This window comes from Biomphalaria glabrata, chromosome 11 (assembly GCF_947242115.1).
Source record: "Biomphalaria glabrata chromosome 11, xgBioGlab47.1, whole genome shotgun sequence".
In the NCBI taxonomy this organism is placed as follows: Eukaryota; Metazoa; Mollusca; class Gastropoda; family Planorbidae; genus Biomphalaria; species Biomphalaria glabrata.
Window position 1 is genome coordinate 17915630 of NC_074721.1, and position 70847 is coordinate 17986476.

The window sequence follows — 70847 nt, forward strand, 5'->3', positions numbered from 1 at the left end:
TGTTTTGTACCAAGGGATGTGATCTAGACATATATGTTTTGTACCAAGGGATTTGATCTAGACATATATGTTTTGAAGCAAGGGATGTGATCTAGACATATATGTTTTTAAGCAAGGGATTTGATCTAGACATATATGTTTTGAAGCAAGGGATTTGATCTAGACATATATGTTTTGAAGCAAGGGATTTGATCTAGACATATATGTTTTGTACCAAGGGATTTGATCTAGACATATATGTTTTGTACCAAGGGATTTGATCTAGACATATATGTTTTGAAGCAAGGGATGTGATCTAGACATATATGTTTTGAAGCAAGGGATTTGATCTAGACATATATGTTTTGAAGCAAGGGATGTGATCTAGACATATATGTTTTGAAGCAAGGGATTTGATCTAGACATATATGTTTTGTACCAAGGGATTTGATCTAGACATATATGTTTTGTACCAAGGGATTTGATCTAGACATATATGTTTTGTACCAAGGGATTTGATCTAGACATATATGTTTTGTACCAAGGGATGTGATCTAGACATATATGTTTTGAAGCAAGGGATTTGATCTAGACATATATGTTTTGTACCAAGGGATTTGATCTAGACATATATGTTTTGTACCAAGGGATTTGATCTAGACATATATGTTTTGTACCAAGGGATGTGATCTAGACATATATGTTTTGAAGCAAAGGATGTGATCTAGACATATATGTTTTGTACCAAGGGATGTGATTTGGGCTTTTATGCTTTATAGCAAGGGATATGAGCAAGCAATTAACGTTTTGTACTAAAGGATGTGATAAATAAGCAATGAATTTGACTAAAAGGAATATAGTATTTGTCTCATTTAAACTGTTTGTAAAGTCTAGCACAGAGAATTATTTAATATTAATATTACAACTGTAATAAAAGTTTCTTTTGACCTTTTCCTAAACACAAAAACTGCTATTGTAATATAATTTCCCCTTACGGTGTATCGTTATTACACAATCAGGTCCTGAATCCTGAATCTCTTTCTCTAATAAATAACGGAAGCACACGAACAAAGCAACAGGTTTAATGTCTTGTTTATGAGTCACATGGTTTATTTACATTGTCTCTTTGTAAAGCCCTGCTAAAGAGAGACCTGGGACTCTGAGATCCTTAATGTAAATATCGTTCGAGGTCGAGGCACCCTAAGAGGAGTGTAAATGTCACTCAAAACGCAAAGCTTAAAGTGCCAGCCTTTCTTTCTTTTTTTAAAGACGGTTCTGTTGTCTATTGTTTTTTTCTACATTTTATGGAGACAACGTGACGCAATAAATAAACAACTGTCTCATTGCTTTTCTATATCGAAGTAAGGACGTTCTAATAGATCCTTCTATGCTAATCAGCTTTTCACTTATTTGACCTTTGCCTCGTTTTGAAAATATTCTCAATTTAAAAAAAAATTAAACCAAGTTACATAAATAAGAAAGGAAGTATTAAACAATGCAGATCAATGTCACTAAATAACTAATGAAATAACATAGAAAGTAAAAGTAATTTGGTAACTATATGAAAAAAAAACCACAAAATAAATTGAGGCGCGGTGGCTGAGTGGTAAAGCGTCTGGCTTCCGAACTGGAAGTCCCGGTTTCGTATCCGGTGAAGACTGGTATTCTTAATTTCTGGAACTTTGAGCACCTCTGAGTCCACCTGGCATTAATTGGGGAAAGTGACACCCCTGTTCATCGTGGGATGACCAGAAGGTCTCAAAGGGGAACTTTATTTTTTTTATTTGGTCAAAAAACAAAATTAATTATAAATAAAAAAATAAAGTAAATTATTTTATTAATGAATATTATAGAAACTTATTTCCTGAGTGTAAAGACAAGAACCTAAGAATTGTATGTTATATTTAACTTAACTATAGCTTTTGAAGGTTTCTCCTATTTTCTTTATCTTTTTTTTTTCTAGCTTGCTCTCTTTACATTAAAAAGATTGACATAAAAAAAAAACTTAACCAAACCAACTTTTCTATTAATTTGAATACACTTTAAATTCAAATTGAAAACGCCACAAGGCAGAGCATCAATCTGTCCAGCTGAGTTGCTTCTGATCTGTACCCGCCCACAATGTGTACCACTTGACCCCTTTTCAATTCTAACTTTTCTAAAGATTCGGTTTCGAGTAAAATAAAGATGTTTGTAGATTCTCATGCTGGTTTAAAATGTTGTATCGAAAATTAGAACTAAATCTATAGTTTCAATTATCAACAAAAGAAACAAAAATTATAAGCCTCCACAATACAAAAGTACAATCTTTTTTTAATTTGTAAAGGATTTTTTTTTAATTTACTTTTAAATGATACAATTTGTTTAAGTTACAGTGCAGTATTTTATGTGGCTACGCAGTCCTAACTGTTATCTACACATTTGTTTACAACCAACGCATGTTAAATCATTCTTTGCTTTTGATCGAATTTACATTTTCGTTCCACAGTCTACACCTGTCCACAACTGCATTATTCCTTTGGTCTAAATGTGTTTATTTCACAACTTAAAGTAAAGCAAAGTTCCACTTTCAGACCTTGTGGTCTATAGGGAAGATGATGTAAAGTTCACCTGATTCTGTGGCCTACGGTTAACTAGGATATCATGTGGCCAGCACAATAACCAACCACCTTTACTTTTCCCCAACTAACGTCAGGTAGCCATTAGAGCTAGGTGGACCCAGAGGCTCCCGAAGATCCTGAATTTCAAAATCCTAGTCTTCACCAGGATTCGAACCCCTGACCCCGGTTCGGTAGCCAAGCGCTTTACCACTCAGCCACTACGCCTCCATTTCACAACTTACTTACGTATATTAAAGTGTAAGCACGGAAAAATCACTAACTTGAAAGCATTTCTGAAGATTAGAAAATACTCTCCTCGTACCATGGTACCATCAATTTAGTAATATTTATTTGGATAATTATTACAAGACATCCCTCTGCAATCATCTCAAGAAAACCATCACCACAATAGCCATGGCCCTGTTTATATTCTTTGTTATCCACACATATATTCAAAGTGTCATATCTCTTTTTATTTCTATTCATTAATTCGTGAAGTTAAATGTTGATGCCATGGGTGTATGGGGGTTCAACTAAAGGGGGGCCCCCCAACCCCAAAAAGAAATCATCTTCTATAAAAGAAAACAAAAAAAAAATAATGCAAAAAACAATCCGCAAATTTTAAGAGGATAGATATGTGGGATTTTGATTTTAAAACCCCCTCCGAAATTTTTTTCCGATAAAACCCACTCTTCAATATAAGACTAAAACATACATCAGTCAAATGATTTATGAGCGTAGCCAAGATGGGTTTTGTGTTTAAAACCCCCCTTCCAGGGAGTTATGAAGCTTAAACCTACATCTTTAATATAAAAAAAGCAAATTACACTCTCAAAATTTTATGAGCGTAACCAAGGGGGAGGGTTTGAGTTTAAAACCCCTCTAGATGATATTGAGTTTAAAATCCCCTTACAGATAGTTTTAAGGTTGAAAACCCTATGTTTATTATTATTCTAGCGCATACTACAGTCACCAAATTCTATAAGCGTAGCTAAAGGGGTTTTGAATTAAAAAAAAACAACTCCGGAGATTTTTTTTAGTTTAACCACACAATCCCCACAGTTGGTTATAAAATCTGAAGAAAACTACAGTCACTAAATTCCAAGAGCGTAGTCAAGAGAGGTTACAAATTTCTATCAGTCGCTGGGCTTTCTTAATAAAGAGCAGTGAATAGCATAAAAGTAATCTGCCGAAAGTTACAAAATACAAAATGTAGCTCAACAAAGATGGCAAGGACGGATTTTAGGAGTCAGTTATAAAGATCAGTTCTAGAGATCAGGTATCAATCAAAGAAACACCACGCCGAACTATGAGTCGACGACTTAGTGACAGAGCGTCGCAAGACAAAATGAATGATGCATACCAAGAGTTTCGATGAACTAGAGATCATTATGAGAAAAGCGCAAACAGGGAAATCCTTGTATAACTTGGTGCTACACTTTCATGGACACCTGGTGGAAAGAAGCTTCAAAGATTGCCAGTGACAGATCTTTGTGGAGACAGCTTTCCTCTTAATGCACCGAACGGCGTAGGAGTATCCAAGACTTAGTCATAAGTAAGTAAGAATAGCGGATTAGGTTTTTGAACTAATTTTTTTAATAGCATCATAAAGCACTGTAGATACCTCAGAATACGTATTCTTTTTTTGTGTTTTAAATTCCGGAAATAGTGCCATGTGGAGGGGCTCCGCCCCAAACTCCGGTCCATAATGCAATAAAGATTAAAAATGTACACACACACACACACACATACACCACAAACATATATATGTATATATATATATGCCTTGGGGAAAAATCCCCCCCCCCCGAAAAAAATCCTGGCTACGCCCATGGTTGATGCCGATTCGGGTACAACAATATTAAATAACATAATGCTTTAAGACAATACTGTTTCGTGATCACAGTAACAGGCAATTACTTTTTTTATAGACATCAAAAGTTGAAGGCACACATCTTTGTGGACGGTACGTGACGTTTTGGCCCCAGCGTTTTGGCGACGGGACGTTTTGGCGCGAGTGGTTTTGGCGACGGGACGTTTTAGCGCGAGTGGTTTTGGCGACGGGACGTTTTGGCGCGAATGGTTTTGGCGACGGGACGTTTTGGCGCGAGATATCATTTGGGGATAATTTCATAAGCAAGTAGATTTTATAACAATGTTTATTTCACTCTACCATAATATTGTATGTATAGTATGAATTCTAACAGCGAATTTGTTTTTTTTAATTATAAAGGTTTTGCTTATTTCATGATAATAAGGCAGATTCCTGAATGGTAATGACATGCTATATGTGAGTTCTGCTAATCGCACTGGATGACATTTTTGGATTTCTTTCCAAAAGATTTTTTTTTATTTGACATTAGTGTAATATAGGAACTAGCTAAGTGTCACACTTTAATATAACAAAAACCATGTTAACATCTCAAGCTCAACTACGCTGAATGACGACAATAACTCCACACATAGTAAAGATCAAGACACGGAATGTGGTCATTACAAACTCTAACGTGAAAAGATATATTTTGAGAAATTGGGTAGGGCTGATTTGGGTGACACATCTCGCATTGGCGCAGGTAGAGTTAAACAAATGAAGACAAGACCAGCACCGAGCACTGGTCGTTGGCGTCATGTGTCTGGCGATCATCTCCTTACATGTGACACCTATTCCGCCCCCGCTCTTCTGCTCACATTTCACTCCTTGTATATACTCTTTCCTCCACCCCTTCCCTCTCTCACGCGATTTTTGTTTGTTTTTAATTTTAAAGAAGTTTCTGAAAAAACGTTTTTGAAAATAAAAGTGTGCCTCTTAATAAACACACATACACAAGCCAAAATGTTTATTAAAGAAAATGATGTGAAAAACAAACACACATTTACATTTAGTACATTTAGAAAAATATGTGTTAACACAAACACTCATGCAAAACATAGATATGAATAATTCTTTTAAAAGAAATAATACAATAAACGTACATAATGTATTTCGCGCCAAAACGTCCCGTCGCCAAAACAGCTCGCGCCAAAACGACCTTCGCGCCAAATCGTGGGGGCCAAAACGGCGGCGCCAAAACGGCGGCGCCAAAACGTCCTGCTTCGTTTGTGGATATGAATGTTGCTACGTTATCTAACGCTGCTTGAGCTACATAAATAAATGGAGTTGTAAATGACATTCGCAAAAGTTATCATAAGATTCAACTAGATTCTTGAATTGTTTTGTGCCAATCTGACGAGGAAAATATTAATATTACTGCACTTTTTGGCAGAGGTGTAGTGGAATATATTCGTGGATCGGTTAGTTTGCACTTTCCGACGGGGAAGAATGGCCTGCGACTTCTAGGGGGAAACTCTTAACATCACAACGCGATAAAATATTGTAATAACTTAAGTGAGGCAACTCAACGAGGACATAGACGTTTATTTACAAGAGGACATGACAAACACAAACGGCATCTGCCTTGAGTACAGCATCTCCATATTGGTTCTCCAGACTTGGGCGGAAATCGTTTGTCTACTAATGTCAACATCCGACTTGTTTGGTTACAGATAGTGCGCACCTTCTTTCTGCACTATCTTGGATGGCGGTGCGCATGGCAAAGTCATAACATTGCCCCCGTCTTAGCACTTTTCGTCCCGAAAAGAAACACTGCAGCTGAGGTTTGACAGTTCAGGTGGAGGTCGATCAGTGGGAGCCACAGGCGGCATGGAGCCTGTTGTCCACGAAGCCATCTGCACAGTTTTCCGAGGCCGTCGCTTCCTCTTGTTCCAGTTGGCCAGTCTACGCTTTGACCTCATGACAATAGTCTCTGATGCCAGCCACTTAACACAAATGGAGGTTGTGGCGATCACTGTAGTTTCTAGGGCCGTTGTTTTAAGACGCCAAGTCAGCTGACCTTTTCCATGGACGTCTCGTGACACAGTTGTAGGCCCACAGGTAGCCATGTTTTCAAACACATAGTCTTTCTCAGCTTCATCTGTAATGTATGTCCATGGAGCACTCTTGTAATGTTCGAAAAGCGAATGTTCATCCACCACTGCATCAGGTTCTGCTGGAATTGATTCACCATCATTCAAGTCACTCTCACTGATGTAGGCAGAAGTACAAATGTCTGTTAAATTCAGATCTTGTTGCTGGTTTTCTTGGCATGGGCACTGTCCCCGCAGGACGCCGCATTCACAGTTCATGTCAATCGCCTAAATGCAGTTGCCAAGCATCGAGTTCTCTCTTATGCTGCTGCCAAAGTCAAATTCGTTGTTTCTGTCTCGGCCATGGTTGGGGCCCGTATTCGCAATTTCCCTCGACGACATCAAAGGCAAGGAATCAGAAACGGTCTTGAGGCTTTCATGGCTTGAGTTCTTATGAAAGGTACTGACAGATAAACAGAGGTCTTTAAGGTCCACAGCAGCCAGCTTGGACGCAGACCTAACGTTGTCTTGATCTGTCCGGCTCGTTGCAGGTGTACCAGTAACAACAGTTTCAGGCACATAACAGACTTATCTAGTTTCATCATTTGTTTCTTTTCTTTCAATTCTGTATATCCCATTGCTATCGCCGCAGCAATCGTTGTCACGTTTCTCGCCATGAAAGTCATCCCCGACAGACTTGCCCACAACACAGTCACAGACAGCGCTCCAATCCCCAGCGCCTCCATCACCACTGTTTGTGCAGCCACAGTCCTGACCAGGCAACTGCTCCTTCCCTAACGAGTTTATTCCTCCTTTTGCTTGCGACACAATGTTATCACTTTGGTCTATTTGGCCTTCTACTGGCAACACACTTTCATCTACTTTGTTCCACATCATGCTCCTCATCTTATTCCTAATCATGTTCAATTGTTCCTTTAATGCATCCCCACAGTCTTGGATCTTGCCCATTACATCAACAATCCCAGGCTCAATTTCAAATTGATAGGTCTCCGGATCTTCCTCTTCATCGACCAGAGCTTGCCGCAGACGAGCCGTGAGCGTTTCCCTGCTACCGACAGGTTTTAAACCTCGGTCTCGAAGCTCTTGTCTTAGCTCTTTAATTAAGAGCTGATGTAATAGCTTCAACGATGTCATAGAGATCTAATCCTACCTCCTCTCGTTGAGTTGCCTATAAATCCCACTTCTGAGACCAATTGTAATTACTTAAGTGAGGCAACTCAACGAGGACATAGACGTTTATTTACAAGAGGACATGACAAACACAAAGGGCATCTGCCTTGAGTACAGAATCTCCATATTGGCTCTCTACTTGGGCGGAAATCGTTTGTCTCTAATGTCAACATCCGACTTGTTTGGTTACAGATAGTGCGCACCTTCTTTCTGCAAAATCTTGGATGGCGGTGCGCATGGCAAAGTCATAACAATATTATATTATTTATTGTATAGACACGTTGACAGGTAAAAGCAATAACAGAAGGTTAGTGTTTTAGTAAAGAAAAAAAGTATTTAATTGAAGGTAAACAAAAGATACATGATCAATAAGTGAGTGGAGATATACATGTAGACCTAGGACAAATGACGTTGATAATTTCATTATTGGGATATTGCTCAAATGCTCATGCATGGTTCATTTATCTCAGCTGTCTCCCAATCTATCTTGCTCATAAGCTCTACCTCAGGGGTAAACAGTGTTCTATGGTGGTCAGCGACTCAATGTTCTGCAGGCAAGTAGGTAGTAGTGTGGTGAGGATGCCACGCTGTGGGTTCACTTCTTGTGTTGGTACAGACTGGTCCTGGAACTCTAGTCTAGAATTCAGAATGATCGAAGGTAATATATGATTCACCTTAGACGGGAATGTTTGGAGAACTATAGAAGTCTCCATTTAAGGCAACAAACACGCCAACCCTGATAAGTCCGGTTTGCCTAACACAAGTTCCCAACAAGGTTGTTGATGAGAGAGTCTTTCGACTTCTCAGTGAGACTGGTAGAGTGAGGCATTAACCTATGACTATTTGCCTCCAGCCTTTATAAGTACCCAAGTCCGACTCTGTGGACTAAAATAGTGCCGGGTCCAATAATTATTAAGTTTTTCGAATTAGGATGGTTAACTTGGACCGATGGCTTTCTCTAACACTCACCCACTTGATCTTCTTTAATCAGATGGTCAGATCTAAAATCAGGGTAATTCGATACTTGTGGAATGTTAAGCTTGTGGTCAGATCAGTATTAAAAAGGAGGGGGGCGTGTTTCGTCAATTTATTTTCGGTTACATGTTAAACCTGACTTTCTTTACTTACATGTTTAACGTTACTTTCTTTACTTACATGTTGAACTTTACTTTCTTTAGTTACATGTTGAACTGCTTGAATAATAATTGTGATTTTTAAATGACTTCGTAGCAGTGGAATCCTGGGTTCTTGCAACGAAACCAATCATAGAGTAAACATTGGACAGCACAATTCATCTATGAGTCAAGTTTGGTAACTGTGGTTCTACAGACTGATGATAACAAAAGTACATCATATTAAGAAATAGTTATTAATTTTTACTGTCCGGGTCCCGTTTTAGATTCACACGAGTATGTTCAGACTAACTCAAATTTTATACAAAATGTAGATCTTTTTTTTTTTTTTGTGAGTCTCAGTGTAAAGAGAATCGAAACTTACTAACCTTAAAGTGGCTTATTTGACTACAGACCCCTACCAAATATGACATTGCCCGTATAGCCAGTCCACCACTGATTTTATTTTCGAAATCAATTATTTATTTAAAAAAAAATGACAAAACTATTAATTTTCTAAACAATTTGTTATAACCTTGCCATGCACACAACCATCCAAGATAGTGCAGAAGGTGCTCACTATTAGAGACTTGTCTAAGAAGGATATTGACAAGAGAAGAAAGAGAACGATTTCCGCCCAAGTCTAGAGCCGAGATGAAGCTGCTGTGTTCAAGGCAGATGTCTTATGTGTTTGTCATGTCTCCATGTAAATAAACAACTATATCTCCCTTCAGGTATTACAACATATAATGTACCACAACTGAAACGATTTTTAAAATGCAAGTGTAGAAGAGAGGAATGAACCGCTTGGCTAATTACAGGTAGTAGATTGATGCTTACAGTAAACTAAGCACCTACTGGCAGCATTGAAACCTGCTCTATACTAACCCGCTTCCACCCACATTTCCAGAAGAAAGAGTGAGATTGAGGACATTAAGCTTAACAAAAATAGAAGCACACTAAACAAAAGTGAAAACAAAAGTCAGCTGGGTCATCGTGTACCTTCATTTGACATACACGTGATATTCTCCATACCAGGAGAGTAATAGTAACTGCCAGTGGTGTTTCAACTTATAATTCAGATGACTGACAAGAATTCTGGCAGTTCAAAACCGAATCCTATTGTTGTTTTTTTTCAATTTGAATACTTTAAATACTTGAAAACAAACGAAAAATTGAAGTTTTTTTTTATCTCTAGAGAGTTTCTCTCTTTATCTCTCAGCGTTTCTTTCTCTCTCTATTTCTTATTGTTTCTTTCTTTTGTGCGTTTCTTTCTCTTTTTATTTATCAATCTCTTTTTTTTATTTTTTTTTGACTTATTTCCTCTAAATTTGTCTTTTCTTACTTTTATCTTTTATTTCAGTCTCTTTCTCTCTCTCTCTCTCTCATTCCCTCTCATCCTCTTTCTCTTTCTCAGTCTTTCTCTTTATTTCTCTCTTACTCTCTTTCTCTCTCTCTCTCTTTCTCTCAATATTTCTCTTTCTCTCATTCTCTCTCTCACTCTTCATCTTTCTCTATTTTTCTGGCAATCTTTCTCTTTCCTTCTCTCTTTCTTTCTCTCTTTCTTTCTCTCTTTCTATTTCTTATTCTTTCTCTCTCTTTCTCTTTCTCTCTTTTGGTGTATTGCTTTCTCTTTCTTTTTTCTGTCTTTGAAAATAATTCTTTGAATTCCAGCTTATTTTATGGTTCATGCTCTCTTATTTATTTTGTCTATTTAACTTTAAAAAAAAATTTCACTTCTCTTTTTGAGGCGATCAATGACGTTTTTTTTTTCTCTTTTGTTTCTCTTAATATTATCATGTTATCTACTATTCTTTTCTTCTGTCTATTTGCTTAAAAGCTATAATTCTTTTTTGAGGAAATCATCAACACAGAATCCTAAACATTAACGCAAGTGGTGAGAGAAGCTTTCTCTAAGAGATAAGTTTGTTGTGCTATCGTTGTGTGTAGAGAAAGTTAATTTTGTCACAAAACAAAGAGAGATATACAACTAATAACTGCTCCAAGAACATTTAACTACGTCGTGATTCTTTTTTTTTTTTTTTTTTTTACAATGCTAGTGTTTTCTTGTTAGGATTTAGGTCTTTTATTCAAAGCAAGTCTTGGTTTTTTTTTTTAGGTCTATTTTTAAACAGCCATACAAATCACCCCATGTAAGGCACAGTCTATGCATTGTCTTTGTCATACCTGGCAGTCAGGAGTCGTTTGGCGCTATCGAGTAGATTAACTAAGTTTAGTAACAGTTCTCCAGAAAAGAGTGGAAGTGGAAAACAAAATGAGTCCGTTACTCTGTTTGTCATTTTTCTGTGAGTAGCATTTGTCAATAAAAGTAAAAATTTAGACTTATGTAACATTTAGGTTTTAATGTTAATACATTTTAAAATATAACTTTAAATGTGTTTGTAATATGTTTTAGGTCTACATTTATTAGGATTGCATGATATGATTTTTCTACTAATAGGCCTAACCTTACTCTTCTTTATCGCTTGTACATAATGTAAATTTACATCAGCCCAACTTGCAGAACCAGAAGACGATATGAGTTTATATTCAAACAAAATATGTTTTATCGTACAAATGTCGGGAAACCTTCTCCTAGGTACCACCTCCCCCCCCCCCCCCACTAGTTTCACAAGTGAGAATAGACCACAGCGTTCTGAGTATGTTTTATGAATAAGAATGATAGTAGCGCTATTTAAAAGCTATTTTACACAAATGCTTTAGTTTGTTAATTTAATAGCTCGTTGGATGGCGGCGGGCAGGAATTGAACCCATGTCATCGAGACGAAATACCAGGACGCATAACATCCTTGTCTCAACCCAGTACATGTAGGCCTACAAGCATTTATTTTCTTTATTTTTGCGCCATTTATTCCAAAAATACATTCCGATGTAAAATATTATTTTCATTGTGAAATTGGAAATCCCCATGTTTTCTTTTATTTTTCACTAGTCGACCGCCGGCGTAACATACGCCGCTATTTTGCATGGCCGGTCTTATGCTACTGCAACCTATGCGACCGCAGTGGGCTCCACTTTCTAAGGATCCGCACTTTCATAAGACTCGCGCTAATTCAAGGTGTATAAATTATTAAATTAAACCATTTTATAACTTAAAACATATTGCCCTCTCCCTCCTGTCGATTTACCAGGAGCTGCTGGAAATCTCACGAAATTGCAAATATACGAAAAATTCCTTAAAATATACGGAAATACACAAAAAGTGTCATTTTGGGGTGTCTTTCAATATGGAAAACGCCCATCCTACGCGCGATAAATAAAAACGGCATTATGCATTAGCCGTAATTGTGTAATCAGGTGAAAGAAGCTTCTCGCGCATCAAACTAATGAAGAATTACTAGAGGTTAACAATTTTCAAAGATAGATTGAAACATTTGGTAATTCTTGCTATTGAGCGGGATCTATGTAGGAAACAGAATTATTATGATATACTGTGACTCGTAGAGTAATTCTGTACAGTAAAGAATGAATAAATGCATAGACGAATTTATTTTCTTATAAAAACTCTTAAATTTCAGTTATTGTCCGCTTCCCTACCCCAACTTGGCCCCACGAAATCCGTTCCTCTTAGGGCCCCACAATGCTTAAGTCCGGCGCTGCTATTTAGTGTTTCTAAATTTTTTGTTTGTAAAATGTTTTACTTCTTTCGGATGTTCCTTCAGAGTTGAAGATAGTTTAATTCTTAGTCCAAACCTCCTGCAGGACGTAGGGGGATAGGAGCGGGCAGGGTTTGAATGTCCAGTAAGAAAACGCACGACAAGGCAGCGATTCGTAGCGACGTGTGAATACCACTTGTTCTCCCCCCCCCCCCTTTTGTTTTTTCGTGTGGTGACTATCCGCAGAAATAAGAGAGTGATCTTTCCTTTCCTTCTTCTTACTTCTTTCAGTCCAAACTCTAGAGCCATGAAGAGGTTTATATATTCTTCATATGTAATTATTTTAACGACTAAAAACTCAAAATATCTAGTTGTAATAATCAAGGAAAAGGTATCAATTATGAAATCCCCATGTTGATGAAATTATTACAAAATTAATCATGCAAAACATTATAGCCTTTATTTTATAAATCAAACAAGAAGGTAACACTAAACAGCTACCTTAATTAGGACAACATTGTTATATGCATCATATGTTTGGGACCCTTCAACTCAAGAAAACATTAAGAAACTAGAACAATTACAAAATACTAGTCGACCGTAGCATACGCCGCTTTTTTGCAGGGCCTGGTCTTAGGCCACTGCAACCTATGCGACCGCAGTGGGCCCCCACTTTCAAAGAATCCGCACTTTCAAAAGAAAGCGCGCTAATTCAAGGTACATAAATTATTAAATTAAACCATTTTATAACTTAAAACAGATTTCCCGCGCCCTCCGGTTGATTTACCAAGAGCTCCTGGAAATCTCCAGAAATCGCAAAATATATGAAAAAGTCCTTAAAATATACAGAAACATGTACACAAAGAGGCTTCTCGCACCACAAAACGAATGAAGAATTCTCAAAGATAGATTGAAACATTTGGTAATTCTCGCTATTGAGCGTGATCTATGTAGGAAAAAAAATTATTATGATATACTGTATGACTTCGCTACACGCAAGGCTCGTAAAGTAATTCTGTACGTAGTAAAGAATGAATAAAATGTACAGACGAATTTATTTTCTAATACAAACTCTTAAATTTCACTTATCCGCTTTCCTACCCAAACTGGGCCCCGCGAAATCCGTTTTGCATAGGGCCCCACAATAGTTAAGTCCGGGCCTGCTATTTACATATATATACATAGTAGATTACTTAGATTAGTTCCTAGTCCAAACCTCACGCAGGGCAAAGGGAGCGGGCAGGGTTTGATAAATTTAAACGACAGTCAAGCGAGCAGCCAGTCATCCGAAATGTGAATACTACTCATGTGTTTTCTCGTGGACTATCCGCAGAAATAAGAGAGTGATTTTTCCTTTACTTCTTGTTTAAATTGATGAGGGAAGAAGAGAATTATATAGATAGCAATGAGATTTATAACAAACCAATATTCAATTTGATCAAAGTAACACCATTAATAAAATCGCTAAATTTAACACTTGGAACAGAAGAAGAATAAGTAAAGTATCTATAATACGTCAAACACTAAACAATAATTTACAAATAGAAAATCAAATCCTCATGAAATAAAAAAGTCACAAGGATAGAGGTAGATTTATTATTCTATACACGAGAACTAATTCGTACTAGTGCTCCTCCTCCCTAGTGCCATTAGAGAGTGACATGTGTTGCCTGAATCAGCCAAGAAAACTTACGACTTAGCCAAGTTTAAGTCATTGGTTAACATGCATGCCATTTACAATATAAAATTATTGGTCCTGACCACTCATTCATTCATTAACTCATAATCTCTCATTTTCTCACATGCCATGGACGATGAAATACAAACATTTAACTTATTCGTTCTTTACTTATGCCTAGGTCTTCTAGGACAACAAAGCCATGTTCAAAAGCAGCTATTAAATTCATCAAAAAATGACATTTTGTTCGCAACATCCCCCAACTGTATATTTGAAAGCCGACATTTTAAGGTCTAAAGTACAACACAATAATTCCTTCCACTTAAGTACTTACTAAAACTTTTGTTGCGTAACTTTCTTCGTTCCATTTTTAGCGGCCCCCGAAAGGGGAAAAGATGTTGTTAGTTTTGTGCGAAATGTCTGTCCGTCTGTCTGTCCGTCCCGTTTAGATCTCGTAAAATAGAAAAGATATTGAAAATCCGACATCACAATATTTTAGACCATTCAAAGTTCTGATGCAACGGCTACTTTTTTTTTAAATCTAATTTTTAAAATCAGTTATGCAAGCAGTTTTTTAAAAGAGAAAAAAGCTAATTAGTATGCATTATAAGTTAGACCTAATTTAAAACAAATGATAATCTTGTGAATTTAAATTTTCCTGAAAATTTTTTATTATGTGGAACATATTTGAATAAGAGATTGAGCCTTTTCAAAATAATTAGATCAATTATAAGACATCAGTTAGGCCAGGGGAGGCGCGGTGGCTGAGCGATAAAGCGCTTGGCTTCCGAACCGGGGGTCCCGGGTTCAAATCCTGGTGAAGACTGGGATTCTCAACTTTGGAATCTTTGGCCGCCTCTGAGTCTACTCAGCTCTAATGAGTACCTGACATTAGTTCTGGAATATTAAAGGCGGTTGGTCATTGTGCTGGCTACATGACACCCTCGTTAACCGTAGGCCACAAAAACAGATGAACTTTACATCATCTGCCCTATAGACCACAAATTCTGAAAGGGGAACTAGTTAGGCCAGGTTTACATCTAACTTTACATTCACTTTCACTTATTCTTTGATCTGCGAGACCGTTGGGGCACTACACAAGATCTGTTAAAATTCTTTCTCCATTCTTATCTCTCATTTGTCTTTGATATAATTTCATTTGGATGTTCTTTCTGAAAATATTGAAGCCTGCCTGGGTGGACCACTTCGGGGGCCGATTTTGAGTTTGTGTTTCCACACAAACTGTCTTTTGTAACCTTGTATTTTTTTTATGTATATTTCTTCTCAGATCTAGATCATTAAGTTAATTCTCATCTAAGTGTAGAATACTGTCCGAGTGAATGTGAGGGATCAACCTGTTACATCGTAGTGATTGTCAACTGTGTTTTTACATCTATATGAAAGCGTGTGTGTGAGTGTGGAGAAAATTAATACAATTTGAAATTTAAAAAAACTTTAATTAGTTAATGATAATGTTTTCAAAGCTTTAAAACGGCTTAGTAGGCGCAGTCCCTTATTTTCGTCGCATTTAATTCATTACTTTCTCTCATTTAAAAACTTGGTCCCTGGTGCTGCTGTTTATTTATGTTTAATATGTATGTATCATCATTTGTTTCAGCACCTAGCTTCCCTTCTATATTTATGTTTAAATGTCAGTGTGTTAATTTCGACAAATATTTCTTATAACTAGATCGACATTATTATTATTTTTATATTACTATTATTATATTTAATATTTAATCATCGTTTCAAGTTAAGTCTTCGAAAATTGGAATACCAACGTCTACTAACAGTGACGTAGCTAGGGTGGGGGGAAGTGGGGGAGGATTTGAAAATTCCACAGGGCCCCCACTTGCGGGGGGGCCCCCGAATAAGTGTTTTTTACATTAAAATTAAATATTACGCAAAATGCAGAGGCCCCCAAAGAGGTCAAGCCCCCGGGACACCAAACGATGAAAAATTCCTAGTTACGCCCCTGTCTACTGATAAGTGTATCATTTAAGAAGATAGTTCCAAATTGAAGCTTAGCTTTAAATAGTTCTATCTTCCGCTGACTTATACGTGTATATGTTAACCTTCAATGCACAAGAAATGATTATAACCAAATAGTGTTTGGAAATTTATAACACTCGAATTTTAGGCAACAGGAAATGTAGGCTTTCGGAACATGAGGTAGCCGGTAATTCAGGTACACCAAATTTAGGCACCAGGAAATTTATGCACTAGTAAATTGGACACTTTTCGACAAGGCGGAAATTTAGGCACCTGAAAACTAGGCACTCTTAAACTGCGACCACAATTTTAAAGGTATTTTACATTTTTAATGTATATTTTTCCCTTTAGCTATAGGCTATTTGTAATGTTATTAAAAATATCAAAAAAACTATAACGATTTTTAATGCAGTTTCCTATACAAAAGAAAAGCTGTCAAAACGAACAAGAAAAAAAAAAGATACATTTAAAAATCCAAGCTTATTTTACGTTAACGGAGATCACTGCTAAAGGCCGCCTCAGTATAGGGATTGCCTAGTGTGGTATTGTCAATCGACGGCGAGCTACTACAAGCCAAAGTTTAGCCTCTGCCAACAGGACGCCTGGTAGCGCTCTCTCTGCACAGTGCACACGTACTCTCTGTCTCTCTCTCTCTCTCAAAGAAATGACTTAACTCGTATTATAAAGTAAACGTTGCGTTACTTAAATACTCAAACGTATATGCATAGGAAACAATTCCAAAACAAAGTTACATACAACAAACTACTACCTCCAAACTCCGCACTTAAAAGTGTCTAATAGTTAGGAACTCAATCAAAATTACACACTTGATATACACCCTTCTACCATTCACGTGTACTTGTTGACCAGAATCATATACCCCTCGTAATTGCCATGGTCAAGCTCTCAATAACTGGAGTATAATGAGCTCAACAAAATAATAGGCATTATTAAAACAACAACATAAACCACATAATTGTTTGTGATTATATATCTCCACTCAAAAAGTCCAAATTTACAAAGATCATAATGAATACACTGCGGAGGACAGACGTAGAGAGCGAGAAGAGAAACTAAATCGACCACCGACAAACTATGTTTATGTCTTTGTTGCATGTGGCAAAATATGTAGATCGCAGCTGGGGCTGCGTATCAACGTGAAATAATGCACTCATCATTTATCTTCTGACTGAATACAGCATTTATTATTAATAATATTACTTTCTACAACTCATTTCAAACAGCATACTACTTAAAACTAATAAAGCAACAAATAAACAAATATGATTACAAATATTAAACACAAATACACAAAGTGTAGGATGGTATCATTTGTACATTCTTCAGCCCTAATACAAATTTAACAACAAGAAATAATAGTCGTTCCAACAAGTATTTTCGCTCAGTAAATACACATCTATATATATAATTATCTTCTTCGCTCAAGATTTTGGACGAGAAGAAGAAGTAAAGGAAATATCACTCTTTTATTTCTGCGGATAGAGTTATCCCACGAATTTTACGAGCCTTGCGTGTAGCGAAGTCATACAGTATATCATAAAAATTCTATTTCCTACATAGATCACGCTCAATAGTAAGAATTAACAAATGTTTGAATCTATCTACGAGAATTGTTAAACTAAAGTAATTCTTCATTAGTTTGAGGCGCGAGAAGCTTCTTTCACCAGATTCCAAAAATATGGGATAATGGCATTTTTTATCGGCGTAGGATTGGCATTTTCCTCATTGAATGACTCCCCCAATTGACAATTTTGTCTATATATTTCAGGAGATTCGTATGAGTTTTCTAAAGATTTTAATAATTTCCGGATATTTCCAGGACTTTTCGTATATTTTACAATTTCAGGAGATTCCCAGGAGCTCCCGGTAAATTGACAGAAGGCGTCGGGAAATCTGTTATAAGATATACAATGGTTTAATTTAATAATTTATACACCTAGAATTAGCGCGGGTCCTATGAAAATGCGGGGCCCACTGCGGTCGCTTAAGTGAGGAGCCCACTGCATTTACCTAAGGCCGGCCCTGCAAATTAGCGGCGTATGCTACGCCGCCGGTCGACTAGTAAGATAAATAACATTATGGCTTTAAAATTGGGGATGAAAATTGCACATTATAGTATACATATACATTATAGCATGGGCGTAGCCAGAATTATTATTCGGGGGTTTGGAGTTTGATGGGGATTTTTCTCTCCTCCTCCAGCCCCCCCCCAATCGAAAAACAAAATATGTATATATATAAATGACCCTTCATTCTTTCGGAAGACGTTTATTGTGCCCAAGAATATGTTTTTCCTGGAGTTAATGGAAAAAATGTAGACTTCCCGTCCTTGCCAGCAAAAGGGTCTGGGGGAGCGCTATTTCCTGTATTAAAAGCAAAACAAAAAAAAAGCATATTCCAAGGTATCTACAGTGCATTATCCTGCTATTAAAAAGTGTTATTTCAAAAACCTAATGTGCTGTTCTTACAGACCTAGACCCTCCTGCGCCCATCGGTGCATATGGTGGCAAGCTGTTTCCACAAAAATCTGTCACTGGTAATGTCTGAAGCCTCTTCCCACCTGCTCTGAGGACCTCCATGAAAGTGTGGCGCCAAGTTGTACTAGGATGTCATCGCAACTCTTATTATGCGTAATTCATTTTGTCGGAGAACTTGGACTGTGTGTGTTGTCTGTTTACTAATATTTCACTAACACAAGTTGTACACACCCAAGAACATAACAATTAAATATACTTAATAAAACTTGTGAAAACTTCAAATGATGTTTATTTACAGATGGGAATGTTTGTCTTGTCTCTCTATCCATCGTTTCAAATAACAGTCTATTCAATATCCATCTTTCTACAACCACTAGCCATATTTTTCTCATATTATGTATCCGTATTTTGCAACGTCATTCGTCTGTCTGACTACGTCATTACTAAATAATGCGCAATATACTTATTGACAAAACTAACATAATTTCGCAGACAGACACACAGTCAGACAGACAGAGTGAGTTTATTAGTTTTGTAAAAAAAAGTACACTCATGGGAATGCAGAGAAAAAATGGCTTGTGGAATGTTGACGATAAATATAATCACCGTCTCCCCATTTATTTTGACCCCGAAAATTCGCTTGTGGATTGAGGGGTTCGCACTTTTGAAAGGGAGAGGTGAGGCGATAAAAAATATTGATTTGATCATCGACAATAGACCCTATTTTGTATTGGCGAAAAAGTATTTATAAGAGATACATTTTGAAAAAAATATTATGTAGAAATGTATAACATATACTTACACTCACACAATAGATCTTACAAAAATATTTCCCTTTTTATTAATATAAAGACAAAGAATTAATAATATTTGAGTATAATTACTACTATATAAATAATAAATAAATATTATTATTACACCATTAACATATATAAACCGAGACCAGTCGTTATAGCGATAACAACTATTGTTTTCCTTTAAAACCCTAAGTAAAGAGGATTTTCTGGCAAGTAGATTTGAACATGGTCGTATTACTACTTAATGAGTCCTAAGGCTACACACTTGGGCAAAGGGTATGACAATTAGATCAGCATAGCACAAAAGGTGCTCAAAGGTGCTAAAATGGAAGTCTGGGGCTCGAAATAATGTAGGCCTTGCAACGCCTTAGAAAAAATGTGGTAGACACACTTCAGTTAAAACCACCATCATAATAACAGTAATATAGGAGAAATGCAGATCGACATTGGACAGTGTGGAAAGTTAGGAAATCGAGTGTTTTTAGCGATAGCCCATATTAGTTTTGTGTGGTGTGTGGGTCCGTCTATCCAATGTTCCGTCCGTACGTCAGTCCTTTCGACCGTCCGTCTGTCCGTCCCGTTAATTTCTCGAAAACGAGAAAAGAAAATGGAAATCGGACATCATGATATTTAAATCATTCAAACTTCTAAAGCAACGGCTATTTATTTATTTTTTTCTGAAAGTGAAACATTTAATTTGTAAAATTATCTATTCAGGCAGAGTTTTCATAAAATAACCACTTTAAAAAATAAAAAAAATAAATAAAAAAATCAGGGAGGTAAGTTTTCTGAAAAGGTAACAGACTTCTTTATTAATAACTCAGGCTTCATTCATGGATTCGTGCACTGATACAAAAAATCTGCATCTTAGGTCAGAATGGGATAGGTATCAATGGTTCATTATAAAATATAGTTTCTATTTACTAACTTACTCATTGAATGAAATTATTTTTTATAATTTGGTTTATAAAAAAAGAATTTTTATATGAATCAGCCATTGATCAAAAGATTTTAGCCGGAAAAGTTAAATTTTTAACATGACTTTCCTGGGATGGTTTATAACTCTGATGCCGCTGTAGGTTTGACAGAGTTTTAAATTGCCTTTCTTTGGAAGAGTGATTGGATCCAGGGCTTGGGCCATTCTCCTGACTGCCAGATCTTTTTTGCAAATCTTAAATCTAAACATAAATGTTAAAATGCTGAAACAAATGAATAATACATACATATTAAACATAAACGAAAAGCAGCTCCGTTATTAAATGAGATAAAATGGTGAATTAAATGCGACGAAAAATGGGGCTGTTTACTAGGGCAGATTTTCATTTTAATGCTTTTTCCTAACGCTTTGTTACCCAAACCATAGTATATCTCCACCCTCCCTCCCAAATAAAAAAAAAAAATAAATTATTCGTCTTCTTAGATCTTTATCTAGATAAATAATTATCATTTATTGGCTTGTTTTTTGACACCTCACTAGTTTTGTTTTTAACCAATTATAGTTGTTAATTATATTAAAAATAATTTCAACAAACACAAATACATTTTAAAATATGATATAAATATATATATACTTTTGTTATTTTTACAGCTTGGGCCCTAATAGTTTATACATGTGGCCTGTTGATCAACACTTCTGTGATCGAAGAACATTATTTAACATATACTTGCAGTTGGAAAACAAAAGGCAATGAGAGTGTCTTATTTATTGTACTTGAAAAGGACAGAAAATTTCTAGTTAGTTGCATAAAGTCTCCTGCTGTAGAAATTAGCACAAACTGCTTTCCAAGTTCCTCAAAATTCGTCCGATCATATCTGAGTCAGGACAGTCTTACAGTGATGTTGAAACCAGAACTTATTACTAAAGACAACCAAATTGTATGTGTAATTGGAACAGAAGACAATGGAACGTTTACAAAATATTTTCAATTACCTCACATAGAAGGTAAATATTAAATGCATGAAATAGTTTTTTCTTCTTCTTCTTTGTTCTCATTTTTTATGTTGGAGCGTTGAGATGACTCGACCAATATATGAGATAAACTGCGCAGTTTTTTTTTCCAAAGCAGGGAGCTCTCCATAGAGTTTTCTTTCTATTGGGGTGTTTTGGGGCCAGTGTCTTGTACGGGCCTCTTGGTAAAGAGAGCAGTTTTGGAGGACATCGTTAGCATTCTCTAGTGACACCCACATGAACAGATTTCACTAGTGTCTTTTAATTAAGCATTAATATTTGTAAATAATAATAAGCTGGCAAGCCAATTGCAAAGGATTCCACAAATAAACATGGTAAAAAAATATATAAAACTATTTCATCTTCCGAAAATATTTTTAAGTTTTCATTTTCTTCACAATCTCATTGTCTTAATCTGCAGCACTAATTTCCATGTTGTATTTTAAATAACCAAGATTATATATATTCGTATGCTTTTCATCCTCAATGTGTTTATTTCGTTTTCTCATCATCGGCCCATCAACGTTATGTTTTTCTCATAGTTTCCATGCCAAGGTGGGTTATTAAGAGTTTAGCTAGGCGATTATATAATAAACCAAGTTACCTACCTCGTCAGCCTCATGTATCTATTACTTTAATAACAACAGCAAACCATGTTGTATAACAAACGAACTGTTAATAAGTGATCAACGATCACTGAACAATAACAATTTTAAAAGGAAATACAAAGTTAATATCCAGAGTATTTACAAATCATTTGAATAATAAGTTAATCCATTGGTAAGACATGAAGTAAAGGAAAAATCACTCTCTTATTTCTGCGGATAGTCCACGAGAAAACAAGAGTAGTATTCACATTACGGATGACTGGCTGCGCGCTTGACTGTCGTTTAAATGTATCAAACCATGCCTGATCCCATCTCACTTTGTCCAGCGGGTGGTTTGGACTAGGAACTAATCTAAGTAATCTACTAAATAGCAGGGCCGGAGTTAACCATTGTGGGGCCCTATGCGAAACGGATTTTGCGGGGCCAAGTTTGGGTAGGAAAGCGGATAATAAGTGAAATTTAAGAGTTTGTATTAGAAAATAAATTAGTCTATGCATTTTATTCATTCTTTACTACGTAAAGAATTACTTTACGAGCCTTGCGTGTAGCAAAGTCATACAGCATATCATAATAATTCTGTTTCCTACATAGATCACGTTCAATAGCAAGAATTACCAAATGTTTCAATCTATCTTTGAGAATTGTTTACCTCAAGTAATTCTTCATTAGTTTGAGGCGTGAGAAGGTTCTTTCACCAGATTACACAATTACGGCTGAGGCATAATGCCACGCGTAAGATTGGCGTTTTCCATATTGAATGACACCCAAAAACGACAATTTTTGTCTATATATTTCCGTATATTTTAAGGACTTTTTCGTATATTTTGCGATTTCGGGAGATTTCCAGGAGCTCCTGGTAAATCGACAGGAGGGCGCGGGAAATCTGTTTTAAGTTATAAAATGGTTTAATTTAATGATTTATACACCTTGAATTAGAGCGGGTCCTATGAAACTGCGGTTCCTATGAAAGTGCGGGCCCACTGCGGTCGCATAGGTTTGCAGTGGCCTAAGGCCGGCCCTGCAAAATAGCGGCGTATGCTAACTATCTATATCTATTCTATATATATATATATATAATTCTCTTCTTCCCTCAACAGTTTAAACAAGTAGTAAGGAGTAAAAGAAAGATCACTCTCTTATTTCTGCGTATAGTCCACGAGAAAACAAGAGTAGTGTTCACAATACGGATGACAGACTGCGCGATGGACTGTCGTTTAAATGTATCAAACTCTGCCCGCTCCCATCCCCTTTGTCCAGCGGGAGGTTTGGACTAGGAACTAATCTAAGTAATCTACTATGTATATATATATATATATATATATATATATATATATATATATATGTAAATAGCAGGGTCAGACATACCCATTGTGGGTCCTATGCGAAACGGATTTCGCGGGTCCAAGTTTGAGTAGGGAAGCGGATAATAAGTAAAATGTAAGAGATTGTATTAGAAAATAAATTCGTCTATGCATTTTATTCATTCTTTACTACGTACAAAAATACTTTAGGAGCCTTGAGTGTAGCGGAGTCATACGGTATGTCATAATAATTCTGTTTGCTATATAGATCACGCTCCATAGCAATAATTACCAAATGTTTCAATCTATCTACGAGAATTGTTGACCTTAAGTAATTCTTCATTCTTTCACCAAATTACACAATTACGGCTGATACATAATGTCGCGCGTAAGATTGGCGTTTTCCATATTGAATGACACCCAAAATGACAATTTTCGTTTATATATTTCCGTATATTTTAAGAATTTTTTTTATATTTTGCGATTTCGGGAGATTTCGATTTCCAGGAGGGCGCGGGAAATCTGTTTTAAGTTATAAAATGGTTTAATTAATTAATTTATGCACCTTGATTTAGCGCGGGTCCTATGAAAGTGCGGGTCTTATGAAAGCGCGTGTCCTATGAAAGTGCGGGTCTTATCAAAGTGCTCCTGTTAAATCGACAGGAGGGCGCGGGAAATCTCTTTTAAGTTTTAAAATGGTTTAATTTATTAATTTCTACACCTTGAAATAGAGCGGGCCTTATGAAAATGCGGGGCCCACTGCGGTCGCATAGGTTGCAGGCGCCTAAGGCCGGCCCTGCAAAATAGCGGCGTATGCTACGCCGCCGGTCGACTAATTGTTTATATTTCATGTGTTCACTAAGCCACAGACAACGACATATAAAGGAAACTAATTTAGCTTATAGCACTGTTTCAATCGACACTCATGGAATGACTGTAGTTTGGTTTAGATTTTTTTTATCGAAAAAGCAAATTTTATCGTCAAAGCCATTTGTTTTGACGTTTTAAACTCAGAACCCCATTTGGCTACACTCTTAGAAATTGGTAACTTCTTTTCGCTTTAGTTTAATATGGAAGAGAGATGTTTAATATCGAAAGTCCTTGTTGGGGATTTTAAACTTGAAAACCCTTTGGAGGGAGGTTTAAACTCAAAACCCCCGTTGGATATGTTCATAGAGTTTTCTTTACTTTTTGTTTTATTGAAGAGGGAATTTTAACCTCAAAACCCATTGAGGGGGATTTTAAACTCAACCTAGCGCAATAGAAAAAATAGCTACAAAATTCCACCCCCACTCCCCTGCGGGGGATTTTCCTTTTCTGGGGGGGGGGTGAGCTCCTAAACCCTCTGGCTACGCACATCTTTATAAATACACAGGGCCCATGATATTGTCTAAAATAACAGGTGATCAATGAATATTAATGAAAGGTTTGGAAAACTCATTTTAGATGAACAAATGAAATATTAATTACAATGGGTATTTACAGTTTATGTAGAGGAAAATAATATAATATAATTCAACTTTATGAATGAATAATTTAAAAAAAAATACGGGTGATATCATCAAATCTTGATAAACAAACAAAGATTGTAACCACCAATTCAAACAATCCAAACATGCTACAACGGTAAGACTATTCAGTATCCACCGTCATTCACAACTTTGGCTAAGTGTAACACAACACAAACACTTGCAACCTATACGAAATAAACACAAAACTCACCGTCTACTATAAGACTAGAAATAGTAACAACAACTTCAAAGAAAATATACTAAGAGATCATGGGCATTGCCAGGGCAGTGGGGAGCGTTTCGTGGTTCAAACCTCTTCGAAATGAAATCTCACCCCCAGCAGGGGTAGTGAAATTTTGTGACTGTTTTTCTTTCATTTTGTTTATAGTAGGGGAAATTTTTATGTTAAACTATCACTTGCGCCAAGAGAATATAGAGTTTCAAAGTATTTAAGGGGATGCATCAATAGTCAAGGACTTGAATGACTTTAAATTTGTTTAACTCAACTGTATTGTACATTTAAAAAGTTTGTATTACTAAAAAGAATTCTAGTTCGAGAATGAATGCTTTTTATTTATAGTTGAATGATGTCAGTTTTTAATTGATAGTTTACATTTGTATCTCCTGAATTACACTGTTTTTTGAAGTTTTAGTAATTGTTTCAAATGAGAATTCTATACAAAATACAACACCGGAACGCATTGTCTAATCAACACAGTCTCATCGTAATTTCAATGAGCACATCGTGACAATCAGTCTCAAAAGCATTGTAGTCATCTGGCACTCTAATCGTGGTAATTAATTAGGGTGATTGAAATTATGAACAATGTTTCAGAAATTAAAATATCTAATACATGATACATTTTAAGGTTTCGTCTTGTATTATGGGCCTTTGAATGTGTATAACGCTTTCGTGAGAGTCGTCCGCAACAAAGCGTAACTTCTCGTGATAGAATGACTTCACGTCACTTAATTAGAAAATTGCAATCTTTATGCCCCTTTGAAGTAAGCGTAAAATCGGTCAACCTTTGATTTTAATGTAAATGAGTTTAGGTTTATTTATTCATGAAGCCTATAATACAAGATTTGGATTAGTCAAAGTCAAAGAAGATTATTTAGGACAATTCTATCTTGACAATATGTGACATTTTTTTAACAATGATATTTTTGTACCCCTCTCCTTCCCAAAAGAAAAAAAAAAGAACTCTTACTTTAATGTTTCAACCATAGACATAAATAAATATAGACTGGAAGTAGGAAGTTATTTTTATTTGGGGGAAGTCAAATAGGTTTTATGTACTATAGCTATGTGAAAAAGAAATGGCGGCAATGGAGCTATAAATTCTAGGACTAACATTTCAGCCAATATATAATTATGATCTTTAGTTTTGAAAAGTACAAAACTGCCATATTCCCAATATTTTGCCTTTGTTTCATAATCATAGACATAGGCAAATATATATAGGTTTGTGATGTGGATCTATGTTTGTTGACATTGGCTTCTTTATTAATGTATGGCGGTCGTCTTATCGATTCAAATTGTTAGAATTAGTTTTTAGTAAAAAAAAAAGTCAAAGAAAATGAGCAGAACATGCTCTAATGTTCGTAGTACGATAGGCCAAGGGATAAATTCTAAAGGTTGAAAAAAAAATGAATATTATACACAGTAACTTTCAGTTTCAGTAAGTCAGAATAATTCAGTATCACTGTGACTGTCACTAATTTAATATTGATAGATCTAAATCTAATAAATATGACTAATATTTGTAATAACTACGTCTAATACTTTTCATACTTTTTACTACTAACTATTAAACTAGTTAGTCTAACATCTATGCATGCAGGCTTTAGACTAGATCTAGTATAAGTATAGATTATAGATCTAGTGACAATCTAGTCCTAGACTATTTATATACTAACTATAGACTAGACTATACAGATTACAATTATAGTTTATAGTATAGTATAGTAGTATAGTACTAGTAGTAAGTAGTATTTTTTTTACAATAGTATTTATATAGACTAGATCCAAATCTAGTATTTAAAACTATTTATAATTATTTTATTTTTGTAAATTTAATAGTAAAAAAACATGGCATAGATAAAATCTAGTATTCTAGGGGTATATAGGTTATGGCTGAAAAAAACAAACTATAAATACTTTTAATTTTACACTGCTCATAACTGCTGTATAACTCATACAAACTTATCTTTCCCCAAATGTTTCCCATAATAATTTTTACTTTATCGTCCAGTCTATATATATATGTCTATGTGTTTCTCTTATAACTTTAATCTCTTTTTTTTTCTTTTTTATTTCTTTGAATTATCTCTCTTTAATCAGACTTTTTAAATGTATTTAGCCAATGTACGTAAATCAGCAAATATTTTTCCACAATCTACTAATGATAACATTGAGCTTTAGTAGTAAATTTACGTAAGTAGTATTATATTTTGTTCGCTTCGATGTCCTCGTATGGTTCGAGATGACCGCATCCCTTTTATGAACCATGTGACCCGGGAAAGGATTTTATCCCGTGGCCAGGTTGAGGAATAGTCTATTCACCAGCCCCACTGTCTGGAGTCCCCCTGCGACTAGATGATCATTTAATCACATCCACTGGTCGTAGGACACGGTCCCTTGAGCCAACGTCATGAGTTCCCCCTCTCATGCAAGTCGGAGGCCGAGCCCACGGGTGAGGCTTCCATATGCCTATAATGTGCCACTGCCCCCGTGGGGGGACCATCACTTCCCCCGTTGGGAAACGAAGCAATGGGTTTCGGACTGGTTTGTAAACCTTTCTCACATCCCCACCACGTGCAGATACACTCGCTAGAGCATACAGTGGTAGATCACTGGCAGCCATGTTTGCTCACGTACTTAGCGTTTCCGCTTCCCCGTGCAAACGTTTCCAAGGAGGTGCCACGCTGAGGCGACGAGAGCATTTCTTAATTTCTTGTAAATTTATACCCTCAACCTCTTTGTTCTGTATTAGTGTTGTGTCTTTAGTGCTTCTGATAGTGTTGTTGAAAAAGAAATCCTACTGATTGTTTATATGTTTCATGTAAAGGTTGGTGTGATATTGGCTAATTAGACTATTATCGCTATGATCAGGTTGTTAAGTAATATTGCTCTACCAAATAGTGGCTGCGTAATGAAAACTTGAGAGTGTTTTTAGTTTTCTTCAAAATATTCTCCCACTGCTATGTTGGGTTGCTGGTCCACGTGATGCTGCATATTTTAATTTCTTTATCTATTTTAAGATTAAGGGGGATGTTTGAGGGGATTTCTCACCTGCCCAATACCATAAAACAAGACTCACTTATGTTAATTTTTTGTCCACTTGCCCTACCAAATTGAATAAACTTGTAAATAATTGAGGCTATGCCTTTTTCTGAGAAGGGAAAAAAGAGGCGTCATCGGCGTATGCTTTAACCTTAACTACGGGTGTGGGGCCTGGGATTCTAATTCCTTTAATTTTGCTTTCTAGCACAAAGGTTTCTAACGGCCCCCTGGTCTGCCCAATTAAGAAGCAAGGTACCTGGCGGATGGACAAGTCCACCATTCATGTCATTTTTTTCAATGAAAAATGTCTTAATTGACATCTTAAGTAACATATTACAAAGTAAAGAATGGAAAAGAAAAAAACGATAACTACACTACGAGAGAGAAACAAACTACACAGTACTTTAAACTACACAACACTCGCACCGTCCACTCTAAACAGTAACCCAAGAATCCACGGAATCACAAGTAATACACAGAATGAACACACTTAACACAAGAAAAAAATAAAGATCGTTAAAAAAAAACTATGGTTAATGATTTCCAATTAATATTGGGAAGGTTGTACTTACACATGATTCAGAAAACTAATTTTCTAATTTTTATGTTTTTCTTTAAGTAATGAAAGTAGATTGCATAATTCCTGCATATATTCTATCCTAGAATTTGGTGGTCTGTAGATGCTAGGGATGTTGTGGTGATGTTAATTTTACAAATTGTTTCTTCAATATTTTTTGAGTTTGGTAAAGTAATTTCTCCTTCTACTAGGGCGTCTATTATTGCTAAAACAACTCCTCAATCTTCACAAAAAAAAGTTAATTCGGATATCTATTGTATGTAGATCTAAATTTTATTCATCCTCATCCAGAGATGTAGTGATCCAAACGTGCGCCCGGTACTTTATTGGCGACCCCCTCCAATTTTCCATGAACATCACATAAAAATGCAGGCTAATGAATAAAACGTATTTAATAATAATAGAATACAACAAACATTAGAATGAATTACCTAAATAAAATATCTACAATAATTTTATTTTAGGATCCTCTCTGCGTGTGGCGCCCCCGAGACATCGTTCAACTTGCCCCTCCCCCATCACTACGCCTTGTCTACATCTTGATCAATATCTAATCATAAATCTAATATAAATATTGAAAAGAAAATGTCAGGTCTCAACATTTAACTGTCAACGCACTTATGACTATGTTTTATCTATATTTGTTTTAAAAGGTAGTCCTAACAGAGCAGATGAAGACTCGATCTTAGATCTATCTTTATACTAAAGAGATTATTAGAGTCTAGATCAGATCTATTTATAGATCTTATTTCGATATCTAGATTCATGTATATATATATATATATATATATATATATATATATATATATATATCATGGGCGTAGCCAGGAATTTTTTCGGGGGGGGGGGTTGGAGGGGATTCTTTTCAACCCCCCTCCCCCGGCAAAAAAAAATTATATTAAGTATGTGTGTGTGTGTACTTAATCTTTATTACATTCTGACCCTTCATTCTTTTGATAGACGTTTATTGTGACCTTGGATAGGTTCTTCCTGGAGTTTGTGGAAAAATTTTAGACTCCTCGCCACTGCCAACTAGGGGTCTGGAGGACCGCTATGAGCCACTAGACACCCAAAACGGCCTGATCATAATCCACCTTATGACAGGGGGTTTTGAACTAAAAAAATCTCTGGAGTTTGTTTTTTTTTATTCAAAACCCCATTTAGCTACGGTCATAGAATTTGGTAACTGTAGTTTGCTTTAGAATTTAGATTAATATTGAAGATAGAGGTTTTCCACCTCAAAACGCTCTGTAGGAGGATTTTAAACTCAAAACCATCTGGAGGGGTTTTAAACTTTTAAAAAAGCCATCTGTAGGAGAGGAGTTTAAACTCAACCCCCCCCCCCCCCAATTGGCTTGACTACGATCAAATAATTTTAGTGTGTAATTTGCTTTTTTATATACAAGAGGTAATTTTTAACTTTAAAATCCACTGGAGAAAGTTTAAACTCAAAACCGCTTTGACTACACTCATAGAATTTTGAGTGTATACTTTGCTTTGTTTTTAATATTAAAGAAGTAATTTTTAAAATCAATTATGCAAAAAAAAAAACTTCATAAAAATACACCTTTTTTACAGTTATTCACTATCAATAGTATTAAACACTGAATTACATAACAACCTCACAACAAGACACAAAGTAATAAAATAATTCTTTTGTCATACATTAAAATGCATACAAATATACAAAACGTGGTTGTGTATCATATGAAAATAAAATAAACATATGAAATCTGGCTAAAATGTTTAGGCCAAATGACGACCGCACCAAAACAGCTGCGCCAAAATGGCCACCGTCCAGAAACGACAGCACCAGAAGGTGGCACCAAATATCAACGTAACTCTATCTTGATTCAGTCAAGTGCTGAGAAGTTACGTTGTGATACGTTTGGAAAAGTACAAGCAAGTTATTCATCATGGTAAAAGGCTTCCAGTAACATTCGTTGGCATATTAGAACTATTTGATACATCTTCGGCTATTCTTAAATCAAATTGATCATTATTAACTATGTTGTTGGCTATGCTATCAAAAATGGAGTTCAAAAATGTATTTTGGCCTTTATGGTGTTTTGTGATTTGAATTATTGGGTTCATGTGACTCTAAGTGATTTAGTCACCCAGACGAAGAAAAGAAACATATAGATTCTCCATTACAATTAAGGAATCTTGTAAAAACTGTGAAATCATATAAACTTCGTTTGCGTTGATGATAAAGTGATGTTTAAATTCACTAAAGTTAAAATTCATTAGTGCTAAAATATGCAATGCCTGAGAATATTTATATGATATACGTAATATTGTTGTTTTCCAGCCTATGATTTAATGATATGTTAATAAAAATAATGAGGGTGGTGTTTTCTGAAGATTAAGGATGAATGCCGTGTTTTATTGGCTACAAAAACCCAGTTGCGACCTTTCGTAAGCCTCCACGCACTAAGGCTTCGTGCTGAGATTAATCTCTTATGGCACGGTCCAGGTTTCTAGCACTGCTCTGCAGGGTTTATGAGTCCCTGTAAAAACTTAAGTCGACCAAAAGCGCTGTTGGCCTTTGCGAGATGATTCTCTATTTCTCTAAACAGTAAACTAACCCAAATCAACGTGAATAGGAAAGCTCTCTATACCAAGAGGCCCGTATAAGACATTGGCCCCAAATCACCCCAATAGCAAGGAAACTATATGGAGAGCTCCCTGATTGTGAAACCATTGCGCAGTTCATCTCATGTATTGGTCTACTCATCTGAACACTCCAACATAACAATGAGAACGAAGAAGAAGAAGAACTTGAATGGTCTGTCCTGTTACCTGAGCACTGTCCGACTGAAGTGTTGTTACCTAGCCAGTGTCCTACTGAAGTGTTGTTACCTGCCCTGTGTCTTACTGAAGTGTTGTTACATGTGCAGTGTCCTACTGAAGTGTTGTTACCTGGCCAGTTTCCTACTGAAGTGTTGTTACCTGGCCCGTGTCCTACTGAAGTGTTGTTACATGGGCAGTGTCCTACTAAAGTGTTGCTATGTGGCCAGTGTCCTACTGAAGTGTTGTTACCTGGCCAGTGTCCTACTGATGTGTTGTTACATGGGCAGTGTTCTACTGATGTGTTGTTACATGGGCAGTGTCCTACAAAAGTGTTGCTATGTGGCCAGTGTCCTACTGAAGTGTTGTTCCTGGCCAGTGTCCTACTGAAGTGTTGTTACGTGATCAGTGTCCTACGGAATAGTTGCTACGTGGACAGTGTCCTACTGAAGTGTTATCTTCCATTGTCATACTGAAGTGTTGTTATCTGGTCAGTGTCCTACTGATGTGTTGTTACCTGTCCATTGTCTGAAGTGTTGTTACATAAGCAGTGTCCTACTGAAGTAATGCTACGAGGCCAGTGTCCTATTAAAGTGTTGTTACCAGGTCAGTGTCCTATTGTAGTGTTGTTATCTTCCATTGTCATACTGAAGTGTTGTTACCTGGCCAGTGTCCTACTGAACGATTTTACCTGGCCATTGTCCCACTGAAATGTTGTTATCTGGCCAGTGTTCTACTGAAGTGTTGTTACTTGGCCAGTGTTCTACTGAAGTGTTGTTACCTGGCCAGTGTCCTACTGAAGTGTTGTTACCTGGCCAGTGTTCTACTGAAGTGTTGTTACCTGGCCAGTGTTCTACTGAAGTGTTGTTACCTGGCCAATGTTCTACTGAAGTGTTGTTACCTGGCCAGTGTTCTACTGAAGTGTTGTTACCTGGCCAGTGTTCTACTGAAGTGTTGTTACTTGGCCATTGTTCTACTGAAGTGTTGTTACCTGGCCATTGTCCCACTGAAGTGTTGTTACTTGGCCAGTGTTCTACTGAAGTGTTGTTACCTGGCCATTGTCCTACTGAAGTGTTGTTACTTGGCCAGTGTTCTACTGAAGTGTTTTTACCTGGCCAGTGTCCTACTGAAGTGTTGTTATCTGGCCAGTGTCCTACCTATGTGTTACTGCTTATAAAATCTGTAGTGTATGAGTTTTATTAAATTTGCAAATTGTTGTCCAGATATTTCATTAAAAACACAAGAACGACTTGCAGACGTCACACATAAAAAACTTTACTCCTCAATATAAAATACGAATTTTTTTTTACATGAACCCTAACCCTAAGCCTGTTTTAATCTCCAGCGGCGTTTAGTGGTCTACATTAGTGACAACAGGCATTTCTAGTTCTTCTTTCAAAGCTTGAAATGTATCTTTGATTTTATCAGGGAGTGGGAAAGTCCTGTTGTGTACCAAAGGATGGATCTTATCTGAGAAATGTCCTATCCAGTTGGCATAGTAGGAGAATAGACCTACAGCCCGCCTTTGTGCATTGAGGTTCTCGGGTGGAAAACGTTGACGCAAGGGCAGTAGTCCGTCGTTTTCTGGCTTCATCTCATTATGGGAGACTTCATAACATAGTAATCTTATTATTGAAGAAGCGTATGCACACTTTTTCTCATTAAGAGTTACTCCATATTTTTTATAGCCCCAAGAAATGGTGATGTTGTCAATATAAGCATATGCACCCTCCAGTGATTCTTGTTCTATGATATTGTCGATTGTCCTTTGAAAACAGGCTACCCCGTTAGTTACCCCAGAAGGTATCCTACAGAATTGGTATAATTTCCCTCCAGCTTCAAAGGCAGTATAAGGGCGATCAGTCTTCCTTAGGGGATCTGATGGTATGCGTTGCGAAGATCAAAAATGCTAAATATTTCGTATTTAGCTATTTGAGAGACCATATCATCAATTCGGGGTAAGGGATAAGCATCCCAAAGTGTGAACCGATTAACAGTTTGGCTGTAGTCCATTACCATTCTTCGTTTGTGTTTTTCGTTAGTTGTTATTAAGACTTGGGCCCGCCATGGAGATGACGAGGGCTCAATGATGCCATCTTTTAAGAGTCTTTCAACTTCTGAATTGATGAAAAGAGTGTCGTTTGCAGAATAACATCTGGATTTTGTGGCGATAGGTCGACACTCTTTAAAGATATTTTGGAAAAGAGGGCGGGTTCGACATTAACAGCTTTCATTCCATTTAAGACCATTGATGGTTTAGGCCCTTGAAAAGTGATCTATACACTCTCATGTTGTTCAAGGAAGTCGTGGTTTAAAATAACATCCTCACAGAGGTTGTCAAGTATATGTAGCTTGAAGTCTTTATACGTGGAGCCTTTACTCTTAATGTCAGCATTAACATGGCCGCGAGTATAACCAGTTAGGTTCGTGTTGGCCATACATATAAGTTATGATGAGTGAAAAGTTCTAAATCTATACTTTTTGACAGCCGATGCAGAAATTTAACTGTCCAAACTACCTTTATCGATAAAAGACATCAATTCATTACAGCACGAGATAGAGAAAACGAAGAGGCGGCTGTTATTGTATACGCTGCTGAATCAGATTTGGTCTGTAAACTGTAGAAAGTTAGATTTGCATATGATCTGCATATGATTTGCATACCTTTTTGTAGTGTCCCCTTTTACCGCATTAAAATACAGATGACATCATTAGCGGGCATTTGCTACGAGAGTGAATAAAACCTCCACAAAAGTAGCACTTGCCTTGAGCTGCAGCTATGTCCTCTACAGCAGAAAAAAAGCGGCCATTCCAACGTAGTGGATTGCTGTGCTTGTAATGTTTGAAAAGTAGTGACTTGTTGCGAGTAATATGTCACAGAATGTTTCTGTACCATTTCCAGAGATCTAGCTACATCCAATGACTTTGTGAGGTCCAGAGATAAGTACTCTAAAGGTCTCTTCTCTGCCTAATCTCTGATGATGACATGCCACTAATGAATGCGTCTCTGATGGCCTCGTTCTGGTTTTCGAGGACAGAGACTGCTCTGAAGTGGCACTCTTTAGCCAGCAATTTCAATCTTCTGAACACCAAGACATTTTGACACATAAGAACAGATCAGTTCACAACACACAACAAGAAAACAAATACAAAACAAAGTCTTTGTTTTCATTTCTTTTTCAATTCATGTTCAATTAAAAAAACTCTATCTTAATATCTCCTTGGTTAAACATGCTTTACCTAAGATTCTAGATCTATTTTTTGTACCAACGCAGAATAAACAAAAGAGAGAAATAGACTCTTCATTGACTCATACAGGTAGATGCATTTATTTTGCAAAGAAAAATTGGCAGAAAATGCCTTTAAACAACTTTAAACAATCTTTTCAGCACCAAAGCAAGTGGTCACAACCACCAAGCCCGCTGCTACTTGCGATGATGGACTTTCCACAGGTAAATCTTGATAAAAAATTAAGATTAATCTATGATAGAGAGAGAGAGAGAAAGAGAGAGAGACTTTAAATTTCTAGTAGAATAACTACAATTTTCGGTGACACCCAAGTTAATTCTAAATGAATTCCTGATATTGTAGAATGCGCTTAGGACTCTTGTGTTAATGGTTCAAGGTTTGAACCCTTGCCTTTTACGACATCTTCCTTGAGGTTGTAGTTACGATGTTATGGTATTCATTGAATTAGCATGGAACATATTCAACAAAACAAATAGAAAACAAATATTTTAAAAATTATTTCAGAATAAATTACTTTTATTTTTTAATTTTTGTTTTGGGATGGGGGGGGACAACTTTACAATCTACAGTAGGTAGAAATAGTATTTATAGAAAAGCCATTTAATTAGAAAACTTTACTAAGTATGACTTTGTGAAAATTTGTAATTAGTAAAATAATATACTGTATATTTATTATGAAATTTCCGGTTTATCCACATAAAGATAAATTAACCACACACATTTTAATCAATTTTTAGCGGATCCCAAAAGGCGAAAAGCATCAATTTGTGTGGTCTGTATCTCCCTCCCGTATATAATTCAGAAACTAGAAAAGTCATTGATAATTCAATATCGCTAAGTTTTGGCGCTATAACTTCCTCTATCTTCTGGAAATGTTTCATTGTGTTTTTAAAATGAAATATTTAAGTCGTTTTTTTTTCATAAAAATACACCATTGCACTATCAATGGTCATCTACCTTGAAAACTTTTTTTTTTCTTTTTAACATTTTAGGCTTTTTAATGTATTCAAATGATGCATTTGATCATAGGAACACATACTTTGCCTTTATAAAAAATTTTTTTAATGAAATTAAACTTTTTTTCATCATAAGATGGGGTTGAGGGGTCAAAACACCTCATTTTTAGGTATGCGTTTCTGAAGTGCTAAATACAAACGATAGCATACAAGCTCATTATAACAATGAAAATGAAAATACAGAAACAGAAAATAGCGAAATGAGAAGCCATAATCAAGTGAACAACCCGAATGAAATCTCCACAGAAAGTCAAGACCCACTACAGATTAAAACAGAACAATTTGTCAGTGAACAGAAAAAGGATCCAGATCTAATAAAACTCATAGAAAGTGAAGCTCCACCAAGACGAGGGTTAATCAAGATAGGCGAAGATGGTGTCTATTTGAGAGAAATTCATCTGAAAGCAGCCAAGACACAACAATTGCTAGTTCCAAAGAAATATAGAGAAACAATTTTAAAGCTTGCACATGACACCCCGTTTGCCGGACATATGGTAGTAAAGAGAACATTGCATAGAATCTTGAATTAGTTTTTTTGGCCTAGAATTAAGCAAGAATTCAAGGCTTACATAAAATCTTGCCATATGTGCCAAATACATGGAGCAAAGGGAACATATATGCAAGCTCCAATACAAACAACAGACTTAAGTGAAATGCCATTTGAAAAAATAGCTGTAGATATTATTGGACCAATGCCAGTAATATCCGGAAGAGGTCCAAAAAAGAGGCTAAAGCCCAGAAAAGAGGTGAATGAAACACCCCAAAAAACAGGCAAAGAAAAGAGGCAAAAGCCCAAGGATTCATAGGATGTAAACAGCTCAACAACTAAAGTCAAAAGCTAAATTATTTTTTATATACATTCATTGCAAAATGTTTTGGATTTTTGGTCATTTTTTTTTTGTTATTACAATTGCATAGTTAAGTTAAGTTAAGTAAGTTCTGTCACACTAACTACTACATTTTTTAAAGAGAAAAAATCTATTTAGTATGCATATAACTGGAAGATTAATTAAAACAACAATTAATAAGTACTTTTTTCACATTATCGCGTGTACTGTAGTATGGTAAACGCGACGGGCAACACTGTATTAAAGGATTTTTTTTAAGGAATATTTTTTCTGCTTGAAGCTTTGAATAAGAGATTGACTCTTTACGGACCCTTTACGAAACAATTAGATCAATTAGATAATCATTACATGACATTAGTTCAGGTTCAATCTAACTTGACTTTCACCTATCCCTAGGTCTACTGGACAGTTGGGGCACCACACAAGATCTGTCAACCTTCTTTCTCTATTCTTCTCTGGTTTTTTTTTGCCTTTGATAGAATAGCATTGATATTCTTTCTGAATATATTGAAACCTGCCTTGGTAGACCAGTTCCGGAGCCGATTTTGAGTTTATTTTTCCACACACACTGTCTTTGTAACCTTGTTTTTTTTTTCGATATATTTAACATTAAGCCACCTTATAATTAACACTACACTAATCAATAATCCTCATCTATTATTTCTAATTCATTTTGCGCCCTAAAATGTGAATAGACAGATCACAAATGCAGGAATAAATTAACACTAATATACATTTAACTCTTTCTCTCCTAACTGACGATACCAGCGTTGATTCAACCAGAATGTGGTAAATAATTACGGAGAGAAAGGGGTAAAAATAAACGAAACGTCAAGTGCGAATTAAAAAATAAACTATTTATTTATTAACTGAATGTTCAACTTACAAAGCGAGATTTTGAATTAATGGAAAAATGTTTGTTTTAAAAAGATGAAATATCCATTTCATCAGAATTTCGCAAGATCCAATAATCTGATGTTCATAGATTTTTTCTACATTTTACTATTTAAACGGAACGGAAGGACAAATAGTCGCAAAAAATATTAGCGTTTTTTTTTCGGAAATCATAAAAAATAAAGATGCATGCTGAATAATGATTATTACCCTATTTCAAGCTTCAGTATTAAGATATAAAAGCTACGCCTGTGTTTTTGCGTCAAAAGCAACGTAATCTTTGTTAAACGATTTATGTTGATTATAACGGGCATACCAATAGTAATTTCTTTTTTTTCTTCTGAATGTATATAGTTGTTATTTATTTTAAACTTTGTACATGCATGGCATATCTTAGGCTCCGTCCATCATTCACCGATTTCATTATTCTACTAAGAAGTAGGATAAGAACAATAACAATGTGTCATTTTTACTTTTCAGGAGCCATCATAGGTATAACCATTGCATTGCTGTACTTTGTGTTGTTTCTGATAGGGTGCTGTTGCCCGCGAAAGTTTAGACAACTGGTAATTAAATTAATGTCTAAAAATGTTTTCTACCAACTAAATTGATTAAAATAAGATACTGTCCAGATGTTAAAAATACAATACAATCTTTAAGGCAGATTTAGAATATGCTATTTATTGTGCCTTGCGATATATGTCGTGAATTTATTTGTTTATTTCAGTTGTCGCCCCTAGTGTTTGTTCCATTTGTGAATTCACGCGAGATTGTGCACTGACAATATTCCGTGTCTTGACCTGTACTATGCTTGTAGTTATTTACCTCATTCAGTGTAGTAAAGTTTTAGATGTTTACACTGTTGTTGTTTTTTTGTTTTATACAACAGGGACACTAGCAGATGATGTTATGACATCCGGAAAGATTATAATTTTTCTTTCTAAATATACACGTTTTGAAAAATAGATGTTACGTTGTTCATTTTCTTTGGATATAATAATCATTTGTTCACTTTTCTTTACTATAAATAATGACAGAAAAATAATATTTCTGACATTGATTTCATTTTGATGATTTTAATGGGAATTTTCTTTTTCTAGGTTAGAGCCATCCTAGTATGCATGGGATGTCGACCCAAAGTAAGTAAACAGTAAACATTGAATTTATTATAACAATAGTAGTCATAGAGAGCTTCATGAACAGATACATACTAATCTGCTAGATCTGACTCTTACACTTAATAAGAAAAAACTAGTACCTGTAACATTATTTGCTCTTACTTTTGGTGTTGTCGATGAGAAGTCACGATAGTTTGGTTTCTTCTAAGCAAGTTCTTGATTAATAAGTAATTAATACCTAAAATAGTTGACATGCACCCAGTAATGCTAGAACAAAAAGAGAGTCCTGAAGACTAGTCCATATAAAACTTGATAATTTAATACGACGACGTGGGGAGATCTCAACTGTCGTGTATTACGCTTTGCACTCAGCGAACATGTGTTTCTATTCAGGGCTGGCCCTAACTATGGACCTCATCCACCAATCGTAAACAAACAACATTTAGCCACGTGGTGCTCTATCTCTTCTATATAATTTACGATCTCATGTTTAATTCATGATGGTTGTCACGTGACAGTTTATTTCGTTGTTTTATCAATAAGATCACGTGACTAAATGTTGTTTGTTTACGATTGGTGAATGAGGTCCATTGCGGGGTCCTATGGGAAAAGGATTATACACCTGTTTGGGTAGGGACAAAGATAATTAGAGAAAATTAGATTTTGTTTAAGACTATAAATTTGTGTTTGTTTTAATTATAGTTGATGATGATATTTACAAAAAAAATATTTACTATATTTGATTGTTCTTACTTTTATTGCCCCCTTTAACTAGAAGAGACTTCTTTATTCTATTTAAGTATCTCTCTTGATTCATTTTCTTCAATTCGCTTTTACCGAATTATTTCCCCATCTTATTAATATATTTTACTTATACCTATAGCTATATGAGAGGAACAAATGGATAAACACCATAAACATTTTTATAATTTTAATTGAACATTATTTTTTTCTAGAGAGAAGGACCTAGTAACGTTGTCACCCCTCAACAATCATCAGGATCAGAGAATGTCCGTCAGCAAGTGTAGGATCATGAGTCCAAGTGTCTATTGTATATTTTACTGCTATTCATGCGCTCATCTTATTTATTCATGTTTAATCTACTGACCATGGTTCTTTTCGTCTGTTACGATGGACACTCAAATATAAATACACTTGACGTAAGAACAATCTCAGGTACACACAGACAAGTTTAATCAGCCATCTTGATTACTAGAGTAGTTTCCCCTGTGCATGGGCACAACTCTTCATACAATATCACATTCCATCAACATCCCCTCTCCTCCCAACAAAAAAAAATTAAAAAAAAGGAAAGTTGAAAAAAAATATAACGAAAAAAAATTATACAATCAAATTGACAAAACTATTTACAACCGTAAATATGTTTCAAATTAAATAACTACAATCAGATCAACAAAACTAGTTCCAAAAGTTAATATATACAGTTCTTAAACATAGTCCTCCATATCTTGACGGTTTCTGCAGAGTAGCCGTAGGTCGTAAAGAGTACTGGTGAGTGTTTTCGGTGTTGGGCGGACTGTTAATACACTCATTCTCTGCGTCTGGGAAAATGTCAGTACAATTACTTTCTCTATCTGGAGAAAAGTCTATGTTGTTAGTGGTGTCAGGTCGTAGGTGTCTTCTATTTCTTTGATACTTGAAACCATTGTCCCCTTCTATAATGTAGGCACGTTCGTTTACTTTCCGACATACTCTGCCTTGTCTCCAGGTAGTATCGTTTGGCGATTGATAGAATACCTTCTGTCCGACGTTTATAAGCTTCATTTTACGAGCTATTTGGTTGTAGTGTTTTCTGACACTTTGCTGTCGCTTCTCCCGTTTGGCCGTGACTTCTTCTTGTGACATTCTTGCAGGATGCTCTCTTCTAGGCCCTTCCAAAGAGCATCTGAGCCGGACTTAAGTTGGTATCTTGCCTGGGTGTGTTTCTAAACTCTAATAGGGCTTCTGATTTGCTTTCTTTTCATTTTTTCATCAGATTCTTTAATATTTTCACTGCTGCCTCTGCCTTGCCGTTTGACTGATGGTGTCCTGGTGAAGATTTTAAATGATGGACACCCCATGCTTTCATAAATGCGGTGAATTCAGCAGATGAAAACTGAGGTCCAAAATCACTGATACAAACTTTGGGGACTCCATATCTGGCAAACAAATTTTTTAGTTTTCTTATAACAACTTGACTTGTTGTCGTGTGCAGATGTTCTACTTCAATAAAATTTGAATAGTAGTCAACTATGGCAAGGTATTGTTGGTCAAATATTTTGAACAAATCTATCCCAGTTTTGTCCCAGGGATTTAAACCCTCATTATGCTGTATTAAGCTTTCTTTCTGGTTTGCAGGTTTACTTTGCTGACAAGGTTGGCATGCATTAGCTATTTCTCTTATTCTTGCCGCTATTCCCGGCCAGAAAACTGCGTCCCTTGCTCTTCTCATCATGGCATCATACCCTAAATGTGCTGCATGTAGTTTGGTTTCAACTTCTTTTCTTAATGCTCTTGGGATAACTATTCTCTCCCCTTTCATTAGAAGGCCATCCTCATAGGTCAGTACATCTGCAAGTGACCAATATTGTTTAAGTTCTGGTACAATATGATGCTTGTCTGGCCAACCGTTCAGTATGTACTGTTTCAACATCTGCATCTTATTGTCTATTTTGACTGCATCTTTAACATTATATCTGGGAGGGCCAGTCCTACAGTGTTGATAGAGGTGTCAGGAAAATCTTCCTGCTCTGGCAAAGGGTCTCTGCTTAGCGTGTCGGCAATCTGTAATCTGTTTCCTTTGGTATACTGGTACTGAACATCGTATCTTTACAAACACATCATTAAGCTTTGAAGCCTTTTAGGTGCACAACTGAGGGGTTTATTGGGTAAATTTTCCAATGGTTTATGATCATTCTTTATTATTATTGTTCTGCCGTACGTGTACTGGTCAAATTTTTCTAGAGCTACTACTATAGCCAAAAGTTCCTTTTCAATTTGAGCCCACTTTTTCTGAAACTCTGTGAGTGATCTTGATGTGTATGCTATGGGTTTGTCATCTTGTAGTTGTACAGCTCCTAAGCCATTTTGACTGCTGTCCACCTGAATAGTTACTTTCTTCTCCGGGTCAAAATAACTTAGGGTTCCATGATTGGATATATTCTACTTGACACTATTAAATGCTTTCTCACAGTCATTCGACCACACGAATAGCTTGTGTTTCTTAGTCAGTTCTGTTATTGGTTGTAGGTCTGCTGAAAGACCTGGGATGAATCTTGATAGATATTGTATCATTCCACAAAATCTCCGAACCGATGTAATATCTACAGGGGTTTTTAGATTTGTTATGGCTCTCACTTTGTTTGGGTCTGGTTTTATTCCTGACTGGGAAATAATATGTCCCAAAAACACAATTTCTGACTTTCGGAAAGCTGATTTCTTTTCATTTAGTCTGATGTTCATTTCCTTTAGCCTATTGAGTAATTTTGATAGGTTTTCCTCATGATTTTTGCGAGCCTCTTCTACCCTTGCCTATTACCATTATATCATCCTCCACGTTAAAACATCTTGTTAGTCCCTCCAAATCATCATTAAAATGTCTTTGAAAAACTTCCGAGCTTACTTTGAGACCAAAAGGAAGTCTATTCCATATCTACCGAATGGGGTCGCCATTGCAGTGAGACCTGATGAGTCCGGGTCTAGTTTGATATGCCAAAAAGCTTCCTGAATGTCGACTTTGCTAAATATCTTGGCGTTACCCATTTCAGCCAAAATGTCTTCTAGTGTTGTTAGGTTGTAATGCTCCTTCAGTAGTGCCTTGTTCAAGGGTTGAGGATCAATGCAGATTCTGATACTGCCATCTGATTTCTCTACCAATGCCATTTGACTAACCCACTCTGTGGGCTCAGTTATTATTTCCAGAATTCCTCGTTGAACTAATGAGTTTAATTCGGCTTTAACTTTTTCTTTTAATGCTATAAAAATTCTTCTACTTGGTAGGACTTTGGGCTTCACTGTTTTGTCTATTTTCAATGTAGCCACGCCCAAGTTACCGAGTGCATCAATGTTTTGATGTTTCTTTTCTGTGGCTTTGACTTTGGCAATAAATCTGTCTTCATTTATGTGAATGAGTTCCATCTTCCTCAGTGTTGATAATCCTAGCAGGCATGTTAGATCATTTGGTACTACCACATACTCTACATTGAATTTCTCATTGGTCTTTAGATTAGTGGTTACCAACGTAGCTTTTCCTTTTGGCTCCATTACCGTCTTATTCCACATAGTTAATCTCTGGGACGTCGGTACTATCTGGTCTGGGCGCACATATTTTTTGTTTATGGTATTGACGTCGGCGGCACTGTCCACTTGAAATCTGACTCTTTGGTTGTTGATCATCATGACGGCCGTCATCCTATGCTTTTTGGGGCCATTCATTGCCATGACCCATTCAGTTTGGAGTGTAACTTTGGGGTGTAACTTCATCTTCTTCTGTGTCTGAGTCTATGTTGCTCTGTGTCTTTGCTTGAGTAATGCTGTGTATTTTCTTTTTACAGACTGAGGCAAAATGATTCCTGCCTCCACAAATGTGACATGATTTTCCCCAGGCCGGACATTTTTCCTTTATGTATTCATGTTCGCCCTTGCAAAATTTACAAGTTTTACTTTGTCTTAGCCCTTTGTCACTCTGTTGATATTCCTTCCTGTTTTTTTGGGCCTGACTTCGATGTTGAGATTCTTTCAATTGTTGGTTTGTCCAAAGGTTCGTTTCTTCCTTCTCTGATATCTTTCATTTGTCTTTGTGATCTTTCATATATCCTACACACATCTATGCATTTCTGTAGAATTTAGTTTATCGTCTTGCAACAGTTTCATCTTCAAGTGTTCACTCCTAACCCCTAAGATAATTCGGTCTCTAATCAGACTCTCTTCTAGTTTATCAAAATTGCATCTGCTTGCCAGTTTCTTCAGGGCAGTTATGTACGAGTCAATGTTCTCGTCCTCTTCTTGTCTTCTCGTATTGAAGACATATCTCTCATAGGTTTCGTTTGTTCTTCCAACATAGAACTCTTCAAAACTCTTTAAAATTTCATTTATTTTTGTCTCCTTCCCTTTTCCAAATGAATCAAACACGTCTGCTGCCTCACTTCCAATTATGGTCATTAGTGTTGCTACACGTATATCTTCTGTCTCTGTTGTGAGTTTCGTGGCCTTTTCATTGTTATCCCAGTCTCTTCTGAATCTTTTCCAATTGGCCGCCATATTGCCTGTTTACAATAGCGGTTGCAGTACTGGGAAATATCTGTTAGTAGTTGCCATTTTAGCTACTGATTTCTTATATTTTCCTCAAGTTATTCTAGGTTATCGTTTACCTTTATTAGATGTGTAAACCGCTGCCACCATGTTACGATGGACACTCAAATATAAATACACTTGAAATAAGAACACTCAGGTAAACACAGACAAGTTTAATCAGCCATCTTGATTACTAGAGTAGTTTCCCCTGTGCATGGGCACAAATCTTCATACAATATAACATTCCATCAACATCGTCTTTAGCTAAATTGAATAGCTAGGATATTTCCATTTTTTTTTTGGTATGTTTTTATTATTTTTGGAATGTCCTCTATATTTTGAAATTTTCTTTTTTGAATGAAACACTGTAGTTGAATGTTTTTCGACAAATTATCCAAAATTATCAAATGTGTTTATCCTTCTAGAGTTTTATTAATCCCATCAATAGCTCACCAGGATGATGTCATTAATTTAATAGTTGGTATATCAAAGTATTGGAAATTATTTGAAATAGTGTTGTTTCTTTCTAGTTGATATAAAAGTACAATTTATCTCTCAAGGATTTTTTTTTTCAATAAGACTTTTTTGGAAGAAACGTAATATGAAATTGTTAAAACTATTTTTCAAATTCATGTAGCTTTTAACCTATTTATTGTACTATTTATTGTATTAAAATATAATCTGGATTTTTTTTTTATCATTAGAATAAAGATAGTGATGTACATTATTAACTAATTGTGGATTTTTACTTTTAATTTTTTTTTTAAATTAACAATTAATCTGACTATGACCTAAAATATCAGAAAATGTTGAAAACACTAGCTATTTATTTTGATATTGATTAAGCACGCACTAAGTTACTGCATCTCAGTCAACCCTGAACCAAAACATGAATGTGAAACAGGCATTTTTTCTTATAAACCCTAATGATTTCCACTTCTTCTGATGCTAAGGAATTTATTTCTTTAATGAAAAACTATTGTCATAGGGCCGTAGCAATGTCTTGTAAGCGACTACTAAAGTTACTTTAAGAAAGACATTAGACTACTTTTGAAGAACTTGCTTCGAAATTTTAAAAAATTACTTTTAAAATAAATGTTTGCTTAATTTTAACTTATCTATCATAGTAAATAAATATAATCTTTAATTTGTTATCTTTTTCATATTTTTTTACTAACAAAAGAATCAAATCCACTGGAACTCAAAGTAGGCACACTTGAAACAATTGAAAGCAATCCAAAAACAGCCATCCATATATAAACTGACGGATCAGCCTTCAAAGCCACTATCATTGCTGGTCTTGGTGCCTTCCTGGTTTTCGCCAAAAAAACAATTTGAAATAAGCGCACCCTGTGGCGATTCTTTCAATTCATAACCTTAGAAACAAGGCTTTATTTCAATAAAACACGACTGATACACACAATAACACAGTACAGACTGGTCACGATTCACAGACTACGATAATGCGAACACGATTACAAATACTAGCACGATTACAAGCACGGGTAACACACAAGTTCATTTAACGATCACTCCATTCACCCCTCCTTCATTTCTTTCTGGGTCTTAGGTTATAGCCATGCGTATGAAGGGAAGGATCCGGAGGTATCTCTGGCGTAGACTTTTCTCCTTGCAAGTCGTAACTGTCCTGTACGGGACTCGAGTCAATATTGGCCTCTGGCATTGGGTGGCTCCCCTGTGAGTCACTGATGACTTCTGGCTGGTTGTACATCATTGGGGTGGGACTCTGTGAATTACTGATAGTTTCAGGCACGTAGCGACTCCCTGGTGAGAGATCCAAAGAGTCACCGACCTCTTGAGGCAGAATACCGTTCTCTGGTTCGAAATAGTCGTTCGTGGAACTTTCCTTCGGCGCCAGCTGCCTAAGCGACACTGTCTCCTCCCGGCCATTTGGAAATCGTATATGGGCGTACTGTGGGTTGCAGCTAATAAGTTCAACCTCTTGTACCAATGGGTCAAATTTTGAAGATCTTACAGGTGATTTTAGTAATACTTTGCCTGGGTTCTGTAGCCAAGTAGGCAAGGATGTTCCCGTTGGCAATCTTCTGTTGAATTTGAAGATCCGTTCGTGTGGAGTTTCATTAGTAGAAGTACACAGTAATGATCGAATGGAGTGAAGTGCCTGGGGCAACACAGATTCCCACTGTGATAGTTCCAACTTCCCTGAGTCCAATGCTAATAAAATAGCCTGCCACAATGTTTTATTCAGCTTTTCTATTTGACCATTTCCTTTTGCGTTATAGGGCGTTGTCCTGCTAGTGGCTATGCCCTTAGAATGTAGATATTCTGTAGTTTCTGTGGACATAAATGATGAGCCACGATCAGAGTGGATGTAACTGGGTGTTCCAAAGAGGAAAAATAACTGGTCGAAGCACTTTATTACTGTCTTAGATGTCATATCAGGACAGGGAAAAGCGAATGGAAACCGCGAATATTCGTCAATCATTGTTAACAAGTACTTGTTGCGAGTAGCTGATGGCAAAGGACCTTTAAAGTCAACACTTATTCTTTCAAACGGCTGTGTGGCCTTGATGAGCGTACCTGCAAATTCCTTATAGAATTGCGGTTTAATTCTATTGCAGGTTCTGCATTGTTGAATGGTCTGCCTGACCTCTTCAACCGAGAAGGGTAAGTTCTTTGACCTGACATAATGTAGAAGTCTAGTGACACCTGGATGACACAGGTAGTCATGGTACGTCTTCAGGCTACTTTGTTTCGTCATGGTTGCACAGTGCCCTCTAGACAAGGTGTCTGCTGCTGTGTTGGCGTTCCCAGGTCTATACTGTATATCAAACTTGAAGCTTGCCAGTTCCAATTTCCACCTTTGTATCTTATCGTTTTTAATTTTCTTGTCATGAGTGTCTTTAAATATGTATGAAATAGACCGCTGGTCCGTAATAAGTGTAAAATAATTGCCACACAAATAATGCTTCCATTTGCGTATAGCTTCAATTATTGCAGTTGCTTCTTTCTCTATGGCAGATTGATGCCTTTCACTAGGTGAAAGAGTTCTAGAGAAGAATGCAATAGGTCTTCCGTCCTGATTTAAAGTGGCAGCTACTGCGATGTCAGAAGCGTCAGTTTCCACAATTAGAGGATGGTCATACTTTATGGTGAAAATTGCTGCTTTCTGCAATTCTTCTTTCAAGTCTTCCAACGCTGTTTTTACTTCTGTAGGTACAGGAAAAATTTGATTTTTCATTATAGGATACATTTTGTCGGAGAAATTTGGTATCCAGTGAGCATAATATGCCAAAAGTCCTACAATCCTTTTCTGAGACTTCAGATCTTTTGGAGGTGGCAAATCTCGCAGAGCTTGAAATCTATCAGGGTCCGGCTTCAAATGCCCTTTGGATATTTCATATCCAGGCAGCTTTACCTTCTTAGTAGCAAATACACTTTTACTTTCGTTGAAAGTTATTCCGTATTCCAGAGCTACCTTCTGAAAATGCAACAGATTTTTGTTATGGGAGTCTACATCTGTACCACATATTGTTACATTGTCGACATAGGCAAACGTGTCAGACAACTTTTCTTTTTCTATAATAGTGTCTATGGTTTTCTGGAAGCAAGCTACACCGTTAGTGACCCCAAAGGGTATTCTGCAAAACTGGTAGAGTTTACCACAAGCTTCGAAGGCTGTGTATTTCTTTTCGCTCTGTTGGATAGGTATTTGGTGATAAGCACTCTCCAGATCCAATGTGCTAAAGATTTCATACCTGGAAATTTTCTCCACCATTTCATCCACTCTAGGCATGGGGTAAGCGTCCAGGTAAGTAAATCTATTTATAGTTTGGCTATAATCAACGACCATTCGCTTTTTGTGCCGCTCATTGGTCGTGACAAGGACTTGAGCTCTCCAAGGTGATTTGGAAGGTTCAATGATACCGTTTCGTATCAATTTCTCAACTTCAGCTTTAATAAATTGTGTGTCTTGGAAGGAGTAACGACGAGATTTAGTAGCAATAGGTCTGCAATCAGGGGATAAATTTGCAAACAATTGTGGTGCCTCTACCTTAACAGCATTGAGCGAGCAGACATGAAATGCAGGTCGACCACCGTTGAATGGAATTATCAGTTCTTTGTGTAATGCGAGGAAATCTAACCCAAGCACTACATCAGTGCAAAGTTCATCTAGTAACGAAAGTTTGAATTGATTGTAAGCTTCCCCTTTGTATTTTAGCGATGCAAACGTGTGGCCTCTTGTGACGCTTGACAGTTGAGATGACGCCATAGAAATTTTGTGCTTTGAACGTGTCACTGACCAATCGTACTCTCTTGGTATGTTTGAAGAAATGTAGCTTTCCCCGCTACCTGTATCAATTAGGGCTTTTAGGTTCACGCCATTTACAGAGATGTGTACTGTTGATTTAGTTAAACCAGGTACAGACGAAGTAGCAATTAGTGATGTTAGATGTGTAGAGTCCTTAATGCAGCTACAATCTTTACAAGATTGTCTTTTAATCTCGTGGCTAGGAGATGTTTTGACTTTTGTTTTGGTTATAGGAGTGTTGCGAGACCTGCAAACCTTCGAAAAATGTCCATTTTTCCCGCACGAATGACACATGCAGTCTTTGGCAGGGCATTTCGCTCTGAGATGCCGACTACCTCCGCAAAAGAAACATTTAGTATTCACTGTTGCGATTGTTTCTGAGTCCACCATTTCTTCGGTTGAGATTGCCGATGACGAAAGAGATGACTCTACCAATTGAGACGGAGTACTAAACGAACTGGATTCTTTTTGGGCCATGTCGAGAGTCTTGGCAATATCTAAAGCCATTTTCAAGTCAAGGGATCTTTTCTCAAGTAGCCTCTGTCTAATTACACTCGAACGCATGCCGCTAACAAAGGCATCGCGAATGGCGTCCTCTTCATTTTTGTCAGCACTGACAGCTTGGAACTGACAATCTCTGGCCATCACTCTCAGCTTGTGTACAAATTGATCAAGACTTTGATCGACTTCTTGTTTGCAAGTTGCAAGCAAATGTCTGGCCAATGTTTCATTAGGGGCCTTCACAAATAAATTCTCAAGAATAGATTTTGCTTCTGAGTATTTAGAACAGGTAGAAATGTACTGATATAAGGATGGAGACACAAAGTTGCATAGCAGGTCAAACTGTTCGCTTTCACTAGCCCCTACCTTCGTTGCGAATCTGTCAAAACAAGAAATCCAATGTTTCCATGTAACTGAAGCATTAGTTGAACTAGGATCAGCATCCAGTCTATTGGGACGCAAAAACTTGTCCATTTAAGAATGGTTTTATTGAAATAAATTGTAATATACTAAGTCAATTCATAACCTTAGAAACAAGGCTTTATTTCAATAAAACACGATTGATACACACAATAACACAGTACAGACTGGTCACGATTCACAGACTACGATAATGCGAACACGATTACAAATACTAGCACGATTACAAGCACGGGTAACACACAAGTTCATTTAACGATCACTCCAGCGACTACTGCTCAAACTTCCAAGCCAAAATTAAGGCAATTACCATAGCTTTGCAGACAGTCGAAAATAAATTAAATTACATGAAGGAATACAATCACCATAAGATATTGTTGTCTTTACAGACTCCCAATCGACTCTTCAAGTTCTTAACAGCAGCACATCAAAAAGCCCAAGAGAGTTGACAACACTAATAGTGATAATACACCAGATGATGACCAAATTAAACATCAACATCATATTACAGTGGATCCCTGCACACATTGGCGTCATGGGAAATGAAAGGGCAGATAAGCTTTCAAAGGCAGGTTCATCTATGGAACAACCAGATAGACTTGTTAACTACCGCACCCTAATGTCAATGCTAATCAACAACCACAAAGAGGAGTGGCTCAACCAATGGGCAACAGGAAACGCAGGCAGAGCCATGTACAAAGAAATGAACATACCTAATAAACTGGACAGTATTAACTTCCTCCCCCTCAAAGAGCAATCTACAATCTTCCAACTAAGGACAGGACACACACCTCTGTTAAATTATCAACTCAATAAAATAAATCCCAAAAACTCCCCCTTTGTAGACACTGCGCCCACCCTTATGAAACCGTAAACCATATCCTTTTTTAATGCCCCTTCCTAATCCACCTTAGGCAGACCCTACTACCACTACCATTACAGCCCGACATAACCAACACCCTGAACAACTGAAGAAAACTGCTCACTTTTTTTCCTTGGCACAGTCTGCAAAAGAGCTGACAGCTCAGCAGTACAAAGCTGGCTAGAAGAAGAAGAAGAATCCCTATTACATCAAACTCAATACAAATTTGTCAAAGAGAAATACTAAAGCATTATAATAATTTAGTAATAAGCTTTATAGTATTAAAACAAAATAAAAGATTAAAGTCTTACTTGTAAAGGGAAAAGCCAAACATAATTACAGGTACAAAAGCAAGTCTAAATTCAGACATTTATAAATCACATTTGCAAAAGGGATTATCGAAGAACAAATGACTGTGTTTTAATAATAATAATTTTATTTATAAAGCGCTGTTAACAAACAAAATGTAGGCTCAAGGCGCTGTAATAACATTACAAACACGACAATGACAATCAAAAACTAATCTAAAAAAGTTTTAAACAAGTAGGTCTTAATGTTCTTCTTAAAAGTGGCATAGCATGTTGTCTGTCTGAGATCAATGGGGAGTGAGTTCCAAACCTTTGGTCAGTGCACTGAAAAAGCCCGCAGACCGTAGCTTTTGAAGGAGAAACGTGGCTCCACTAAAAGCGTTGAGTCAATTGAGCGTATGGCTTTCTGGGGGACATATGGAGTAATCAGTTCTCTAAGGTTTTCCATATGGTTTATTTGCTGTGTTGTGTTCGTTATCATGATAAGTGTTTGTTTAGGCAATGGGTTAAAGTTGAACTAGTTTTCAAGTGACATGTAGCATCAGGGCGAATTCTAGGTGTAAATTATTAAAATAAACCATTTTAACTTATTATTAAAGGGTTCCTAGAATTCTCCTAAAATTGTAAAATATACGAAAAAGTCATGAAAATCTCATAAAATTATTTAAAACCTTCTGAAAACTGATGAAAATCTTCTTAAAAACAGACAAAATTGTCATTTCTTTGTGTCATTTAATATGGAAAACGCCAATCCAACTAGCAAAAAAAAAAAAAAAAGGACATTGTCAGCTTTCATTTAATAAAAATGTAATAATAAGTTCAAATTCTTAATTAACATTAATAGTCACTGGCATACAAATATAGATCTAAATCTATCTCGACCTCCTTAAAAAAAAACAACGAACAGGATATTTTGCAAATCGATAGTAAATCTAAAAGGCAGATCTGAATGTTTATCGGCTTTTTGTTTTAAAACTACCATATTCTGTAGATGGCTCGTAAAACTAATTTGCCAGTGATTGTGTACTTAGTCAAGTATGAATAAAATGCAAAGACGAATTTATTTTCTAAAACAAAATCTCACTTATTATCCTTATCACAACCCAAAATAGGCCACACGCAATCCGTTTCTCATGGGGCCCCGCCATCTGTAAGACCGGCCCTATGTAGCAAAGAGTAACAGAACAAGATGAAGAAAATATGTGGAAACTTAGGTGAGCTCAGACTGGAATTCGAACCAATGACACCGACACAGCGCCCAGGTACCAAACTAGCATTCACTTTTGCCATTCTGCTACCTAAAAAGAGCATTTAAAAGAGTTTAGTTATTTAGTCAATACTGAAAGGTTTATGTTCTGTTTTGCTATCAATTCAAAAAATTACTTACCAGTAATAAATTTGTTATTATTTTTTTTACTTTTGTTAGGTACAGTAATAAATGTTCAGAATTATATCTTCATCAGGGAATGGGTTTGAGAGAAGTAGCTTGCGAAATATGTCTTAGACACAGTTGATATAATCTTTGTACAAAAGGTCTTAAGGATCTAACCTCTGTCAGATACGCCTTATATTTTCCAAAAATAAAGTAAACTATTTTCGATATTTATCACAAATATAAAAACCAAGAACTATAATCTATCATTAACCAAAATTCTCTATCCCTCCATTCAAAGTTTCCATACGCAACAACAAATTCGTACAAGTGCACCTTGTTTCATAGAGCCATTAGAGAATGGGTTGCGTTAATCAGTCAAGTAAACTAACTACCTAGCAGAGTTTAAGTCATTTATTAACAAGCATGACTAGATTGACACATGAAATGCGTAGAACGTAATTATCTTCTTTTTCGAATTAACGTCTGTATTTTATAAGATAAGATAGTCACTGTGTATTCTAGAACAAGTTTAATCTTGAACATTTATAGCTAATAAAACTAAAGTCTAACATTAATAGTACAAGGTACCCCTTGACTAGTTCAATATTTATAGTATAATTAATCCATTCAAACTTTGATCTAGAAATGGTATAGAATATCGATTTAAATATAAATATGAAAACAATTGCCGAATAGTATATTAAGAATGGTAAGAACTCGTATTTTATTTTTTAAAAAAGCTACATTTCATCAGTGATGTATTAAACTAGTGTTGCCTCTCTTCATTACTCCAAATTCTAAATCATGCAATCTATGTTTCAAACATTTTAGATTAAATTGAAGTAAAGACATGTAATGAAAAGATGTAAAAAAAATTGAAAGGATATTTGTGTATATACAAGGAGAGAGTATAAAAATAATAAGACTAAATTAGCAATCTGATAGTCCCATACATGTGGCAAACATTTATGTGCAGCTTCTGCCATGAAAAAAACAACACATTATGTTGCAAAGCTACCTCTCATATACATTCATTTTGTTCATCACATTTTGTTCATCACATTTTGTTCATCACATTTTGTTCATCACATTTTGTTCATCACATTTTGTTCATCACATTTTGTTTCGTATTGGTAGCAGATTGACACATTTGTCTAGATCCGTTAAGGCCTCGAAGATCCTCGGTATATCGCTACCAATGAGTCTCTTGAACCCTGCAACAGAGAGATCTACCTCTTCTTGGTATTACTGACTTGTTGATGTCCAGAGATGAGCCGAAGGCTCTTCGAGCTCTAAGTTTGAAAAAAAAACCTGTTTGGACGCCAAACAGTAAAAAAAAAAAACCTTGTGAGAACACAGTTCTGTTTGAGAGAGACCCGAGTCAATGCCTATGTAAAACATTGCTGTTTCCAATGCCTTTGGCCCCGACGCATGCTTGGCTGCACATGGCCGAAGGCCGAGGGCACCGGGAGCCTCCGCCATTTTCCTTCGTTGTACCAAGCTAGCTGTGCGGGAACCGCCATTGATGTAACGGTCCCTTTGAGGAACAGCGCATGGATGTGGGACGTGTTCGTGGGGACTTTTTTACAACCCCGCCCGTACAATGGGTGGACTCTCGTCTACCTGTGGGCATCCCCACGGGAGTCTTGTGTTGCTACCCATTTAGCCTAGCCACTTCCTCTAATGGCCGTTTCCACGCGGGCGCCACGATGAGGCAGGGCAACGTGCCCGCGGGTATTACTGACTTACTTTTGGACTTGGACGAAGGGACACAACTTTTGTTCACTGAATGTTCTCTTGAATATCTCGAGTTATGACCCTTTACATACACTACAAAACTGATCCAACATTATCCGCTTGCAAATCAAGGGCCATTATTTAATTCTTTTGTCAAGAGTTTTCACAACTTGTAAGTTAAAATCGACATAATATAATCTGCTTGTTTATAATTTTTAACTTTTTCTAGCGTTCTTTCCTGCCTCTTCTCAATGTCTGTTTAGAAAAATATATATTTTATTTGTTGCAAAGTTATATGCTTCCCCCAATGTGAAATTCGTGCATTTGTTCATCACACATTGCCACTAATTGGTATCAGATGCCGCCTTTGACACGGGCATCTAGTACATGAAGACCTCTGAGACCCTTTGTATAGCACTATGAAAGGAATCTCTAGAACCCTGCAACAGAGAGATCTACCGCTTATTAATATTACGGACTGACTTTTGGACTTGGACTAGGGGACACAACTTTTGTTCATTAATTTTTTTCTTGATACTCCTAAGTTATATCCCTTTACCTACACAGCAAAACTTCTTCTATAGCAAAACTGCTTCTATACTATATACTTGCAAATCAAGGAGCGTTGTTTAATTTTTGGCTCACGAGTTTAAACAAGTTGTTACTTAAAAACGAGAGAATAAAATCAGTTATTAAAACAACTTCTGATACTGTATCGTTCTTACCTACTTCTTCTCTATGCAACTCATGCAACAAATTAAGAAAACTAGTCGACCGGCGGCGTAGCATACGCCGTTATTTTGCAGGACCGGCCTTAGGCCACTGCAAACTATGCAATCGCAAAGGGCCCCGCACTTTCATAGGACCCGCGCTAATTCTAGGTGTATAAATTATTAAATAAAACCATATTATAACTTAATACAGATTTCCCGGTCCTCCTGTCGATTTACCAGGAGCTTTCCCGAAATTACAAACTATACGAAAAAGTACTTAAAATATACGGAAATATATAGACAAGAATTGTCATTTTGGGGTGTCATTCAATATGGAAAACGCCAATCCGACGCGCGATAAATAAAAACAGCATTATGCATTAGGCGTAATTGTGTAATCTGGTGAAAGAAGCTTCTCGCGCCTCAAAAGATAGATTGAAACAGTTGGTAATTCATGCTATTGAGCGTGATCTATGTAGGAAACAGAATTATTATGATATACTGTATGACTTTGCTACACGCAAGGCTCGTAAAGTAATTCTATACGTAGTAAAGAAGGAATAGAATGCAAAGACGAATTCATTTTCTAATACAAACTCTTAAATTTCACTTATTATCCGCTTCCCTACCCAAACTTAACCCCGCGAAATCCGTTTCGCATAGGGCCTCACAATTGTTAAGTCCGGCCCTGCTATTTAGTGACGGGTAAATATACATAGTAGATTACTTGTTCTCTTTCCTTTACTTCTTGGTCACAATGGTTAAGTCCAGCGCTGCTATTAAGTGTTTGTAAAATGTTTTACATCTTTCGGATGTTCCTTTAGAGGTGACGATAGTTTACTTCCTAGTCCAAACCTCCTGCAGGTCTAAGGGGGATGGGAGCGGGCAGGGTTTGACAGTCCAGCGCGCAAACCGCACGACCAGGCAGCTATCATAAGCGTCGTGGAAATACCACTTGTTCTCCCCCCCCCACCTATTGTTTTTTTTGTGGGATAACCATCCGCAGAAATAAAAGAGTGATCTTTCCTTTACTTCTTCTTTCTTCTTCTCGTCCAAACTCTTGAGCCATGAAGAGAATTATTTATATATAGTTTAGCAATCATTGATAATTGATTGGATGTTATGGCGTGTAGCACAACTAAACCGCTGTAGAAGTAAATATATATTAACTTATAAAACTTGAATAAATCGAATAACTTCTTTTGTGTTATAAATATTGTTATGTATTTATCTTCTTCTGGCTAAGTGTATTAGAAGATAAATATAAAACCAAAAGAACTTGACAACTCAGCTTTCAGCGTTGAATAACTTTACAACTTTAATATACCCGTATTGACTATAAACTCTAGCAATTCATAACATATAGCATAAAAGTCTGTACAATATCTGGTAGTCTCTACTTCCCTATATGCACTTCAACTCTCCTCAACCTGCATTGAGCCCTATTCCGATCTACTCAGTTGTTCCATGCCGTACTCAACTCTACCAAATCAGAGAGTGCACGTCATACTTCGACTGTATCAAGTGTAATGGCTCAAGTCCACTGTAGTTCGATGGCTCTAGTCCATCCCAGTTTACTTGCATCGAGTCGTACACAGCTCTCTTCTACTGTTTCGCACAGGGGACAACAGTAACGACGACTGCAGAACGACTCTAGTGAACTCTCTGGTTGATATAGGGTCTCCCATCGCTTCTCCAATATTGCAAAAACACTTCTTGGGCCTTCTTGAATGTGAGGACACGTCATATCCGTCATTGTTTATACATATACGTTCCAGCGAACAATCTCTGACATGTCAGCAGCCGGGGTCACACATAGTGACCTTCACCTCCACCTGTCACTGTTTATATATATATATATATATATATATATATATATATATATATATATATATATATATATATATATATATATATATATATATATATATATATATATTATATAGTCTATGGCCTCCTTCAGTCGCGAAGCGACTTTGTATTATCTCATGGAAATGAGTATTAGCTTTGGTGGGAACGATGTCGCCCACACATCAGTTCCCCACTCTTCACACAGATGATGTATCCAAAGGAACAGTAAAGCCGATACAGTTTGGGGTCAGCGGTGTCGCAGGTTCTGTTAGGGTATAGTACTGGGTGCTGCAAACTGTCTTAGGGTCGCCAGTTCCTAATTTTTCCTCAGGGTTGACTCCCTAAGCCTTTCCCTTGATTTGGTATAAATGCAGTACAGTAGAGGTTTGAATTCAGAGTTTTCCTTCTCCTAGCTGGGTAGCCAGCCATGGCTAACGAGCCCATCCTGCCCGATGCTTACTTGTTTAGGCACCAGTTAGATTAACCTCACATTTTAAGTTAGATGTAGTCAGACGAATCTCCGATTTTAAATTAGACATGGTCAATAACAACAACCTCACATTTCAAATTAGACATGGTCAGTTAAACTAATTTCAGATTGTAATTTGGACATGGTAATTCTTGTCAGTGGCGTTACTAGGGGGATGCGGGGGGTGTGTGGTTCCCACCGGGTACCACCAGTTAGGGGGTGACAACCAAATAATAAAATGCACTTTGTGAACAACTGACAATAAAAAAAAAAATAAACGACAGTGGCTAAATGTTGGATCTTGTTATTCACAATTAATAAATAGATCTATATGCTTTTTTTTTTCATTTCGACTAAACATATTTTAATTTTTTAATCAAATTATTTCAAAATGCTATATCATACTTAATATATCAAGGAAAACGTGAAACCATATTTTCAGATGTATACCAGCTGCATGTTTGTATATGAACACTGCTTTGATTTTTTAAAAAAATGTTATAATTGAATCATTTTAATTCGCAGCTAGCACCGCAATATCAGGAGGCAGACAAACAACGTCATTCTTCACCGCATAAAATATTATTGAAATCTCACAGGCAATAAATGTAAATTTTTTAGAATTGGAAAGTAAATAAGTGGCCATTTAGAATCCTAAGATAATAATGTAATTTCATTGTTCTGTAAAAGAAGATCTAGCCAAGATGAAGGTAATGTGACAATGTGTCAGTCGAATGATATACTTGAATATTTTAGGGAATTTTCTCCTTGGCTAGTGCCAAGAATGATTCTGATGCTTCCTAATTAGTTATTTAATAGTAAAAAAACTGTATTGTTTTGTTGTTGGCTATTTTAAACTAAATGAATTGAAATAAAGTCCGATTTTTTGACATATGAAGAATTCATTTGGATTGGAAAATTTGAAAACAAGGGCATCGGCTGCAAATTCAATTGACAATGAAGTCTTTGCAATGATTGATGTAAAGAAGAAAAACAATGGAAATGATGTTTGCACGGACTGTTTGTAGACATGCAAAATATTTGACATTATGTGACCATATTAACATATTATCATTGAATAAAGACTTTCTTTGAGATGGTGGAGATGTAATGTAACTCAAACCCATAGCTGAAAGTACAATCTGTCATGTTACAATGTTGATCAATGTTTTAGGAAACGACGAAAAAGATATTAGAGTCAGAGTGACCCAAGCACATTTGTATTTTGTTTGACTTCGCACCCGACATAGCACACGCTGATCAAAAGTTATACGATTTTAAAAGAGACAAAAAAAGTAGATGAGATCAACTTAATATCTTTAAATGTCTAGAAAAGGTTGAGCTTGAACTTATATGTGGAGCTCAAAGATATGAAAATGCAGCTCTAATGTCTAGAACCATTTTTTAATACGATTGAAATACTAATTGCGACAAAAGGCGCAGCTTAATAAGGTCTTTTATTTTAACTTTCTTTACTTAAGAGGTACTAGTAGGCCAAATATACACAAGAGTAGGCATATCTTTAGACTATTGTCAACAAATGCATAACTCGTTAGCGCAAAGTGTTATTAACAAAAAGCCTCTTCTAAAACAATAAAAGCACTGTGATTCAGAAGAAAAAAAAATTAAGAAGAAAATGTCAAGCGAGAGGTCACTAGATGCCGGACTCACTATTTAAGAAGAGAAAATGTGTTCATTCACATGTGCATTGATCGTTTTTTAACTCTGAGCTTCAACTCCTATTGGAAGTAATCATTTATATAGTAGATAAATATGGAGCAATCCAACTAAAAAATTCTTTAGTTAAACAACCAACGTTGTTAGTGTAGATGTCAGTTTCAAAATGTTGTGCAATTTTTCAAAAAGCGACCTTCAACAGAAATACCATGGCTAAGAAGGGTATATAGGCAACAAAAGTTATTCTTGAAGAAAATAACAGTTGACAGTGCAGGATTCATATGCCACTAAGGCCTTGAAAAATATCTCTAAATCATTTAACAAAGCCTTCAACCATTTCTTACCATCTGCATATGTTTGGCGTCATGTGAAAGATTTCAAATTAAAATTAAGAACCTTTTGAGACAAAGGAACAAACGACACTTTAAAAAAGGGGAATTTGATTAAAAATGAGGACATTAATTTTGATGATAATTTAATGATAAGTTTTCAAGTTTGAAATCTACTTATGTTTGCATTGTTGTAAAATTGAACTATAGGTCAATGGCAATGTCTTCGATTCCGAAGATTAAGGATGCGTGCAGAGTTTCACGTGACTACACAAACCTAGTGGTCTGTAGATAAATTGTTATCGACATTTTATTTTAAAATTGAATAGACACTCATTTAATTCTTGTTGTACAATCAAATAACGTAGATAAGTATAAACTATATTTATTACAGCGCAACAAACAAGCGAAAAAAAAAGGATTTTTAAAGGGAGGGGGGCATGGGCGCCCGCAGGATTTTTTCAGGAGGGTGCAAGTCGCCACTCATGGCTCAAAGTCGTAACTGCAACTTTTTTTATTACAAAGAATATTAAAGAAAAGAAATAGTGCACCCACGCCACCCATACCTATGAACAAACTATTTACTGTACACTTTAGTCACTTTATCCGTGCATCCCGACGGTTGATGAAACAAAAAATACAAACGCTGCTTAAACTGTCAATAACTTAACTACTGAATTGCTTCTTGTCGCGATGGACAAGCCGGTGATGAACGCTTATCTGCAGCGCTGATATTGTTGCAGCTCTTGCATCATTTTAGGACGTAGACACAACCAGTTGAACTGAGCAGCAGTGTTAGTGCAGCAGTGTTATTGCTTGAAACGTGAAACGTTAGGGAAGAAACGAACAAAGTAACGTCATGTAAAGCTGTGTTCTGTAATAACTTCCAAAGTCCAAACATGTTTTTTTTTTTCCAGGTGTGTCTGTCAACTACAAATTCTCGGTAGCACCAACTCACTACCCAATACAAATCAGAAACACATGAGAAGTAGGCACAGATTACGCATATGCAGTTTGTCTGGTTTTACTTACAGACGTTATTTTTAAATACGCCAAACAGTCAAAAATCTTCTCAAAGTTGTGACTTAAAACCCTAAGGAATTCCTATTTCTCAGTCCATTGATTCTCACAAAAAAAGAGGTAAATTTATCATCAACGCTCTTGCTTGGGACTGTTATGGATAAAATAGATATCCTTCTGGATTCTACCGATAGCATTACGTATATCTGAAATGGCATTCAGGTCAATAATAAAAAATTAAAGTATGTAGGACTCGAAACAGACAATATCTGCTTTAGGATATTTTTCACAAATCCTTGCCTGAACACAGTTTTAAATGCTACCCATCACGGGGCAGCCATCGTAGCCTTGGCCGAGTAATTTGTCCATGTGAAAAATGTACATAATGTATTCGCTGACAATGAAGTTGGACACAGGCAGTGCGTCTCTCTCAACGACAATGGCAAAACCAATGAATTCTTATCGAGTACAATCGCCATCAACAAAACAAACTCTCAAACACATCAGTGCCTGAGATATCTGCATTTTATTAAAGAAATACCAAGAAAACGCAATTAATATTTGACGCTGCTGCTTGTATATTTTAGATTCTTGCTGCTGCCAGTGCTCCGTCGATACAAATCAACGTTTTGACTCGGGAGGTATGGGAAGAATTTTTTTATATCTCTTCTATCACAAACTGGTGGACGTGTTTAACCTGCTATTTTATTTTATCAAGCGCTAACACTGACCGCAACTCCGCAAGACGTAAATACATTTATCTAGATGACTGCACTCTTCAATTTTATTCAAAGAAACTTTCACATATATCAAATCAAAAGACAACTGGCAAGGTTTTTGACTCCAAGACAAAAGATACTTTTATCACATTCTAGATATTTACTAAATATAATGCTAACTATTAATTATATGCAAATGAAAACAAATCGTTACGACTAAGGTGTTATAGAATATTGAATTGCAAGCGTATATTTCATTGGCCTCCTTCAGTCGTAGAACGACTATGGTTCATCTCAGAGCACACTTCCTCATGTGGCTGTGGAGCCCTATTTTGGAGAGACACTCCCGTCCACAGATAACGCAGGTTAAAGTGGTTTTTCTTCGTGAGCTGAGACCCATGTACTTTCACTGTCCATAGCTTTCTTGGTCACTGTCTCTCTCCATCTGTTGCGGTCTAGAGCTATGTCTTCCCAATGGTCAGTATTGATGTTCACTGATTTGAGGTCACATTTTATTACATCTATGTAACGGAGGTGGGGGCGACCAGTTTTTCTTGTGCCAGACGCGAGTAGTCCATAGAGGATGACTTTCGGGATGCGCTCGTTATCCATCCGGCGAACATGTCCAAGCGTATATGGTCGGACATTAACTACAGATTAGCTTGTTACAGTTCATTTCAACAATAGCTTATCCTTATTAACTTTATTTAACCTTTAAAACGCGTGTGGCAGTTTAGAGTCTTAATATCAGAATTGTAATTCTATTTTGCTCAGCACTTTAAGGGTTAAATGGAATCACTACATGTTAAGTTGCTTCCTAGCAGAAGTTAATTGATTTGAAGGTGTAAAAAGCTGGCTAAAATTTGGCTACCCAGAATTTAGAGGGGTGCACGAGAATGGTTGCCATCAATACCAATGCACCCCTCTGTGGGTGCCCATGAGGGGGGGGGGTGACACCCTGAGCTGAGCGCACCGGGTGACACCCACCCTAGTGACGCCACTGATTCTATTTAAACTTGGATTTTATGTCATTTAGACTAATCTCATGCTTGGCCTCCATGTTCATCTTGGTATGCGTAGTTATTTTTGTAGGAGAACATGTCCCGCAATCCTCATGCGACGTTCTATAAATAAAGTAATACAAACTGCATGTGTAACGAGTGAGCTAAGATGCGATATGTCGAAACTCTTTGTGAGACAGCGTTACGATGCGTATGTGCACAAAGAAATAACTAAAATAAAAAGTGCCGTGGAGACCCTGCCAAAAAGCAACCTAAAGGATTGAAATTATTTTGCTAATTAATTGAAAAGCCGAGTCAGAGATTGCCTTTTTCCTTTTGTTTTGGAAGGAATGGTCGGGGGGGGGGAGAAAAGTGATACTTGATTTCGATATGTCGGTGTGCGTTATACAAAGGACTATTGTAATTCAACATAACAGAAAGTAGAATTCATGGGCTAAAAGTATGTTAGAATGAGCGTTAGAATACGGAACACTTTCTTCAATGTCCAAAATAAACAATATAAAGCATGGGATCAAATCAACGGACATAGCCGGTGGTGATGCAAGTCAATTATAAATTAAGTAAATTAATTATTTTTTTTTACATTTCACTTAAGAGAAAACCAGAATTTGATTTTGTAAAATAAGTTTGTTCATTAGTTTATTCAGAATTTAGAATATTTTAATTAAAAAATATTGAGGAAACGGGGAATGACGTGGAAAAGAGAGAGAGAGAGTGAGATTGACAGACAGACTGAAACAGAGAGACGGAGGGAGATAAGCTTTTCGTGAAGAATAATTTTAAAATCATTATTTATTTTATTTATTTATTCCTTAGAAACATTTGATCGTTTTCAATACTCTACCATGAATTCATCCACACCGACATCGACCTTTATTTTGAAGACTGCCTTGTCTTCTTGATCATTACAATAACTGCCACACACACACACAAAGTAAAGCCATCCCTGAAGAAAGACGCACACTTGGGTAAGAGCACTTAAGGAGATTGTCTGGAGATAACGCATTTGACTGCGTTCAACTTGTTGAAATACGAGTGTCTATGTCATAAAGTGCGTTCTTAATATTCGGAATCACATTTTTTCCCTTTTAGAATGCATTTTATATATATTTTTTTTCTTATGGTTAAATTATTTTGAATTATAATTATCATAGTAGTATTCGTAGTTTGATCTCCACAATCGCCTAACAATCTTATTACATTTATAATATAGGATAACAAGCTGATCTCTAGATGACTCATCTTACAGGTTGACGCGACCTTTTATAATATGGATTTTTGAATACTATATGAAAAAAAACAACAAAGGAGATAAATGTTCATACTTAATCATGAAAGTCAGCCTAACCCGATTTGTCTAAAGCAGATATTTATTACTGAAGTGTATTTTGGAAAATAAGGGAATAAACTTTGAACTATTTCTTGCCTTTTCACGGTTCGCTTTTACCAACAAGAGAGTTTGTCAATAGCATTGTTTATGAAAATAATTGTCGAAGTCGCTCTAGGTAATAGATCTATCTGTGATTGTTCACTCACAAATAATATATTGGCTAAATTGTAACTATTGTTGGGTTTTTTTTAATAACAAACTACTTAAATAAATAAACAAAACGAATCGTTTGGAATAGCTGTATTATATTGCTTTGTTATCGAAGACAAGCCTTATTATTATTATTATTATTATCTAGCTGTCAATGACATAATATAAGTGCATTGCTTTCTCCATTACTACGTCTATCTAAATAGGTTTCATGGGAATTTCTAGCAATCTATGAGCCATCGTTTATTATATTAGCGTTTCTACATAAATATTTATACTTAACTCAAAAAGTAAATATATATTTGTATTAAAGCTTTTGCTCTGACATTGCTCAGCTAGAACTAATGCACAACGGCGAGGTTTAGATTTTCATTATAAAGGACTACTAAATTCTATACCAATAAAACTAAATAAAAGGCAGCTCTAATAGCGCCCTAGTTTTAGAGGAGCAGAGGATATTAGCGTGATACATTCATTTGTTTGTCTCACAGAAAAAAGTGTCTTAGTTCTATCTATTGGGTATACAAACGGTCATAGTTATATGTATTCATAATATTTTTTGTTGTTTTGGTCTTAAATGTGTGTCCTGCGGCTTTTTTTTATATCTCTCCAACTGTCTGATTCAGAGCCATGTGCTGGGCTGCCATTACTTTCCTCTATGCCAGTGAGGTCAAAATGGCGCTTGAATTGATCGTTTTAGCGCGGGGCACCTCTGTTATGCCTTCCTCATTATGTTTATCAAAGAAAGGCCCCTTTGGCACCATGCGAGATGCAGGTAGCAACTGTTTTTTCATTGCCCTCTAAAACACTGCACTCATTCTTAGTCTTCGGAAAGGAAGACGTTGCGATTGTTAGTTGTTCTTTCCGTTTCCTAGTTGGCATGGTTCAAGTTCAAGATGTGCTTTGAAGGTGACATTGAAACATTATCTTTGCCCTCATGAAATTGTTTTCCTTTCATTAGCTGACCGTAGCTAAGCTTTTTTGTTGTTGTTGTAGAAGATGCAACAGGTATTGTATCATGACAGCGACTGTATCATGGCAGGGAATGTATCATGACAGGGGATGTATTATGGCAGGGACTGTGTCATGACAGGGACTGTATCATGGCAGGGGCAGTGTCATGGCAGGGACTGTATCATGGCAGGGACTGTATCATGATAGGGACTGTGTCATGACAGGAACTGTAATGACAGGGACTGTATCATGACAGGGACTGTATCATGATAGGGACTGTGTCATGACAGGAACTGTAATGACAGGGACTGTATCATGACAGGGGCTGTATCTTGGCAGGGAATGTATCATGGCAGGGACTGTATCATGGCATGGACTGTGTCATGACAGGGACTTATCATGACAGGGACTGTATCATGGCAGGGACTGTATCATAGCAGGGACTTATCATGGCAGGGACTTATCATGGCAGGGGCTGTATCATGGCTGGGACTGTATCATGACAGGGACTGTATCATGGCAAGAAATGTATCATGGAAGGGACTGTATCATGGCAGGGACTGTATCATGGCAGGGACTGTGTCATGGCAGGGAGTGTATCATGACAGTGGCTGTGTCATGACAGGGAGTGTATCATGACAGGGACTGTAATATGGCAGGGACTTATCATAGCAGGGACTGTATCATGGCAGGGACTGTATCATGACAGGGAATGTATCATGGCAGGGACTTATTATGACAGGGACTGTATCATGGCAGGGACTGTATCATGGCAGGGACTTATCATGACAGGGAATGTATCATGGCAGGGACTGTATCATGGCAGGGACTGTATCATGACAGGGAATGTATCATGGCAGGGACTGTATCATGGCAGGGAATGTGTCATGACAGGGAGTGTATCATGGCAGGGACTGTGTCATGACAGGGAGCGTATCTCAACAGGGACTGTATCATGACAGGGAGTGTATCTCGACAGTGGCTGTGTCATGACAGGGAGTGTTACTCGACAGGGGCTGTGTCATGACAGGGAGTGTATCTCGACAGGGGCTGTGTCATGACACGGAGTGTATCTGGACAGGGGCTGTGTCATGACAAAGACTGGTTCATGACATGAACTGTAGAATGACAAGATCTTTATCATGACAGGAACTGTATCATGACAAAAACTGTATCATGATAGAAACTGTATCATGACTGGGACTGTATCTTGACAGTTATTTATCATAGCAGGGACTTATCGTGGCAGGGACTTATTATGATAGGGATTGTATCATGACAGGGACTGTATCATGACAGGCACTGTATTTGTGTATCGTGACCCTTGGATAATTGGTGAAAATCAAATTCACCCACGACAAGAAATCAGCGCTAAAAGAAGAAGAAAAAAAATTACCACAGCAGCAAATCAAGTCAGATATCACAAACTTGAGCAGAAATAGGATGCTGAAAGCCAAACATTCTGGGCTCACATAGGTCTAACTAGCCAAATATGGAGGCACCAAACGCAGTGCAACGCCCTCAGGTCCAGGACTGCGAAAGTGGCCATCATTGAATATAATAATATATCTCAAAATTTATATATCTATATTTATATATGTACATTATGTGGAGTATTTAATAATACACACAATCCTCGTACATATTAAAATATATGTAGCCCTATTGGTAAATTATAAAGATCGTATAAATGAGCCACCCTAGTTAGTTGGTGCTACATGAATGTCTATATTTCAAATGATGATTCTTTGTTTTTCAGACAATTGTTATCAGCAATGAGTGCATCAGTTCATCTCGTATTTCTCGGCTTTAATGAATCGCAACGGTTCCTGAATCTCTCAAGCAATGAAACATCCCAAGACAGTCTACTGTCGCTACCTGGTTTTGGCTGTAGGCGTAGCGGCGTGGGTGTGTCCGTGTGTTGTAGGTACCTCTTCTGGTACGACTATAATACTCCTCTTAACGATGTACTTTACTAGACGCACTAGATTTGCAAGTGCGCAACATTACTGATATACTCAAGTCTCCAATGACAACATTTATAATTACTAATGAACACACTGGTAGCAGACTTAACGTTTATTATATATAGGATAAATTACAGAAAATACTGGCGACTTCAGCCGTCACAAAATTTACACCAATAAATACTGGCTGTCCATGCCATGAGGAATAAGTAATCACATCAATGAAATGTTCAAAATATAAATCCAAAGAAAACTCTCAAGTTAACATTAAATCAAATTCATTAAGGTACATATTACAGACAGAGAAAATCGTACATCCACTCTCTGCTGGAGTTCTTCACTAACTAACTTTTACCCTTATTTCAGAGTCCTTTAATTTATTCACATAACCTCGTGCTTGCCCGCACGGAATATTGCAATAGGTGACTGAGTGTCACTTCATGTCACAGAGGTTCTAAAACTGGGCTGTGACATACGCCCCACACTCCAAAAAGATTTTTGACCAAAAATCTTTGACAAGTATATTTTACATCAATATCACTGTACAAATATATATGAGCTTAGTCCATTATTCTATCAAGTGCTGTAAGTTCACTCCAATTGCTCATATCATCTTATATAATCTTAGTAATTATGTATAACATCATATAAATTACTGAGTCCAAAAAAAATCATTTATATACTTAATTCACTGAGAGCAAAATCACTGAAATGTAACATTAATTGTAATGAAAAGTACCTCCATCAAGTGTTAACAAGCTTTATGCATACATTTGTACTGAAAAAAAAATTTGTACATGCAATCACATGCTAATGAATATAAAAAAGAGAAAAATATACAAGTTATTCCACATCCAATGTTTTACTATAATTGTAGATGCACAACATTATCAATGTGTATCATTTGACACACTGAGTAAATTTACTCAAAATGATTACAGGAAAAAATTTCATATTTATTTACAACTGTGATGTGCTGTGTCAAAATATTATTCTAAGTTTTGCCATCATCAAGAAAAATAAAATAAAAAAAATTTTTCAGATACATGTCAATCCAGTTCAAGGTTGACCTTGCATAAGACTACTATAAATAGTCTGAGTGTAGTATTGAAGTACAATAGTAAACAAATTTCCATGTTTATAAACATTCATTGTAGTATTCAGGTGTGTAAAAAATTTTAGACAATATTTACATCTGTGAGTTGTTATGAAAAAAGATTCAGGTCAACAGTTCAAGTAGTTCACTGTTGTTTACATCTCATTGTTTACATTGCTGTGCACAATCAGTAATGAAATACAATATATACACACAAAATAAACACATCTGGCATTTGTCATATTACAAGTTGACAATAAAATACAATGAGTAGAAAATAGATGATCTGTTATTGATCATAAGCATAAATGTCATCATGACCCAAAAGAAAAGTGTAACAATAAAGTGTCATGACCTATTTTAAAAATGGCAAGAAAAAATGTCAGGTTGACCTGATTTGAAAATGGTTGTTTCTAATTACATTGTGAAGTTAAACATTTTCATATTTGACATTAATATATCTTCCTCTAAATAACTTATTATTGAATGCTTTAATAATTCTATAACAATCTTCTACTGTGTTTAAGTGTACAAATGCAATTTTATTTGATCTATCTTGAGTTCTTATATCTACCCATTTAATATGTGCTACATTGCTGAATTCTCCCATAATTGTTTGCCATCTAGTGTATCTTGATAGATTCTCTACTCTAATAATGTTATCATTAATTAAGTGGTTTGTAGTAGGACTTGTATGTTGTGCAGCAGATAGTTCACAAATTTCACCCTTTTTTGCTGCCCATTCTATAATTTCTTCTTTACTTAAATCATTTACACCATTAACATTACCAATTATTAAATCTTGTGCTGGTGTATCTAAAATAATAACATCTACTTCTCCAGTTATCCATGGGGTATCTAGGTGTATTCTGGCCGTATCACAAATATCAAATTTCTTTTGATTAGCATATGTAAGTTTGATCTTTTCTGGCAGTTTTTGATCTGGTTTTACTAGTTTTGAATTTATTAATATGGCACTGCTTCCTGTATCTCTGAGGGCTTCTACTTTGATTCCATTTACGTATGAGGGGTATAGGTTCAATTTGGGCTTATTGTAATGCATGTAGGCTGTTAATTCTTCTCTATTGTCATGACTATTATTATTTCTGTGTAGATGGTTATTAGACTGATTGTTGTATGTGTCCCTCCTAGATTGTCTGTTTCTGTTATAGCTATTGTGTTGGTAACTGTCTGCAAAACTTCCTCTTTCATTGGGACTTGCACTCTGGTGTAGTCTATGTGGTCTATTATTGTAATTATTGTTGTTTTGTTTGTAGCTGTTTGGGTTGTAGAAACTAGTGTAACTTCTGTATCTGTAATTGTTATTGTAGTTTATAGGAGCTTTGCATTGGTTTTTTACATGACCTTTTCTCCCACAATTGAAACAAGTCTTGGTGTTGGACCATTTGAATTTGTCATTGTTGTTATTGTTGAATGTTGTTGCTGTGGCTACTAGTTGGTGTAGGTCTCTTTTGTCAATCGTGTGTCCAGGGTGACTGTCTTTAAATAGATTTAGATTCGTTATCAGTTCAGTCTCTGTCTTGATCTTTTTTTCCTTAAGGAAGGTAAATACTAAGTCTGTCACGTTGTTGAGGACATTGTCAATGAGTAGCATGTCTAGGATTTGTGTCGGGTCTTTGATGTCACATTTTGCTAGCTCTAACCATTTTATCATGTTAGTCTTCATGTCGAATATTATCCTGTTGAAGTCCCCATCTTTTTTCAATTTAGTGTCCCTGAATAGCTTACGATAGAAATCTGAATTTTTTCCAAAATGTTCTAATAATCTAGTCTTTACAGCTGCATAGTCTTTCTTTTGGTCTACAGTTAGAGTGGAAATGATGTTGAGGGGTTCTCCGGACAAATTTGCTAGTAGGTGTTTGGCCATGTCCTCATTGTTAAGACTATAGGTTGAGGCTATATGCTCAAATTGGACTAAATAGTTTTCAAGTGTTTCATCTTTAGAATTGTATTTGTGGAATTTGGAGATGAATGGCTTTGTTGTAGACTGTTGGGTATTAATGTTGGAATTTGTTTTGGTAGCTTCTAGTTCTAGTTCTTTTTGTCTAGTTTCTAGTTCTTTTAATGTTTTCTGATGAGCTCTTTCAGCAGCTCTTTCTTCCCTATCTTTATCCTTTTCTATTCTATCTTTTTCTTCCCTTTCTTTCTTTTCTATTTTGGCTAGCTCTTTTTCTATGAATTCCCTCTTTTTATCCCCCTCTAGTTCCATGACTTTCACTAGCTCTAGAATTTTGTCATAGGAAGACATGTTTAATGCTTTGTGTAGTTAATTAAGTGAGAAAGAAATGTACTGTGTTATACTTGTCAATACAGTGTGTGTCAATTATTTAACATGTGTATATTACACAATAATATAAGAATTCAATCAATGGTTACAATGTAATGAAAGAATGTAGTGATAATTGTCCAATGTATAGATCTAGATCAAAATTTACTCAGTTACTCAATTATAAACTATTCAAATTCAATAGTCATAAATATCAATATATGTTATACATGTGTGCAGTTGTGCCAGAGTAAAATAGTAAAAAATGTAAATTAGTAAGAGAAAGAAAAATATATGTACAGTATAAGTAAAAGGACAAACACAGAAACAATATAGAGAACAACACAGTCTGCTTTTAAAGAAATTAATAAAAAGTAGAAATGTGACAGGAGAAATACAGATATGTGGATACAGGACTTTTAAACAAACAACAATATAGATACAGATTAAGTACACTGACAGAAATGCAAACAAGACTCAACAGCTAAATAAATATTTTCCCACTATATTCTATGACCTCCGTACCAACAAGGAGAGCCTCAAACGCATTGGGCCTTATAGAGGTTAAAGAACAAATAGGATAGACCCTAATAGATCCTATTGTTATGATAGTTCATACAATAGTCCCTCTCCAGCCACCCTTAAAAGAACACTTAGAAAAATGACATCAAAATATGGCTCCAAAAATGCCAAGAGTTATCAATTACTAACTCTACTAACAATCAAGTTTAATTACTGCTATATCAAAGCAAAATCCATGTACTTTATAATCATATGCATGTATTTAATTTGTTAGTAATGACTTACAGACTTTTTTCTTGTTGACTCGTGTAGTTTAATCCTCAAATAGCTTGGGTGGTTGACTAATAATCCATGTATAGGTAATCCAATTTAAGAATGATAATCCGTGTATAGGTAATCCAATTTAAGAATAATAATCCTTGTATACTATAAGTAATCCAATTTAAGAATACACGTTACTATGAGCATTAAAGTGATAGTAGAAAAATAATCCAGTTCAATGCCATAAGATGGCTCAAATGCTCAAATTTATAGTTGATACAAGTTCTGTCTAGTACTTCAAAGTAATCCACGATGATGAATAGTGGCGAGCACTAGTGATGAAGCGGTGTATCTGTCATTAGTGTCATCAAGCGATGTCTTGAATGGTATGGCTCTTTCTTTCTGACGACATCTGTAGCTCTAGATAGGGATCGAGTCGACTTCTGTTTTCGGTTTCACACCGGACAGGTGTCAAAGGTAGATCTAGGAACAGGGTTGGCGTTGAATGGATCTCAGGATGCAGGTGTTACTTGAATGGATCTTGTGGGCAGGCTGGATTTCGTACTTGTTTAGTTAGACGCCATCTTGAGAAAAAAGTACCGGTCTAACGTGTAGTCTTGCGCTGTTTACTATAGAGGCGATTGAGATCCTTTTAAGACTCCTTTACTGGTCACCAAAGGCCAAATGTTGTAGGTCCATACTGTTAGTTAACAGCCATACTGGCCACCAAATGTCGCTACCTGGTTTTGGCTGTAGGCGTAGCGGCGTGGGTGTGTCCGTGTGTTGTAGGTACCTCTTCTGGTACGACTATAATACTCCTCTTAACGATGTACTTTACTAGACGCACTAGATTTGCAAGTGCGCAACATTACTGATATACTCAAGTCTCCAATGACAACATTTATAATTACTAATGAACACACTGGTAGCAGACTTAACGTTTATTATATATAGGATAAATTACAGAAAATACTGGCGACTTCAGCCGTCACAAAATTTACACCAATAAATACTGGCTGTCCATGCCATGAGGAATAAGTAATCACATCAATGAAATGTTCAAAATATAAATCCAAAGAAAACTCTCAAGTTAACATTAAATCAAATTCATTAAGGTA

At 36.3% G+C, this 70847-nt stretch overlaps 2 protein-coding genes across 2 annotated transcripts; one reads left to right on the forward strand and one right to left on the reverse strand.

The window, feature by feature from the left end:
• Positions 1 to 10984: 10984 nt before the first annotated feature.
• LOC129921674 (uncharacterized) lies at positions 10985 to 44952 on the forward strand. Its single transcript, XM_056004040.1, has 6 exons — positions 10985 to 11091; positions 20956 to 21309; positions 34778 to 34840; positions 37876 to 37961; positions 38496 to 38534; positions 39470 to 44952. The coding sequence occupies exons 1-6, from the start codon at positions 11061 to 11063 to the stop codon at positions 39539 to 39541; spliced, it is 645 nt and encodes a 214-aa protein (XP_055860015.1). The 5' UTR covers positions 10985 to 11060; the 3' UTR covers positions 39542 to 44952.
• On the reverse strand, positions 40495 to 41172 carry LOC129921742 (uncharacterized protein K02A2.6-like). Its single transcript, XM_056004362.1, has one exon. It carries the CDS (start codon positions 41170 to 41172, stop codon positions 40495 to 40497), a length of 678 nt encoding a protein of 225 aa, XP_055860337.1.
• Positions 44953 to 70847: the final 25895 nt, after the last annotated feature.

Coding starts and splice junctions, on each gene's coding strand:
- LOC129921674 (XM_056004040.1), top strand. CDS start 11,061: ATGAGTCCGTTACTCTGTTTGTCATTTTTCT. Junction 11,092..20,955: donor ACTCTGTTTGTCATTTTTCT/GTGAGTAGCATT, acceptor TTATTTTTACAG/CTTGGGCCCTAATAGTTTAT. Junction 21,310..34,777: donor TCAATTACCTCACATAGAAG/GTAAATATTAAA, acceptor CAATCTTTTCAG/CACCAAAGCAAGTGGTCACA.
- LOC129921742 (XM_056004362.1), bottom strand. CDS start 41,172: ATGCAGATGTTGAAACAGTACATACTGAACGGTTGGCCAGACAAGCAT.